Source organism: Salarias fasciatus, chromosome 6, assembly GCF_902148845.1.
Source record: "Salarias fasciatus chromosome 6, fSalaFa1.1, whole genome shotgun sequence".
Lineage (NCBI taxonomy): Eukaryota > Metazoa > Chordata > Actinopteri > Blenniiformes > Blenniidae > Salarias > Salarias fasciatus.
Genome location: NC_043750.1, coordinates 30531822 through 30603910, shown reverse-complemented (window position 1 = coordinate 30603910; position 72089 = coordinate 30531822). Strand labels below are relative to the sequence as shown.

The 72089-nt window shown below is 44.0% G+C and overlaps 1 protein-coding gene across 6 annotated transcripts; it reads left to right on the top strand.

The window, feature by feature from the left end:
• Positions 1-16560: 16560 nt before the first annotated feature.
• Positions 16561-71652, top strand: LOC115389686 (protein ALP1-like). Of its 6 annotated transcripts, none has more exons than XR_003931615.1 (6): positions 16561-16710; positions 24306-24605; positions 67889-68194; positions 68286-68397; positions 69199-69254; positions 69991-71652. XR_003931615.1 is itself a non-coding variant. In XM_030093219.1 (6 exons), exons 1-6 carry the CDS (start codon positions 16674-16676, stop codon positions 70084-70086), a joined length of 903 nt encoding a protein of 300 aa, XP_029949079.1. In that variant the 5' UTR covers positions 16561-16673; the 3' UTR covers positions 70087-71652. The 6 variants fall into 6 exon arrangements, 5 of the variants coding, with proteins under 5 accessions (XP_029949079.1, XP_029949074.1, XP_029949078.1 ...); XM_030093219.1 differs by having other exon boundaries at positions 68286-68393; XM_030093214.1 differs by lacking the exons at positions 67889-68194; positions 68286-68397; positions 69199-69254; positions 69991-71652 and adding exons at positions 48704-48910; positions 49465-52432.
• The last annotated feature ends 437 nt before the right edge of the window (positions 71653-72089 follow it).

Below are 72089 nucleotides of genomic sequence, written 5' to 3'. Positions count from 1 at the left end.
GGATCCAGCTCAGCAGGAAAAAGCAGGGTTCCTGCAGTCTGGCTGGTAGAGAGGCTCCCCACCCCAGAGTGGGGGTCCCCCTATGGATGGAAGGGCATTGCATATAAATCCTTCGTGCCATGTCTCACTATAGCACTGTAAGTGCTGAGTGGGTGCAGTGTAAGCGTAGTTGTGTATGTATATGTGGAGGGTGGGAGGGACAGTTTTTCTTGTTTTTATCTTGTAATGTTTTCAAATGCTACAAAAGCACTTTGAGTTGCTTTTTTTTTGCATGAAAAGTGCTTTACAAATTATGATTGATTGATTAATTGATTTTTTTTTTAACTGAAAAGTGCTTAACAATGTGTCCTCCTCGATCCATGATTCTCTGGTCAACGACAGGAACTCCTAAGTTCAGACTCTTCTCTGTCGTGTTTCGTTGTGTTTTCACTGTCGATCCTTTCCTCCATGTTTCTATCAGTCAGTCAGCATTAAGCCTTCTTCATATTAATATTTATTATTTACTGATTTACTTAATCTTGATATTTTAACATTCTATTCTGTTTGGAGCAACACCAAAGAATTTTCTGCTGACTTAGTAAATTATTTTTATTCTAAAGCTATCCCGACACTCTTTTTTTTTTAACCAAATAATGACTTAGATCTTTCTCTGTATTGAAGATAGAAACTACTAAAATTGAATAAGTCAGAAATAAATGAAGAGATTATTTTAGTGTGCAGCTTCATTTCAGCTGTGGTCTTGATGGAAATCTTTACTTCCTACAGTGTTTTGGTCCAGATCAGATCAGCTGGCAGCTGGTGACAGATACTCTGTTCTCTATGAACCACATCATGGTTTTAACCACGGTTAAAACTGCTCTTCCTGTTCCATTCAGGAAGCAGAGCTGTGCGTCTCTGGCCTCACTTCACCACAGAGCTGACAGAAATGAGTCGTAAGAGGAAACTTCAACCAACACCTTCTCCCCCAAACAAGCATGTTGTCACGAAACATGGGGAGCGTTGGAGGTGGAAGACATCCACCGGCCATGGATTGGGGCTCTGGTGTTGCTTGGGGACCTGAGGCCTTTTGACGGAGGTTCAGCCCATGGACACCGTGAGGCCGGTGACGGCCTGTCAAGCTGGTCCTGGTCAAATGCATAAACACTGTAAGCAAAACTATTATTGACAGGTAAATGACATGCAAAGACTATCGCTCAGGAGGACACCACGCTGCTGTGGTCCAAAGACCAGGAGATCCTGAAGAAGAACCGCTCTGCTGCTTCTCTGTCTCTGACTTTATTCTCCTGGCAGGACCTGGACTCTCCTCTTCAACATGTGGCTGAAAACCCTGCAGAGAATAAAACAGTGTCAGTTGATGTGAGGACGTTCTGTCAAGTGATCCATAGAGTGAACACCAAACATCGTGAGTGACCTCTGACCCTGACCTGGTGCAGAATAACTTTTATTTTAAAGCCTGTTTGTTAAAGCGTGGTGTTTGTGTTATTTTAACAGGTTTGATCCTCCTCCTCATCCCCATCATGGGTGGCGTCCTGGTTTTACTCTCTGTTCCTTTTGGCGGTTTCCTCACAGACAGTCCTTGATGGGAAAAATACTGAGTTAAACTATTTTCTCTTGAAGACTCCAACAACTGACTATTATCTGAGAACTGCAGATGGAACCATGAAACTCCTGATAGTAACATCTACAACAGTGATTACTTTTTTCTGACCTTCTGTATCAGAATGTTCAAGGAAAAACATCTTATCTTTGGAAAATGAACTATAGGAACATAAACAAAATAACCACAGCAGACGTAAGTTAATAATTTTGTGTTTTCGTATAAATTAAAAAGAAACAGCGACACACTTTTTGGACAGGTGGATGAATGGTCTGCTTCAAATGAGAGCCTCCTCAGCACTAATCAAGCCTGGATAAAGGCACACGCACACACACACACACACACACACACACACACACACACACACACACACACACACACACACACACACACACACACACACACACACACACACACAGCATCATGAGATCAAAATAGAAGTCTCACCAATGTGCCAGGTGCATTTTTCCACAATTTTTTTCACAAGTATAAACATAAAAACAAACACATAGAAATAAAAAACTTTAAAAAGCAGAACTGCCAGGTCTATCCTGTTTAAACACCAGTTTCACAATCACATTCAATTCACATGAGACTCATAAAAATGGAAAAACAACATAATCACTGAAAAAACATGATCTATTTTTCTGATCTTGAATTTCAACACATTTTTCTAAAAATTGCTTCACATGATTTCCATTTTACATTCTTCTGTGCAGATTTTTCTTGACATTTTTCTTGCCAGTCAGATCCTGCAGTCATGGGGTTTTTCTCTGGCGCTGTCAAACACTGACATCGAGTGGCCACAGCTGGTATTTATTACAAGATGTAAATAAAGTGACATGGCGGCCAGATAACAAAAAGGTGCAATTTATCGTCTGTAAAACACAGTAAATGCCCTAAACACAAACACATTAAGATAGATTTGCTCAAATACAGTTGTTTGTGTGACTTTTGTGTCCAGAGATCAGATGTGAGCAGGAACAGGCCAGTCTCCGGTTAAACAGAAGCACTTCATGTAGAAACGTGTGTGTGGATGATGGAGTCTGATTCATGTCTCATCTGAGTCTGCAGGTTGGTTCCAGCTTATTTCAGGTGTGATGAAGTTGCTGCTTCATCTCTCTTCTGCTCCAGGTTTGTCAGAATGATCCAGAAAACGATGCAGCTCCAACACAGAAGAATGGGAATCAGGAAGAACCACTGTGGTCCAGTCTCAGCTGTGGGGAACAGGTCAGAGTCCAGTCAGTCACCCACAGCCAGCCTCAAAGTCTGCATACTGTTACACAGACTGATGCCCAACCTGGGGTCTGAGACCCTCTACAGGGTCAGCGGATTAGATCGATGTCTTTACAAGAAGAGCAATGACCAGATGCTCTGGTGAACATGCAGACAGAAGCTTCAGTCTCACCTGGGAGCTTCAGCTTGCTGCAGGCTGCCTTCACGTCCACCTCAAGAGTCCGACGTTCTGCAGGGCTTTCAGCCACACATCTGTAAGAGGAGCTGTAGTCCGGCTCACGTACGGTGAGAGGCAGAGACCCAGCAGAGCTGGTCTGCTTCACCACGTCCTGGTCTTTGTACCACAGCAGCGTCGTGTCTTCAGCTCCGTCCACCGAGCAGAGCAGAGAGCAGCTCTCCGAGCTCACCTTCACTGTGTGCACTGCCGGAGCGTCAACAGGGTCTGCAGGACAGAGTCACACATGATGTTCAACCCAGAACACTGAAAACTGCATCTGCAGGCGGTGAACACTGGCGGCCTCCTCTGCAAGTCCAGATCTGGAAATCAATTCTAATTATACTAACTAAATACTAGTTTAAATACTAAACTATCCACAAAGCTGCCCTAGGAGCTAGAATGCTGTGGGAAGTACGGTGCACTGAGCCCTATCCTCTAATGTCTGAATGTTATTCCCTTTAGTCCGTTCATTGCTTTTCACCTGTTGTCCCCCCTTCGAGGGGGAGTCTTCTCGAGTTTCAGTTGCTGACTCCATTATTACGAGGGCCTCCGAACAAGCTCCGTCCGGACCGGGAGGACACTCCTGTCGGTGCTGTGCCCGCGGACTGGCTTCGGTTCTACTTCTGGGATCCGTGGTTCTTGTGCTGGACCGTCCAACGGACTGTACTCAACATAATCCTAAGCTTTACTTCTTATTGTCTCATGCTAGCTGTTGCCAAAGCTGTCCGTCCCTGGGAGAGGGATCCCTCCATACTGTGGTTCTCCCCAAGATTTCTTCTTTTCCCACTGGGTTTTTGGAGTTTTTTTCTTGCCGGATGTGAGGGTCTAAGGCGGTGGTTGCTTTGTTTTGTCTCGTTACTGTGAATTTGACATATTAACATTATGCTTATTCACTGTTTTTATTTTATTTTTTTTACCGACCAGTGTAACATCTTGAAGCCCTCTGAGGCAACTGTTGTTGTGATACTGGGCTATACAAAAATAAATTGATTGATTGAATTAATCTTTCAGCCTCTATCTTGTTTTCCTGAATAAATGTTGAACATGTCTCTGGTTCTACATCACTGTCAATTAATTTTCTTTTCCTGAAGATTTCATCTGAAGACATTTGGAAAAGTTTTATTTTTTGGCTTTTCATAATTATGGCCGTTCTTTTGGAACCACAGCATCCAAAATGTCCAATCAAGATGATTACTTCACACATGAATTGAATTTTGAAGCTGAAACAAGCCCCTGATCATTTATGGCTCTTTAAGAATCTCTGTTCCCAACACCTATAAACGCCACAGAAAAACCCGGAACCAGACAGACACAAGGTAAAGCTGCAGCACTGATGATAAATCCACAACATGAGTCCTAAAACTGCAACATCAGTGCTAAAACCCAAATGTGAGACTCTTGTGTGAGTCTCCGCTGTCTTCGAAGATCCAGGAGACACAATGAGCCAGTCCATCGACCAGGTCCAGCTGCAACTTCTGTTTACTGTAAAACTCCAGACTTTCAAATCAGCTCTGTTTTGTTCAAATGACACCAATCACAACATTTCCATCTCATTGCATTTTATGTTCACACAGAATACAGAAAAACAGGTCAAGTCAAATCATGTCTACATTAAAAGTGCATTAAGGAGTTTGCACGTTTTATGCGAAACAGCGCCCCCTGCAGGCCTTGGGCGTAATGCAGCTTAGTGAAAAACTCGTGCCTGTGGCTCGCGTGCATGGAAGAGGGGAACTCCTTCCTTGCTCGTTTAGTAGCGCTCAAGTAAGAGTTAAGTTTTTTACCTGGTGGAGTCTGTGCTGGAGCTGTGGCAGTGCTTGAAGCCAGTCTTTTCTTACTTTCTGGAAGATCCTGCTCAGTTGTTGCTCACTAAGCATCTGGCGGAGTAATGGCGGACAAAACGAAACCTATCCAGCCAGAGCGCGCATTACATCATTCCTTTCAAATTCTCCCCCAAAAAATGCTGGTGCCGGACCGGCACTGCAACTTTCAAGTGACAATTTAGCGCTGTTAGAGGTACTTGTAATGAATATGTCAGGGCACATTGTACACATCATTAAAAATGTCTAACATATTTATGGTGGAAAATAAGTATTTTTAAGGTTGTAAAACTCCTTAATGCACCTGTAATGTCAAAAGTTATGAACTGCTGAAGTTATGAAATGAATGCCAATGATTCAATGCTTCAACAAACATGAATGCTAATGTTGCAGGAAGAAAGTCCAGGGTCAGCTGAGTCCAAACTTTAAATTTCAATTCAGACTTTAAATATTGAAGCTTATTTTTGTGATTGAATTGACTGTTGCTCTGAAAATGAACATCTGACGATACAAAAGATGTTTTACTTTTTCAGAAAAAGAGGTGTGGAGCATTGTAAACCTGCAGCAGCACTGACAGAACACTCCAGTCTGACCGAGAAGCCTCGTCAATCCATTGTGTTCATTCCGATTGAAAACAATCACATTAAAAGCGTATATGTACCTGGACGCCATATAAAGTGTTCCAGGTTCATCCCTCGTATAGAAACACCGTGAAGCAGATTATTCAGTATTTGGGACATGTGCAACAGGTCTCCCACAGAGCTTTCAGGTGAGTCAGCAGTCTTCAGCGCTGGGCAGTGTGTTTTAATCTGCTCAAACAGTGTTCAGAAATCTCCATGAGGCGCCCAATAGGAAGCCACTTTGCCCGCCGGCCTCCACTCAGCCAGGCCCGAGCCGCCGGATGACCTCTGCTCTCCTGCCGCTGGTAGTCGACCACGGAGCTCTTTGAACAACTCGCTGTTGCGTGATTTGCAGCCATCTCGCCTCTCCAGTGTTTGCTCTCAGGGTTTTTATTTAAATTTTTTTCTCAACCACCGTCCAGTTTTCCTGCTTGGACTTTCCTCATCCCTGCTTCCTGTTTACTGCGCACGTCGTTACGTCACTAGGTACGAGGGAACGCCATGTGCAGAACAAATAATCCGCCTGTACGACACGATCCGCCGCCTGGCGCTGTTATGAGGCACAAGTGGATTATTGATCGGTGTAGACTACCTCACACAATCGGATCCAAAATACAATCCGCTCCGAGTGAAGCGGATCCACTCAGATGTTTATACAAGACATTTATTATCCGCTTCACCTTATAATCCAATTATGAGGGGGATTTTTAGGCCCATGTAAACATGCGTGGTGAGCAAAGTTTGAAGTCTAGTCTATACAGGAGAGAACATGTTCGAGTCCTGAACACAAACCGAGAGCTGGATCAACAACATCTCTGCTCTTGTTTTCTGAGACTGAATGACTGACTGAGCTTCCCCCGTCCTCCCCTGCTTTGAATCAGTGATCACCGAGCTCCTGCCAGTCCTTCCCAGCTGCTCTGGATCAGTGATGACCCGCTGCTGCTGGTGCACTCTGGGAAGTGCAGTATTTTACTCACATCTCAGCCTCAGCTCAACACATAGTTTTAAGATAGTCAGTAAAATGTATTTATAAAGTGCTTTTCACAGATAAGTCACAAAATGCTGCAGAGAGTAAAAAATAATAATAATAAAAAAAAAAAAAAAAAACATTTTACATATCATAGATTTCTCTCATGAGAGATTCTGGATCTTCGACATTAAATTCTGTATATGAGAAAACTTTTCACACCGAAACCAGGACAAGACCAATGTTCTGACTGTATGCCGATGGTGAAGGGAAGGCCTCTCTTCTGAACATGGTCCATGTGTACCTCGGTCATATCGAAACATGTAACCCCTGTCAGGTAGTTATACTACACTGGTTATCAGAAAAGAAACTGAATCTGAAAGTGGGAAAAAGAGAAATCCATTTCACCTCTTTGGGATATAATTCGAGGAAGGGCAGCTGTGTGCAGACATAGTGAAGACCCAGACAGTGGCGGGTCACTCTCACTCCCCTTCTCTCATCAGGACAGTTACACCAATAAGTTGCCTTTTTGGTAGCTAAGTATTGTTGGCTTGAAAACAAAACCGTAAGCTTTGTGGATATTTCCAACATTTGTGACCAAAGTCAATATAAGCAGGTAAAATAAATTCAACATACCACAGACGATCAGTTTATAATCTGTAGATATATCTGTTCCTTTCTTCATTTCAACTGTGTAGAGCCCAGAGTCACTTTTCTTCAGGCCGGTCAGAGTAAAACATCCTGTGTTCTGGTTCCAGTGAAGTCTCTCTGTGTAATTATCATCCAATATCCGCAGCATATTCTTATAAATCACTGCTACATTGTTTCTTTCATATAACAGTAATCCCCTCTCCTGCACAGCATCAGGCAGAGTGATGTTTCCTCCTGCAGAGGCTGTCAGGGTCTTCAGAGCATCAGCAGCAGAGATTATCACTGTGGAATAAAAACACATTCACTCATCAGAGGGAAAATTAGCTGCAAGCTAACGAGAAATGAATCACACTGTCAGAAAAGCTCCATCAGCCTCAGAACTTTATTTCTTTGAGGAAATCCTGAGATATCACTTCATTTAAGAGACAAGGAAGATTTATGGATACAGCACCAATTAGACAGAAAATAAATACCTGAACAAGTTTCTCTGAATGTTGTTTGGCCTTTAATTAGGGACCGAGCCCCGGAGGGCAAGGTGGCCACAGGCCACCTTGCCCGTAGGGCAAGGTCTCTATTGTTATTCGTGTGTTTCTCGTTCTCGTTCTCGTTCTTCTTCTTCATTATTATTATACTGACCTACCAAGTAAACGCAAATTTGACCCCCTAAACATGCACGAAAACTCACCAAATTTGGCACGCACATCATGACCGGCGAAAAATTTTATAAAATGGAAAAATTGACCCCATCTACTCTCTAGCGCCACCTAGAAACAGTAAAATAGGTGCCACGGCCCGCAGGAATGTCGCAGAGAGATCAAACCTACGTTGACGCGTTCATCTCATCGAGATCTACATTTCACGCGCTGACACCCCTGACCTAAATCCAACAGGAAGTCCGCTATTTCCCTTTCAAAGTAAAATTTTGATCAAAATCACTCCTCACGAAAAAATTATCTCCTCCGAGACCGTTTGTCGTACAGACATAAGAGTCACGCGACGTGAAAGAGGACAAATTGCTCTACAAAAGTTGTGAACAACTTTGTCAAAAGTCTAACGGTGGGGATTTTATTAACGTTCAAAGTTGGAAGTCTGAAATCCTGCCTTGCTCCGGCCCTCATCCGTTATAATGGGGAAAAAAGGAAAAAAGTCGCCTTTTTTCAGCACCTCGAACAAGTGGCGACTGCGGCTAAACCGTGACTCCTATCAACAAACCGAGCACACGAAAAGTTCCAGCAGGTTCTCCCGAACAAGATGATGTAACATAAGTGGGGAAAATGTCATGATTTATGTACAATTTCACAGGTATAAGTTGGTGTGCGCCTTGCATTTTTTTCCCTGTCAGTCATAATGGAGCCGGATGGGGAAAAATCTCGCGCTTCTCACAAACTGAGGCCTCTGAGGTCCAAACGAAAAGTCTGACTGCTCTGAAAACCTCACCAACTGAAAGACAACAAATTTTCCTATCAAACGTGATATTTTTTGTTCAGTTATGCCAAACAGCAAAGGAACAAGGAGCAGTTGTTTCCCCAAAAAAGACTTTTATTTTCTCCTCTCTCCACTCTAACTCACATTACCATATATGGGCATACAGTGCAGTTACACAGCTGACAGCAGCTGTCAATCAAACTCTGACACTCAATGACATCATTCAGTGACTCTGGAAAGCAGATGGCAAAAGCTAACTACTCCTTGTTAATGGATGGGAGATGCTAACTACTCCATGTTAGTGGATGGGACATGCTAACTACTCCATGTTAGTGGATGGGAAATGCTAACTAGTCCATGTTAGTGGATGGAAGATGCTAACAACTCCATGTTAGTGGATGTGAGATGCTAACTACTCCATGTTAGTGGATGGGAGATGCTAACTACTCCATGTTAGTGGATGGGAGATGCTAACTACTCCATGTTAGTGGATGGGAGATGCTACCTACTCCATGTTAGTGGATGGGAGGTGCCAACTACTCTATGTTAGTGGATGGGACATGCAAACTACTCCATGTTAGTGGATGGGACATGCTAACTACTCCATGTTAGTGGATGGAAGATGCTAACAACTCCATGTTAGTGGATGGGAGATGCTAACTACTCCATGTTAGTGGATGGGAAATGCTAACTACTCAATGTTAGTGGATGGGAGATGCTAACAACTCAATGTTAGTGGATGGGAGATGCTACCTACTCCATGTTAGTGGATGGAAGTTGCTAACTACTCCATGTTAGTGGATGGGAGATGCTAACAGCTCGATGTTAGTGGATGGGAGATGCTAACTACTCCATGCTAGTGGATGGGAGATGCTAACAACTGAATGTTAGTGGATGGGAGATGCTAACAGCTCCATGTTAGTGGATGGGAGATGCTAACAGCTCCATGTTAGTGGGTGGTAGATGCTAACAGCTACATGTTAGTGGATGGGAGATGCTAACAGCTACATGTTAGTGGATGACAGACGCTAACAGCTACAGCTTAGACGAAGTGAGATGCTAACAACTTGCATGTTCGTGGGTGGACGTCTCAGTAGAGGGCCGGCCGGGAGGCTCGGTCCCGACCAATGCCGCTTGCGGCTTTAATTCTTTCAGTATTTCTCAGATGGTATAAAGCTGATTGCGTTATTGTCTTTATTAGGGACCGATGCCCGTAGGGCAAGGTCTCTATTGTTATTCGTCCGTTTCTTTTTCTTATTTTCTTAGCTATTATTATTATACTCCCCGCGCCTTTGACCTCAAATTTGACCCCCTAAACATGCACGAAAACTCACCAAATTTGGCACGCACATCGTGACCGGCGAAAAATTTTATAAAATACAAAAACGAAAACCATCAGCTCTCTAGCGCCACCTATATCCCGAAAAACGTCTAAAACAGTCGCTACGGCCCGCAGGAATGTCGTAGAGAGATCAAACCAACACTCACGTGTTCGTCTCATCGAGATCTAAAATTCACGCGCTCAGACCCCTCACCTAAATCCAACAGGAAGTCAGCTATTTCCCTTTCAAAGTAAAATTTTGATCAAAATCACTCCTCACGAAAAAATTATCTCCTCCGAGACCGTTTGTCGTGCAGACATAAGAGTCACACGACGTGAAAGAGGACAAATTTCTCTACAAAAGTTGTGAACGACTTTGTCAAAAGTCTGACGGTGTGGATTTTATTAGCGTTCAAAGTTGGAAGTCTGAAATCCTGCCTTGCTCCGGCCCTCATCCGTTATAATGGGGAAAAAAGGAAAAAAGTCGCCTTTTTTAAGCACCTCGAACAAGTGGCGACTGCGGCTAAACCGTGACTCCTATCAACAAACCGAGCACACGTAAAGTTCCAGCAGGTTCTCCTGAACAAGATGATGTAACATAAGTGGGGAAATATGATGATATATGCATGTTGACACAGGTAAGAATTGGGGTGCGCTCTGCATTTTTTTTGCTCTCAGTTATAATGGAGCCGGATGGGGAAAAATCTCGCGCTTCTCACAAACTGAGGCCTCTGCGGTCCAAACTAAAAGTCTGAATGCTCTGAAAGCCTCACCAACTGAAAGACAACTAATTTTCCTATCAAACGTGATATTTTTTGTTCAGTTTTGCCAAACAGGAAAGGAACAAGGAGCAGTTGTTTCCCCAAAAAAGACTTTCATTTTCTCCTCTCTCCACTCTAACTGAAATGACCATATATGGACATGCAGAGCAGTTACACAGCTGACAGCAGCTGTCAATCAAACTCTGACACTCAATGACTTCATTCAGTGACTCAGGAAAGCAGATGGCAAAAGCTAACTACTCCTTGTTAATGGATGGGAGATGCTAACGACTCCATGTTAGTGGATGGAACATGCTAAGAACTCCATGTTAGTGGATGGGAGATGCTAACTACTCCATGTTAGTGGATGGGAGATGCTAGCTACTCCATGTTAGTGGATGGGAGATGCTAGCTACTCCATGTTAGTGGATGGGAGATGCTAACTACTCCATGTTAGTGGATGGGAGATGCTAACAGCTCCATGTTAGTGGATGGGAGATGCTAACTACTCAATGTTAGTGGATGGGAGATGCTAACTACTCCATGTTAGTGGATGGAAGATGCTAACTAGTCCATGTTAGTGAATGGGAGATGATAACAGCTCCATGTTAGTGGATGACAGATGCTCAGAACTCCATGTTAGTGGATGACAGAAGCTAACAACTGCATGTTAGTGGATGGGACATGCTAACAACTCTGTGTTAATGGAAGACAGATTCTAACAGCTTAATGTTAGTGGGTGGACGTCTCAGTCGCTGGCAGGCGCGGAGGCTCGGTCCCGACCAATGCCGCTTGCGGCTTTAATATTATTGTTGAATTTCAGGTCTGAGTCCACAAATACACCCAGATTTCTGCCTGGTGTGACATGGAGACACGATGAGCGCTGGCCTTTAAACTTTCTTGTTTGGGTTTGATGATCTGATGATCTGTTTTTCTGGGTGAAGTTGTGAAAGTTCTGACACATCCACTGATTATTTTAATTGATGCACTCAGTCAGAAGGGGTTTGGTCTTCCACTGACACTGATATATAGAGCTGTGTGTCTTCTGCTGTAAAGTTCTATGACTTGAACCAGAGGGAGCATGTAGATGTTAAATAAAAGAGGCCCAAGGATGGAGCCTTGAGGAACCCCACAAGTGATTTTCATGTGCACAGATTCATAATTCCCACTGACACAGAATACTTTCTGTCTTGCTGGTAAGATTGAATGTAGTGTCAGAAATTCCCAAATGTTTTTCAAGTCTCCTCAGCAGTTTGTTGTTTTCAACCGTGTCCACAGCAGCACCAACACCCAGTGACACCAGAACTGAAACTGGAGCTCTGTCACTTGTCACGTAGATGCAATTCAGCAGTTTAATAAGTGCTGTTTCAGTGCAGTGGTTTGACCTAAATCCAGATTTACTCTTTTTGAAGAGGCTTGATAACTGATGTCTTCAGAGCTTTTAGAAAAATTTCTGCAGAGAAATACTATCAGTACATCTGTACATTTGAAGCTACACTATTAAAAATGTCACTAATAGAAGTTCAGGTGGAGTATTAAGGCTGCTTGAGGTGCTGAACAATGTCAGTCCGAGCTGCACAGTCTCAAAGGTGAAAATGTGCCAGATTAAACAGAATAGTAATAGAGTATAGTGTGAATGAACGTCTGGGTCAAGACTGTTGGTGTGTGAGTAAAGCTGGAATAAACATGTTTTATTTAATTACTTTTGAAAACACAAATTTTAGGTAAAGACAAGAACCATAAACAAAGATCTGACAAAGGCAAATTAACTCCAGTAATCTTCCAGGAATCAATTTTCAAGGTGAGTTTTTAGAGAGTGCTGAATGCGTACCTGTGATGAAGGTGAGGATGCTGAGCTGAAGCTTCATGGTCGAGTCTCTCCTCTCTGAAGGTGTCGGACATACGAAGCTGTGAAGAAACCTGCTGGTTTCTCCTCTGAGGACCAGGACAGACCAGCATCTCACTCAGTCTGAGAGTCGTGAGCTCCTCCTCCTCCTCCTCCTCCTCCTCTTCACTGCTCCACCTGTTTCATGCACCTGCAGATTCTCTGTCTGCTTCAGCTGATTCCTCTCAGTTGCCACACAGCTTCTCTGTGATCAGGAAATGTTAATATTTTCTTCAAAGCTAAATAAACTTTTCTCATTTTATTTTTGGTGGTTAATCTCATGGCGATTTTGTTTTTGACTTTATTTATGTGATGTCCTAACCTGTCCTGTTTTGATGGCGTTCCTGGAGCTCGGCCTCCAATCGGAGCCTCACTGCTCTCATCACGGCCTCAAAGAGGCCACAACTCAACACAACAACACACAGAGTCCACTGTCCAGGTATGATGAAGATTCTTATTTTTAGAATTTTAACAATTATTGGAATGAGGTTCTTTGAGTTTGATGTTCATTCTTTTTTTTTTTTTTTTTCTAATGTTGGTTGAAAAAAATTACCAGAAGCTTTGATTCTCAACAAATATGTTTAACATTTTCCTCTTCAATCACTGAGCTGTGATCCTCCTCCTGATCTGGACCGGTGCCTCCATCAGACCACTGCCAGCCTGCTGGACTGCTCAGACCAGCTGCTGTCATTTTTAAATGTACCACGATATGTGAGTAGAAGAGTGTTGGCCATCATGTCTTTTAGTCTACGGTTTAGAAAATAATGTAGAGAATGGAGAGACGCCCTGGACAGAAGCATCCTGGAAGCAGAGCAGAACCTGCACTGGGTCTCTTCAGGAGAAACTGAGACAAATCATCAGACCTGGAGCAGTGAGGTGAAACAAATGAGTGTGCAGGAGGAGGAGTGAGCTGATCCCTGCAGAATGTCTGAATCCTCTCCACTTGCAGCTCTGGACACACACTGTTTACTCTGAGTGTGTGTGTGTTATATCCTCTAAAAAGATTCACTGTCCACACGTGAAATTGCGTTGCTTGTCTTTTAATAAGTCAAAAAAACAACATGCCTCATAACTCGGAGATTCCATTCTCATGCTCTTCTTCTCTATACTGCACACTGCACTGAGCTTCTAACAATCACAATGCGCCCTCTGCTGGATTGACGGTGGTATTGTTTTGCAGGCGCTGCTGAACTACAAATAAACACTGCCGAACATAATGACGTCAATGGATGCACACAGTAGCAACTGTAAATATGTAAATCTACCAAAACAGTTTAATGACTTATTACGATACTACAGTGTGCATGTGGCTCAGTGTTATTCTATGTTCTCCAGTTACAAGACATCCTCAGTTTACTGCTGTTTACTGAAGAACCTTTATGGAAAAATATGAATAAACAAATCAATCACTGCAGCAGCTGAAGAACATCTCCACTGTCGTCACTGTGAGCTGCTGGAAAATGTCTTCACAATCAGAGCAGGCTGTGTGGTCTTTGTTTCAGAAACCATGTGAAAAGTCTCCCAGCTCTGGGTGAATTTCAATCTGTGTGATGGTTCGATTCTGTAGAGCCAGCAGACAACCAGGAGGGGGTGCTATGAGTGTGGGGGAGCAAAACATGATGGGAGAAGGTCAGACTCGTGTTGTGATCATGATGGTCTTCACTTGTGTTTACAGAAACATTCCGACCTGCTCAGGGAGGAATATTTTCCTTCAGTAAACTCAGCTGCAGCTCTCTCACTGCTGCTGTTTCTGAAGCTCAGTGTTTCTCAACATGTCTTGTCTGTTCAGGCTGCTCACGGTGCTGATTACTCAGAGAGATCCGCATCATCTCAGATGCTTGTCTATAAACTGCTTTCTGAATAAATGTTTATCTGCTTCAGAATGTGGAAATATTTTACTGAAATTATTCCATCTTGTCTGTGACCTTTGGTTTGATTTAATCTGATATCTGAATGAGAACCATTGTGAACACAGAAAGCTTCTGTTGTTCAAGGTTGTTTTTATCCTGTTCATATGAACACTCCCTTACCTTAATGGGGAATAAATATTTGAGCAGATTAACGACCAACGATTTACCTTTCCAGACAGCTGCATCGGTTCAAAGTCCAACTGAAAGAGGAAGCTTTTTAAACTGTAACCCTTCTTTTCATCCCAGTGGTCACTAAACGTGAACGCTCTCAAAGGATGTAGCAAATTCTTTCACCATATTGATTTCTTTTTATTATTATTATTGGGGGAAAAAGGTGGCCTGACTCTCCAGAATGATCCTCTTTTATTCTGCTAATGTGTTCATCCATGAGAGCCTTCTTGCTGGCTTGACTGCTGTCTGCATTGAGGTTGTTTTGTGGTTGACGTTTCTACATTTTCACTTCTGTTTCCATTTTCCACCTCCCAAATAAAAAGCCATTAAACAGAAGCCCTGGTTTACCGAGTGTCATGTCTGCTGCTGCATTTCGTTTCCTGACTGAGTCCAGCAGGCCTGTGGCCTCTGGAGCTTTGAATATGAAAAGTTTAACAAAACAGGTACAGCGTCAATGACACAACTGAAATTAGCTCAGCTGAAAATGAGTGAAACATTTATACGTAACCCTCCAGTGTTGCTGATGGACACCAATGAGATTGAGGTGATGTGGAGGCTTGGACTAGCCCTGTACTACACCCCTGAATCCAGTGAATGAATGAATGAATAAATTAAGGTATAATTTTAAAGAAAGAACCAAAGAAAGCTCAAAGTGCTCAGAAAGGAATAAATAAATCCCAAATATTAACAAACTAATTACTCCAAAATAATATTGGAAATCTAATATAAAAGAAATAAAAACCTGAGAAGGAACAAAAACCAGCATTTATTTTACAGGCTGCACCAAACGCAGCAGGTTTGACTCCATGAATGAAGTCTGAAGAGTCACAGTGAGGAGCTGCAGGCTGCATGAGAACGCTGCTCTGCGGTGGGCTCTGGTAGAAACTGCTGCTGGTTTGGGGAGAAGCTGTGGGTTGAAGATGCTTCTGATGACTCATCTCTGTTGCCTTGTGGTGAAGTTCGAGGCCAAAGACGCGCAGGTCTGCTTCTCCGTAATGGAACACCAAGAGCCGTTTTCGACCCACGGTGGTAAAAAGTATGTTGTGGTTTCCACAGAGAGCAGTGCATCTGTCACCAGCAAGAAACATGAAACTTCCTGCAGTTTGTTCTGAGAGCTTTCAGTGTTCAGTTTACTCTTCTGTGTCTCGTGACTGCAGCTGAAATGAAGGATTGGTAATTCTAAATAAAAGACTTCCTCAGCCGAAGAGACAAGGCATCTGCCTCTGCACTTCCCTGTCCTTTAATATGCTGTTTATCTAAATAAGGATGCAGATATAAGGTTGTTGAATGAATCAGTCACTGATTAGGATTTTGGAGTGAATGCATAAAAGTTAACAGGTTATGATCAGTGTGGTCAACCAAGAACCTGAGGCAACAGAAACAAGGTTTTGAACGGCTAAAATAAGCACAAGTGCTTCCATCCCAAGTATAGAAATCAAGAGAACAGGAAGAAACAAATAGCTGGTGGCATAAAATGCAGTGGACAGCATGAAGCCACAGGTGCTGCAGCTTTGTTGCTCTGAAATTATTGACAATATTTGGCAAATTAAAGATAAATGACATTTACTCACAAAAAATTCCCTCCAAAACCAAACTGGTCTCAGTTCCCTCTCTCTCTCTCTCTCTCTCTCTCTCTCTCTCTCTCTCTCTCTTTAGTATTTAATAGTTTTTCTGACTGAGCTGTTTTCAAACTGCTCACTTTAATTTCTCTTCTTCCTCTTTGTCTCTCGTCCTGCTCTCAGCTCCTCCTCCACTGAGTTTTTACAACCAAGAACTAACAAATAATTCTAACAAAATAAAACCCAGCCAGTCCTGGATTGTCTGGAGTTTCCAGTCAGATATTTAAATGTTCACTGGAGAGGAGAATGGAGCACATTACAGTTATCCATCAATTGATTTTCTGTCTCTTGTGTTCTACTTCCTGTTTCCTCACTCCTCCCTTCATGCTCCACGAGGCTCATATTTCCTCTGCATACAGTCAACAGGCTGCTCTCTGGGTGGTTTCGTCTTGTTTTGGAGGACTTTTGGATTTACAGCCTTTCTGCGACCCTCAGTTCTTGCTGTGAACTCGTCATGTTTTTGAATAATTAACTCGATGATGGATCGTCGATCGATCTTCTTCCTCTCTTTAGGTGAGTTTTTGGTCCAAGCGTTTTTAATCTGAGAACAAAGCAAAGAGCCTCCAGTTTCCCTCTTCTGAAAGACAGAACACACACCGACTGTTTTTATAGAATAATCGAGTCAATAGAAGCTTCAGAAGGTGCACAAAGTCAAACAAATATCAATAAAAATGATGATTTTTAACACCTATTCATTCTGCTCATTCAACTCATTTATTTTATTAAAGGCATCACACAGATCCGGATCTCCTAATTAAGAGATAAGGTGTGTAATTTAGTGAATGCAATGCGCTTCTATAGTTTACTTATCTTTTGGCATGAAAGTAAATGCCAAAAGCCTACAAATTATTTTTGCAGTATTAAAACAATAACAATATGATTAAAATACAATAAAAAAAAACAGAAAATTAATTAGAATAAAAGTGAAATAACATTAATCAATTGATTTACAAAAAAAAAAAAAAACTTATCGCAGACGAAGAAGTGGTCATGTAGTGATGCTCTGATGTTCACTATGGAGGCTAAAATAAAGCCATGCATCAAAGGAATGCCCAAAAAATATTTTGAACAGCTGTCCACTGCAGTGACCAGTATACATGAACAGTTTAGTGGCCTTGTGGAAGAATCATTTTAGTCTTCCCAAAATGAAATAAATTAATAAACTATTGAAGAAATAGATGCACATTAAATGGTTACTTAAATGTGTAATTACTTAATCAAAATTAAACACTTCATTGTGAAATTAATTGGTTATAGTACCAATTTGTTTAATATGTCTAAAAAAATCTTCCAATTATTTCACTGTTAAATGCAGTATTTAATGCTTCAGTGTTTCAGCACTTCATGAATTTATTTTATTTGTCAAACTCAAACATCAAAGTCAGAGGGCGGATCTTTACATTGGTTGCCCTGCACATCAAGCGAATACATGGATAGTGGAGAGCTGCTGAACACACTCAGATACACTTGGTGGCGCTGTTCTCGAGCGTTCTGATGGAAACACACAGTAAATACAACGTAGTAAATACAATGGATTTTTCTTTCGTGAGTCTCCCACAGCGTTCCGAAATCCAGTTCTGAAGATTTCAGTGAGTTCAGCAGGACGTCTTCATAGTGAACATTTGAAACAGGATGTAAATGTGATTGGTCCAGGCTGTCACATGACGTGGAAAGAGGAGGCGCTGTGATAGGGCAATTTATGCAAAACTTTAACTCGTGAAATAAAATGAACAGATGATTTATGTGAAAGTCAGAGTCTGGTGAAGCCAGCATGGTTGATAACATGAGTGATAGAGACCAGAACATGTTCTGAAACCAGCTGCGTTATGTGTTTACTTGCACTATGAAAATCTACATTTGTGAATGACCCAACTCTTTTTGAACCCCGCATCATCGCCCCTTGCTGGAATTTCCCTGGCATTAAGCTTTTTGCACTTCCCCATTATCTTTGTTTTAACAGCAGAGTTTGGCGCTTGTGTATGACGGATGCAAAAGCATCTGTAAAGAAAGTGAATGTGAGAAAGAATATGTTTTACCTTTTATTGTTCAAACCACAATCTGAAGAATGAGGGAATATCTCCTTTCATGTCTTCCATAGGACATAAAACGTCGAAAATGTTAAAGGACCTATATCATGCAAAATCTATTTTTTTTTAAGGTTTTTAGCATGCCCCAAAGTTGAATTCCCTTAAAAACCACCCCCAAAAAGTTATTTGCCTTCATCCACGCATGTCTGAGTAATCTCTTTCAGTCTGCTGCTCTCTACAGCAGCCCCTCCCTTTGGGTAGAAAACAGCTAGTTTGAAACTCTTCAAACCTAAGTACGTCACAAAAGTTGAACTCCTCCCCACCACTCTTCTCCCACCCCACCCCACAACACATGCACTGTCCTCTGACCAGCACGCAGCTGATTCGCATTTTCCACTGAGGAACAGTGAAACAGAGCGTTTTCTCTTCCGGGTTTCAAAATTAACCTCCGAAAGTCCTTTATTTAACACAAAATGACTTTTCCTTTGCGCCAAAAATAAACTATTACCATGTTAATGCCAATAATAGGGTTTAGACGAGCTAAAAAAGCATGATACAGGCCCTTTAAAGCATTGAAAAAGCAAAATCCTATGAGAGGCAAGTCTGTTTATGTTTGGTGTGGGAAACATTTCTTTGAGGATAAATGATAAAATTGGAAAAAAGAAAAAAACCTTTCAAGTTGCCATTTCAACAGCTTATATAAACAGTGGTATTGCAGCCTAATATGCATTCACCAGATTGTCCACAGCAAACATCAACATGTTTCTATTGCAAAAAAGTGTTTTGTAAGCTGTTTCATAATGTTGGTTAAAGAAGTCATAAGACGTCTAATTAGTAACCACACTTCAAGCCTCTTGTATTTTACTCAGATGAACAAGTAGAGATGACATTTGAAACAGAAGAAACGGCAATGATTCACTTTACAGCCTCCAATGTACAGCAGCCACCACGGGGCTCGTATTTACTGAGTGCCTGAATAAAGTGAAGACACCACACTATCATGCTGTGGGCCTCTCTGTTGGTTTGGATACTTTATTGAACAAAACTTTGTTTGAAGCGGCTTAAAACCAAGGGGGGGACTGGGTCCTGCTGGTTGAACCACCTTATCTGCTGCTTATCTGCACTTTAATTATGTGATGCTGCCTGAACTTTTGAAAGGTGGAGATCACTAAGGTAATCAAACAGTGGTGATGGTTGTCGATACCATCTTGTGTCTCAGTGAAGTGTTGATCGGTAACATCAGTCAGGTTGGCAGGTTGAGGCGTGACGCTGAGCAGCGCCGAAAGGCAGAGCATGTCTGGCGCAGTTGTGAAATGTTATTTCTCGGCATTTGGTCATTTGATTTCATGAGATGGAAAAACTGAACGCAGCAGAAAAGTCCAGCATCTTTCACGACTGACTGCAGTGAACTACTTTAGCGATACTCCACTGTACCAAGACGACAGCGCTGTTGATGCAGGTCTATAAAGCGCTGAGTGCAAATCACAGTGAAAGCTTTGTGAAAACTGAAAGTGCTGAGAGTGTGTGGATCACGAGCTACTTGTTTGTCACACAAAGCATAAAGTCAAATGTTTTCAGTTTCACAGTTGAAGAAGAAGAAGTCTGTTAGATTTTTTTTTAATTTTTTAAAATTTTTTTAAGTTAAAGCGACACTCAGGAACTTTTCAACCTTAAAACATTTTAATATCTTTTGTGATGATACATCGACTTACAACTAGTTGAATGACCCCTCTGTCGCGGCCTGAGGGCGTCAGTATTGCTTTCACTTGGACTAAGCAGCTGTGAGGAGGGTGGCAGGAACCCTGCTCACTAAAAACCTCCAAATGTGCGAACTGCTTTACGGCATGCGTCACATCATGATATAACATTGTTTAGCCACCATTAGATTCATGACCTCGTCGTTATCCATCCTTCACACAGCCACTGGAAACAAATGTAGGCGAGTTCAGTCCGACAGCATCCCACCGGGAGCAGCATTTTACCACGCCACGCGTTAGTCCTCATGGGAACTGTGGTATTCGTTCAGGCAAAACACTACCGCTTTGTCCACTGGCGCCGCCAAAATCAACGGAAACTGAAAGTTCCTTAGTGTTGCTTTAAAAGAAACCCGAAGAATAAACTCAAAGCATTTAGTGAATTATTTCAGACTTCATGAATTCACCCATATGCTAAGAAAGACAGATCTATTTCTCTATCAGATGCTTCTGGAGCTGCTGAGTTGATGTTGTTCATTTTTAGTGGTGCTGTTGTCTTCAGAGAATCAGACCGGATGTGCAGATGAATCACATAGCAGACAGACCACTGGAGTCTGACCAGAGACATTAAACCACTCAGACTCTGACTCAGCAGGAAGGAACATTCTCTCAGTAGCAGGAAGAGACTCAAGACACAAACATGCTGCAGTGGAGTCATGATGCACAGCTGGTGAACATCAGGTTTCCATCACTGAGAGGAAACACAGGGAGCACAACACCACACAGGACACTGATATGAAGGAAAACATCCAACACAACTCAGACATGAAGCCTGGACCCCCTCTGGAAGAGGAAGTAAAGGTTACGTTGAAAATTATCCACCTATTGTTACTGGTTTTTCCAAAAATAGTGAAAAAAAAAAAACATTAGTGGAAAAGCTAGAAATTCGAAAAAAAGCAGAAAATTTGTAGAAAAGTTTTTACACTTGGAGGAGGCGGACTTTTCTGTGTATGGATAAAAAGAAAGTTTGACTTTTTGCTAGGAACAGATAAACAATGACTGGACCGGATATCAGGTCACACGTATAAGATGCAGCCCCCCCAAATAATTACAAATATTGAATAATGATGAAGTGCCCCACCTTTGAAATTTCCCAACAGCCTGTCCAGTGGATTCAAGATTCAAGATTCTTTATTTGTCATTGGTCAGTTTCCTGGCCAGCGAAATTGCAGCAGATACACTACAGTGCACAAAATTATAGCAAATAATACACAACTATAAGTGAAAAATGTCAACAGTAGTGAGTAGAGTGTTCGATGATGTTTGAGGAGAGGGACTATATACAGAGTAATAAATAATGTTAGTCGGCTGTTTGTCTAAGGCAGCTGGATCATAGGGTAAGGCATTGCACATAGGAATAAATAAATAGTTGGTAGTGCACATAGTAATACGGATACATGAGTGGTGGTGTTCATATTGCTCGTGAGAGAGATGGTTCACAGTGATTTATGTCGGAGATATTCATGTTGAGTTCAGTGTTCTAATTGCCCAGGGGAAGAAGCTGTTTTTGAGCCTGTTTGTTCTGCTCTTGTTGGATCTGAGCCTTCTTCCAGAGGGCAACATGCAGAACAGGTAGTGGTTGGGGTGGTGGAGATCTTTCATGATTGCCTTGGGTCTGGTAAAGCACCTGGAGTTGGCGGTAGTGTCGACCTTCCCTGCTGTTCTTGTGACCCGCTGCAGTCTTCTTCTGTCAGCCACTGTGCTGCCAGCAGACCACACAGAGATGGCATGCACCAGCACGCTCTCAATTGTGGCCCGATAAAAAGATACCAGCAGGTCTGTCTGCAGCCTGTTCCACTTCAGGACCCTCAGAAAGTGGAGCTGGACACCAAAAAATGGGAGTAGACGGTAAAATGACATATATTTGGGGTTACGAAGGTCCTGAAATATTTCTGGAGTTCATAAATGAAGCAAACATTAATGTGCCTGTTTGTTTTGTGGCAGAGAGACGGTCTCTGAAGAAATGATCTCATGGCGCACTCTCCTCTCAGTAACCACAGAATAATAACAAATGGAAACACGCACAGAGTTGCATTTTCACTAAATTCGTTGAACTATTTCGCAATAAACCTGACTCATGTAACAGAACACTGAGAGCATGAACCATGATGAACCATCAGCTGGATCCATGTGTGACCAGTTCAGGCTATCATGGACTCGAACAGAGGACCCAACCACAGGACACAGCAGAGACAACTTTTGCTCTTTATAAAACAGCAGACAGTCTGGACTAGGGCTGAATGATATGGGCAAAATTTCATATCTCGATATCTATGCCAGATATCTCGATATCGATACGATATATTACAATGGATTCAGTGAAAGTTAAGCATTTTTCAGAAAAATAAAAACATCATAATACAAAGGATGTAAAAAAAAATGCAGGTTTATTTATGAGAACTCACTGCCACGACCACCAAACTCGTATGTGCCGGTTCTGCAACCGCCCTCTGCCATCAGCTGTCAACCAGTAAACGAGGTTTGTGGTTGGCGGACCTTACCTGTGCATGGGCAAGCTTACATGCAGGGCAAGCAGGGGAAATCTTGGTATCGTTGATTTTGAGAAACTAATGTCCTGAATGTTCATATCGCGATATCGATATGATAACGATATATTGTTCAGCCCTAGTCTGGACTGTGGAACTTCAACTGAAAGCTTGATAATAAAGTGAAGACAGAAGCAGCAAAAAGGTCACATACTATAATCGCAGCTGCAGGCTGCTGATATTGTGTGTGAGATTTTGATGTAAACAGCAGTTTCTCTGTTGTGACTGTAAATCCATCCGTTTACTGTAAACACAACCTGCTTTTCGCTTGTCTATCATAAACTCAAACAGAACAAAGATATAATTAATTCAAAAAAAATTATTTAATGCAAATTAACTCCCAGCTTCAGGTATCATCACTCAGAGAGAGCAGGCAGACAGAAACAGACTGAAATGGATCATATTTATAAGTTCACCTCTCCTGACGGAGGATTTTCTTCTCTCAGACATGAAGAAAGTTCTTTGGTCCACTTTGACCTGCAGAAGTTTCCAGGCTGATGGAGCTTTTCTGACAATCTGATTCAGTTCTCGTTAGCTTGCAGCTAATGTTCCTTCTAGGAGTGTAACGGTATTTGTATTCGTCCCGTACCGTCACGGTACGGGGGTCACGGTTCGGCACACACAATCACACGACGAATACACCAGTGAGTAAAAAAAAAAATTCCAACCTTAGATGGCGGTAATGAGCCTAAAAGCTGCCGGCAACCACCATTATCACAGAAGAAGAAGAAGTAGAACAAGCAGGTCCAAACATGAACAAACAAAGAAGAAAGTACAAGCGGAATGAGCGCTGCAGCGTGTGGCGGAGCGGATTAAACGGGAGAGTATTTGTTCCTCGTGCGTTCCCTCATACGGAGTGACGTGTGACGTGCCAGTAAACAGGAAGCAGCACAGTCAAAAAACCAGCAGAGAACGGCACGGTGGTGGAAAAACACTTTTTTAATACAAAACCCCGACATAAAAAACATTGGAGAGGCGAGATGGAACCAAATCGCGCAGCAGCGAGTTGTATAAAGAGCTCCATAGCAGAATACGAGCGATCGCCGGCTGGTTCCTAACTGGTTCCCGTGTTAACGAATGACAGCGGAGGTCTGTGTAAACACATGCTGATTACAGCAGTTGTTAAAGTAAGACTCACAAAAGACTTTAAACGTATACACTCACTGTAACTGTCGATAACCGACGTTCGCCAGAACGACTAGATGTTTCAGTCATTATTGGTCACAAGTTAACATGGGCACCAGTTAATTCGAAACATCAGCATGCGGTGCAGAGCTCACACCGAGACGTGCTGCTCCGCACGGCGGTGCTGCGGTCAGGGGAGCAGCCGCTCCTTCAGCAGCATATCATGGAGATTTTGGGACATTATTTGAGCAGATATCAGCAGATAAAAACTCTCTGCTTGGCGCTGAGGACTGCTGCTGCAGAGAGGAAGACCTGCAAGTTCCTCGTGAGACTTTGTGCGCATGTCACAGGGTCCTTGTAAACGAGGATTCATCGTGGATGTTTTGTATGCTGTACATGAATACACTGGCGTTTAATACTATTGTTTACAATCGGATTGAAAAAACACCATGTAAACTGGGCCAATAATGTGTCGCATGGGAAAGCTTGGGAAAAATGTTCTGGTGCATTTGTGAGCTTTTTTTACTTTTTCCCCACTGTACCCAAAAACGTACCGAACCGTGACCCTTACACCGAGGTACGTACCGTACCGTGGCTTTTGTGTACCGTTACACCCCTAGTTCCTTCTGATGAGTGAATGTGTTTTTATTCCACAGTGATAATCTCTGCTGCTGCTGATCCACTGAAGACCCTGACAGCATCTGTTGGAGGAAACATCACTCTGCCCAATGCTGTGAAGGAGGAAGGATTTCTGTTATATGAAGGAAATAATTTAGCTCTGGTGTACGAGAAGAAACTGAAGATATATGAAGAAAATCACAAGGAGAGACTTCACTGGAACCAGAACACAGGATATTTTACTCTCACCAGGCTGCAGAAAAATGACTCTGGGATCTATAAAGTTGACTCGAAGGAAGGAAGACGTGCTTCAGTAGAGTATGAACTGATCGTGTACGGTACGTTGGATTTATTCTTCTTAACTTTGATCTGTGTGTTCATGTCTGTGTTATTGTAGTGTTAGAATTAAAGCCGCAAGCGGCATTGGTCGGGACCGAGCCTCCCCGCCGGCCAGCGACTGAGACATCCACCCACGAACATGAAGCTGTTAGAATCTGTCTTCCATTAACACAGAGTTGTTAGCATGTCCCATCCGCTAACATGCAGTTGTTAGCTTCTGTCATCCACTAACATGGAGTTGTAAGCAGCTCGCATCCACTAACATGGAGTAGTTAGCATCTCCCATCCACTAACATGGAGTAGTTAGCATCTCCCATCCACTAACATGGAATTAATAGCATCTCCCATCCACTAACATGGAGTAGTTAGCATCTCCCATCCACTAACATGGAGTAGTTAGCATCTCCCATCCACTAACATGGAGTAGTTAGCATCTCCCATCCACTAACATCGAGCTGTTAGCATCTCCCATCCACTAACATGGAGTAGTTAGCATCTTCCATCCACTAACATGGAGTAGTTAGCATCTCCCATCCACTAACATGGAGTAGTTAGCATCTCCCATCCACTAACATGGAGTTGTTAGCATGTCCCATCCACTAACATGGAGTAGTTAGTTTCTCCCATCTGCTTTTGAGAATCACTGAATGAAGGCAATCAGTGGCAGAGTTTGATTGACAGCTGCTGTCATCTGTGTAACTGCATGCCATATATGGGGCATGCCCATATATGGCAATGTGAGTTAGAGTGGAGAGAGGAGAAAATAAAAGTCTTTTTTGGGGAAACAACTGCTCCTTGTTCCTTTGCTGTTTGGCATAACTGAACAAAAAATATCACGTTTGATAGGAAAATTTGTTGTCTTTCAGTTGGTGAGGCTTTCAGAGCAGTCAGACTTTTAGTTTGGACCACAGACGCCTCAGCTTGTGAGAAGCGCGAAATTTTTCCCCGTCCGGCTCCATTATAACTGAGAGCAAAAAAAATGCAGAGCGCACACCTTTTCTTACCTGTGTAAACATACAAATATCATAATAGTTTCCCTACTTGTGTTACATCATCTTGTTCGGGAGAACCTGCTGGAACTTTGCGTGTGCTCGGTTTGTTGATAGGAGTCACGCTTTAGCCGCAGTCGCCACTTGTTCGAGGTGCTGAAAAAAGGCGACTTTTTTCCTTTTTTCCCCATTATAACGGATGAGGGCCGGAGCAAGGCAGGATTTCAGACTTCAACTTTGTACGCAAATAAAATGCACACCGTTAGACTTTTGACAAAGTTGTTCACAACTTTTGTAGAGAAATTTGTCCTCTTTCACGTCGCGTGACTCTTATGTCTGTATGACAAACGGTCTCGGAGGAGATAATTTTTTCGTGAGGAGTGATTTTGAGCAAAATTTTACTTTGAAAGGGAAATCACGGACTTCCTGTTGTATTTAGGTCAGGGGTATCAGCGCGTGAATTTTAGATCTCGATGAGACGAACGCGTCAACGGTTTGATCTCTCTACGACATTCCTACGGACCTCGGCATCAATTTTACTGTTTCCAGGTGGCGCTAGAGAGCAGATGGGGTCAATTTTTCCATTTTATCAAATGTTTTGCCGGTCAGGATGTGTGTGCCAAATTTGGTGAGTTTTCGTGCATGTTCAGGGGGTCAAATTGGGGTTTGTTTCCGCGTCGGAATAATGATACAGAAACAAACGGACGAAAAACAATAGAGACCTTGCCCTCCGGGGCTCGGTCCCTAATTATCATTCACTGAGCTGTCAGCACTGTGGGTCAGTCTGAGAACTGATTCACTCAGTAAGTTGAACAGTTTCATGTTGGCAGGAGGACTGAATTAGTTCAGGATAGATGAAGCTCCTCCTCCAATAAGAGGAAATGCAGAGTTGTTGCATCAGCATAAGTTTAATTAGGGACTGAGCCCTCCAGGCAAGGTCTCTATTGTTCTTCGTCCGTTTCTTTTTAGATATTATACTCCACGCGCATTTGACCCCAAATTTGACCCCTTAAACATGCACGAAAACTCACCAAATTTGGCACGCACATCATGACCAGCGAAAAATTTTATAAAATGGAAAAATGAACCTCATTTACTCTCTAGCGCCACCTAGAAACAGTAAAATAGGCGCCACGGCCCGTAGGAATGTCGCAGAGATCAAACCAACGTTGACGCGTTCGTCTCATCAAGATCTACATTTCATGCACTAACACCCCTGACCTAAATGCAACAGGAAGTCCGCGATTTCCCTTTCAAATTAAAATTTTGCTCAAAATCACTCCTCACGAAAAAATTATCTCCTCCGAGACCGTTTGTCGTACAGAGGTCAGAGTCACGTGACATGGTAGAGGACAAATTTCTCTACAAAAGTTGTGAACAACTTTGTCAAAAGTCTGATGGTGTGGATTTTATTAGCCCTCAAAGTTGGAAGTGTGAAATCCTGCCTTGCTCCGGCCCTCATCCGTTATAATGGGGAAAAAACGAAAAAAGTCGCCTTTTTTCAGCACCTTGAACAAGTGGCGACTGCGGCTAAACCGTTACTCCTATCGACAAACCGAGCACACGTGAATCATCCCCAGGTCCCAGGATGATGTGACATAAGTGGGGAAAATTTCATGATACATGTACGTTTTCACAGGTATGAAAAGGTGTGCGCTCTGCATTTTTTTTACTCTCAGTTATAATGGAGCCGGATGGGGAAAAATCTCGCGCTTCTCACAAACTGAGGCGTCTACGGTCCAAACTAAAAGTCTGACTCCTCTGAAAGCCTCACCAACTGAAAGACAACTAATTTTCCTATCAAGCATGATATTTTTTGTTCAGTTTTGCCAAACAGGAAAGGAACAAGGAGCAGTTGTTTCCCAAACAGAATCTTTTATTTTCTCCTCTCTCCCACTCTAACTCACATTACCATATCTGGGCATACAGTGCAGTTACACAGCTGACAGCAGCTGTCAATCAAACTCTGACACTCAGTGCCTTCATTCAGTGACTGTCAAAAGCAGATGGGAGAAGCTAACAGCTCCATGTTAGTGGATGGGAGATGCTAACAGCTCCATGTTAGTGGATGACAGATGCTAACAGCTCCATGTTAGTGAATGGGACATGCTAACAACTCCATGCAAGTGGATGACTGATGCTAACAGCTCCATGTTAGTGAATGGGAGATGCTAACAACTCCATGTCAGTGGATGACAGATGCTAACAGCTCCATGTTTTTTTTGTAATCATTATTTTTAATTCAATTTTCCAACTTTTCATTTAAACAAAACAAATACATTCAGATGTAAATCATACAGCTCGTTTACAAAAATAGAGTAGGTGGTGGGTAACGTTTAAGCTTCATAAAGAAAACTTAGTTGCATAAAAGTCCTTTTAAAAGGGTGGACGAAAGATCAGGTCCAATATAATCCAGGTATGGACACCACACTCTGTAAAATTGATGCACACTAGAATGTATAATGCTAGTGAGACATTCCAAGGGGATCAGTTCAAAAATAATTTTACGCCAGCCTATGATAGATGGTGTCTTGTCACAAACCCATTGCAAAAGAATATTCTTCCTGGCAGCAAAAGTTAAAACATCAAACAATCTCTTGCTGGATAAAGTTTTTACATATTTGTTTGGGAATCTGAGGAGCAAGGCAATGGGATCCATTTCTATTTGGACGTGTAAAATGGCCTCCAATTCCCTTATAATCTCAGACCAGTATCTCTGAAGTTTATGACAAGACCAGAAGCAATGGGTTAGGGTTCCCACTTCTGTTTTACACTTAAGACACAGAGGGGAGAGGGAGCGGTTGAAGAGATGCTGTCGATGGGGTGATATGTGTAGTCTATGTTTAATTTTTAACTGAAGTTCTCTTGTACAGGTGCAAATTGAAATCTTTTTTGCATTAGACCAAATAGAATCCCATGTATCTTCATCTATAGTAACAGATAACTCCTTCTCCCAAACCCCCCTAACCCTCTGCGTATCAGTTGTAGAAAGACCAATAAGTACGTGGTAAAATGAGCTCAGAGAGACCTTTTTCTGTTGTTGAAACAGCATTTTTTCAATAGCAGATATTTCAGGGCGACTGATAAGGGTTGTACTATGAGTAATATAATGTCTTATTTGCAAAAAACGAAAGAAATCTTGTTTGGTGAGGTTATAAGTGCTATTTAATTGTTCAAAGGACATAAGTGTATCATTTGAAAAGAGATTATTGAGGGATGTAATTTTTTTCCTAATCCATTGTTTGAAACCAGGGTCTGAGGAGCCTGGTTGAAAGGCAGGATTATTTATTATTGGAGTGAATCTAGATGTTATATTTGACCTGCCCTCAAGACGGCAAATCAAGTGCCACGCTTTAAGACTGTTAATAGTGATAGGATTTGTGCAAAAGGCTTCAATCTCCTTAATATTTTTAAAAAATAATAAGTCACTCAAACTACATTGAGACAATGCTGCCTCAATGTCCATCCAAGTTGAGGTTTTACCTTTGACCCAGTCATTTACAAATCTCATATGAGCACAAAGTTGATATATTTTAAGATTTGGCATATCCAACCTGCCTGATGAAGCAGGTAGGTGTAAAATTGCCATTTTAAGCCTAGGTCTACGTTTGCTCCAAATGAAAGAGCTAAGCCACCCATCTATATCCTTTAACACTCTTTTGTAAAACAGAACAGGAATCATTTGAATAGGATATAAAAGCCTGGGTAACACGTTCATTTTCACCAGAGCTATACGGCCTAACCATGAAACAGGAAGAGAACCCCAACGCTCAAGATCCTCCCTGATCTTTTTAAATAGAGGCACAAAATTTGCCTTATATAGCTGATCAAAAGATGGGGTGATAAAAATACCCAAATACTCAAAGCCGTTCGGAGACCACTTAAAAGGAAATGTTGGAACCATAATTGGAATTGTTGAGAGAGATCCAAGGGGCATGGCCTCGGATTTGGCCATATTTACTTTATATCCAGAAAAACGGCTAAATCTGTTAATCACGTCAATGAGAGCTGGTACTGACGTGTTAGGGTCACTAATAAGAACAAGAACATCGTCTGCATATAAGGTTATTTTATGAGATAACTGTCCAATTTGTAGACTGTGAATTGTGGGTGTCATCCTAATGGCCTCCGCTAGGGGCTCAATGGCCAAAGCAAAGAGGAGGAGAGACAGAGGACAACCCTGCATCACCCCTCTGCACATAATGAAGTATTCAGATCGGAGTCCATTGGTCAAAACAGCCGTTTTTGGTTCATTATATATAATTTTTACCCATTTAATAAAATTTTCACCCAGACCAAATTTTTCCAATGTGTAGAATAGAAAAGACCACTCGATTCGGTCGAAAGCTTTCTCCGCGTCTAAAGAAAGCACCAGACCATTAAGCGACCTGTGATTAAAGGCTTGAATAGCGTTTAGCAAATGTCTGACATTAGATGATGAATTCCGGCCCTTAATAAAAACCTGTTTGGTCTTCCTTTATTAATTTGGGTAAGAAATTTTCTAAACGAGTAGACAGTATTTTTGAGAGCAATTTCCTATCCACATTTAAAAGAGCTATGGGTCTGTAGGACGCACAGGATTCAGGACATTTTCCCTTCTTTAAAATTAGGGATATATTGGCCTCTCTTAGTGTTTGGGGAAACTCTCCTGTTAGAAAAGAATGATTGAACATATCAAGCAGAGGATCGGCAAGGATATTTACAAGTTGCTTGTAAAATTCACTACAAAGCCCATCAGGTCCTGGTGATTTTCCATTTTGTAGTGAATTAATAGCTTGGATCACTTCATTTTTAGTTATGGGGTTATTGAGAATAGCCTTCTCCTCCTCTAATAAATTAGGTAAGTTAAACTGACTGAAAAAAAGATCCATGAGTTGTGCTCCCTCTGGTGTTTGATCAGAAGAATACAGCTGCTTATAGAAGCCTTTGAAGCAGTCATTAATCAATTTGTTTTCATACACTTTATGGCCTTCATTATTACATATGGCTGCAATTGTGAGAGATTCTGCACGTTTTCTGACATAATATGCTAAACATTTTCCAGGCTTATCCCCATGCTCATAAAACCTCTGTTTAGTATATTTAATCTTCTTCTCTGCATCCCTTGTAAATAAGCAGTTGAGTGCTGTTCTTATTGTGGTAATTTCTTCCCCTAAAGATGGTAAGGGAGAAGTGATATAAGCTTTTTCTTTATTTGTCAGCTCTGTTTCTAATAGTTTCTGTTTTTCATACCTTTATCGTTTCTTTGTAGAGGAGTAGGAGATAAGTAGCCCTCTGGCATATACTTTAAGAGTTTCCCATAAAATGGAAGCATTTCTGGCTGATGCATTAATTGATAAGAATGTTTTAATTTCAGTACTAAAATGGGACACGAATTTCTCATCTTTAAGAAAAACCGTGTTAAGTCTCCAATGACGAGACCGTTGCAATGAAATTTTGGGATTAATGTCCATAATTACTCGAGCATGATCAGAAATTATGATACTTGATATTTGACAGGATATAACGGTGTAAAAATCAGTCTGTGGCAAAAAAAAAAAAAAAAAAATCTATTCTAGTTTGACATCTATGGGAAAATCCGATGGAAACATACAGTCATGGCAGTGACTTCACATAGGCAGAAGCCTCCTCCGGGGAGTCGAATCTTTTCTCCGTATCATTGATGATCATCCTCAAGGTAGCGGGATAAAGAAGCGCATATTGCACATTCTTGCTCTTCAGCCGGCTCTTCACAGCATCAAAGGCTTTGCGCCTCTTCACCACTGCCGCAGAATAATCATTGAAGAAGGAAATACGGACCCGGTCCTCTGGCTGGTTCGGCTCTGTACCAAGGCGCCGTGCCACGGTCATCACGCGTTGTTTATCAGTAAAGTTGTGAAACTTCATGATGATGGGTCTTGGACGCTGACCTGGTCCCGGCTTCCTCTGACCGATAGAGCGGTGTGTGATCTTTCCAGCTTTAGTTGCAAGGCCGAGATGAGTGGGCAGCCACGTCTCCAAAAATGCGACTGGATCCTTACCCTCCATACCTTCAGGGAGATTAATGAGACGAACGTTACATCTCCGGTTGCGATTCTCCAAGTCATCCATGTGGTCTGCCATGTCACTGATTTGTTTCTCCACTTTTGTCACTTTAGCTTGCAGGGTTTGCATCGTGTCTTCTACATTAGAAACACGAGTTTCAGCTTCATCGACGCGGGATCCTAGGGCGTGTACTTGGGATGTCTGGTCGTGGATGGCAGCAAGAACAGTGTCGATCTTGTCATTAAAGGATTTTGTGATATTGTCCGTGATCTTACTCAGAGCCAAGAGAATGTTCTGATCCACATCACTTGTAGGATCAGCAGCAGTCATAACTTGCGGGTTGTTTGCTCCTTCGGTCTCAGCTAGGTTAGCTTCCACGATAGCATCGTTAGCATTCTTTCCCACCGTGGATTTCTTCTTTTGTTTTGTCTTTGTATCCGGCATTTTTGGAAAATAACCGTCCAGACTCATTCTAAAGCAACTCCTACGTTTGCATATAAAGTTCCACCAGGTGAATGCGTGATATGATCGGCTAATTCGTGAAATTCCACCAGAGCCTGACGGAGCTAGGTGTTCACGCTATGACGCCATTTTCCTCCCCCCAGATTCAACAGCTCCATGTTAGTGGATGGGACATGCTAACAACTCCATGTCCGTGGATGACAGATGCTAACAACTCCCATGTTAGTGGATGGGAGATGCTAACAACTCCATGTTAGTGGATGGGAGATGCTAACAACTCCATGTTAGTGGATGACAGATGCTCACAGCTCCATGTTAGTGGATGGGACATGCTAACAGCTCCGTGTTAGTGGATGAGAGATGCTAGCACCTTCATGTTAGTGGATGGGACATGCTAACGGCTCCATATTAGTGGATGGGATAATAATAATGAATAATAATGCATTGGTTTTATATAGCGCTTTTCAGGACACTCAAAGACGCTTTACATTGCATTATTCATTCACACCATACTGGGTGGTGGTAAGCTACTGCTGTAGCCACAGCTGCCCTGGGGCAGACTGACGGAAGCGAGGCTGCCAATCTGCGCCATCGGCCCCTCCGACCACCACCAACCATTCACTCTCACAACTTTCATGCTAGGCAAGGTGGGTGAAGTGTCTTGCCCAAGGACACAACGACAGTTGCCTGCGGGAGCGGGGATCGAACCGCCAACCTTCCAGTTATAAGACGACCTGCTCTACCAACTGAGCTACTGTCGCCCCCAAATATGCTAACAACTCCACGCCCCCTGTCGAGGGTATATATATCCTCGAGGGTGCCCTCTGCAAATCCTTCTGACAAAAAGTAAGGGAGCAGACAGCTGGGCCAGCAGGTAGGCGGGCACGCACTTACTTGTAGAAGTGGAGTTACGTCCAGTAACTACTAATTCTACTTCGTAAGTGCTTAGCTATGGGGTACTCACCAAAGGCGAAGGCCGTAGGGATGAATGTACTCCCAGTTGGCCTGCTGACAGGATTGGTGCGTAAGATGGAAGTAACAAACTGCACGTCCAGAACGATCGTAGATCTCCCAAAGAACGAAGCGGGCATCCATGCACCAAGCACAGCCTGCGATGTGAACAAGCATCGCCACCGTGACACACACACGCCGGCCAGGGCAAACCACAATGGCAGGCGAGGAACCCCCGGTCCGCCACCACTCAGGAAGCGGCAGCCGGCAGAAACCAAAAACAGCGAGCGGCAAATCGGAAAGCCCTGGACCGCGGCCCCCTATGGGATGCGGAGACAGGCCAGAAGGACCTTAACGGTTAAGCGACAGAACACCTGTTTGCGCTAAAAACCGACATGGCCACAGAGTCCGTGCACATATCCAACAGATATGCGTGCACAAAGGTGGACGCAGAGGCCCAGGAGGTAGCCTGGCAGATATCACCCACCGTGACACCCCTGCACAGGGCCGCAGAGGCAGCCACACGCTGTGTGGAATGAGCACCAATCACTGCCGGTGGCGAGAGATTCTGTGCCTCGTAGGCAGCTGCAATAGTGCCCCCCACCCAGTGGGGATGCTGAGAGGTCAGCGGTGATCCACGCCCCCAGGCTCCATACCTCACAAACAGCTGGTCCGTGGTGCGAAAACCAGCTGTGCTCTGGACATAAAGACGCAGAGCTCTGACCAGGCACAGCAACCGCAGCCATGGGTCATCCCCAGACGAGTCAGGCATGGAGTCAAGCGTCCTGATCCTGATCACTCGCAACCGGAAGTCTGAAGTGATCACCTTGGAATGAAAGGCCGGGTTAGGCCAGAGATGTAGGAGTCCCCCATCCTCGCTGAACACCATGCAGGATGGGTGGACTGACAAAGCGCAGAGATCCACAACCCTCTTGGCGGATGCTAGCGCTAACAAGATGGCGGCCTTGAAGGAGAGAAAGTGGTCCTCTGCCTGCTCCAAAGGCTCGAAGAGGGGTCCCTTAAGACCCTCCAACACAATGTGGAGGTCCCACGGAGAGACCACATGCCTGGGGGGTGGCCGAAGCCGACACGCCCCGCGCAGAAACCGCTTCACAAGCAGATGGTTGCGCGCAGAGAAGCGGCCGAAACTGCCATGACCCGCTACGATGGCCGATGCAAACAACGCCAGGGTGGATGCAGCGCGACCGCTGTCCATCAGGGTCTGGAGGAACTCCAAAACTCCACCGATGGCGCAGGAGACCGGGTCCAAACCCCTCTCCGAGCACCACGATGTGAAGAGCTGCCACCGAGACCTGTAGGCCTTGACAGTGGAGGGGGCCCTGGCATTCTGGATGGTGGATACCACCACTGGGGGGAGGTCTAGTTCCACTAGCCTCACCCGCTCAGCCTCCAAGCCAGGAGCCTCCCGCCCAGGAAGGGGCAGGACCGAAGGGTGACCCCTGTTTGCAGCAGCGCTTCGGGCCTGTCAGGAATCGGCCACGGGTCTCCGACTGCCAACTGTACCAGGTCTGGGACTCAACGCGCACTCGGGGTGTCTGGAGCCACCACGATCATGTGGAGATTGTGCACCCTCACCCTGCGCAGCAGCGGGGTCAACCGGGGTGGACTCGAGGGAATGCGTACAGGAGGCCCGGAGGCCAGCTCCTGTGTGCAAAGGTGTCTACTCCTAGAGGGGGCGCGACTGACGACCTGAGCGAGAACCAAAGTGGGCACAGTGCGTTCTCTGCACTGGCGAAAAAGTCTGCCACTGGGCATCCAAACTCGCGCCAAAGCTGGGCTGCGACCCATGGGGACAGGCCCCACTCATCGTAGAGTGGGCCTCCCCGGGACATCCTGTCCGCACCGACGTTGAGAACCCCAGGCACGTGTCACGCTCTGAGAGATGCGAGGTGCCTCCCAAAGGAGGATCTCCGCTGCTTTGCGGTGAAGGAGGGGAGACGGAGCCCCCCCCTTGCCTGTTCAGGTACGCGACCACCGTAGTGTTGTCCGACCTGACAAGTACGTGGCTGTCCTCCAGCCTGGCCTGGAAATGGAACAGGACCTTCCGTACCGCAGTCATTTCCAGCACATTGATGTGAATGGGAGTGGAATCCCAAGCACCGCCCACCATGTGGTAGTCTAGGGTGCCTCCCCATCCTGCGAGAGACGCATCCGTGAACACCTCTACGCGATGCGACACGCAGCCCAGGGGGACTCCTAGCATCAGGAGAACCGGATCCATCCAGTAGATGAGATCCTGGCGTGTGTGGGGCGGGATAAGAAGCCTTCTGTGACCGTCCGGCGCCCCCAGGCAGCAGCGGCGTGCGAACCACCGTTGCAGCCTGCGCATGTGCAGGAGGCCCAACCGAACCACTGGATGGATGGGCAGCAGCCATCAAACCCAGGACAGTCCTGATCAATCGGACAAAGACCAGGGGTGCGGTCATCGCAGACCTCAGGGCCGAGAGAAGAGAGGTTCGTCTCTCCTCGGAGAGGCGGGCTGTCATGGAGAGCATGTCCAGCTCCAAATCCAGGTAAGCTGTGCGCTGAGCTGGGTGAGCACGCTCTTGTGTCGGTTCACTGTGAACCCCAGGAGCTCGATGTGGTGCAGGACCTGAGTCGTGTGCAGCACAGCCTCCTGCTGGGAGGACGCCAGTATGAGCCAGTCGTTGATTTAGGTGAGGATCCTCAAAACGCGATGATGGAGGGGCTCCAGCGCTGCTTCGACACACTTGGTGAAGGTGTGAGGAGTGAGAGAGTAGCCGAAAAGGAGCCAGGTATATTGGAAATACCTGCCTCCCACGGCAAACCTGAGGAAGGGTCTGTGCCTCCTCAGAATGGGGGTGTGGAAGTAGGCGTCCGTCAGGTCAACCGAAGTCATACAGTCCCCAGTGGATACACTCGAGGAGGTGTTTGACCGTCAGCATGCGGAATCTCCTGGTGGCTATGTGAGTGTTGAGGACCCTCAGGTCCAGAATGGGTCTCACTCCCCCGGACTTGTTGGGAACCAAGAAGTAGGGGGAATAGAAGCCCAAGTGCACCTCTTCTGCGCTCAGCTCCGTGACCGTGCGCCAGCGGAGGAGCGAGGCTACTTCCACTCTGCGGCCGCCCCCGCAGGGCATGCGAGCCACATACGAATGACACCGCTGAAGAGAGGTGGGCAACAGGCAAACTGCAGGGCATAACCGTTTCTCAGTATCCTGGACAGCCAGAGAGAAAGCGGTCCCAACATGGCACGCCACGTGTGAAAACGGAGCGTGAGTGGCTGCACTATCGCCAGAGGGGACGCCCCACATGTCCTCCCGACCTCGGGAGACGGGGGGCCCCCGACGAAAGGGCCGTGGAGGGGGTGTCCCGCGATTGAGCGCGGGCAGCCGCTCCAGGGCCCGCTCTTTGTTGGAGACAACCTGAGCAGAGGCCGTGTGATCCCGGAGTTTCCCGGGTCGCTGGTCTTGGTTCTGAAGCCGGAGCCGGGACGCTCGATGGCGGGACGCCACGCGGCGGTAACCCGGAGCGATACAGCTCCTCCGCTCTGACGCCTCGCTCCGTTGATGGCGATGGCTCTGCACATCCGCATCAGGATCTCGGCCGCATTCTGGATTTCCTCGATGTCATCTGGAGTGAGCTGAGACCTCTCGTAGTAGATCTTATCCACAGAGCTCAGCAGGATGGTCATGTTGTTAGCTAGGGCGAATATCTGATTGCTGCTAGCGTAACCATGATCCAGGAAGGTTGCCATGCGCCTGTCACTCTCAGACGGCAGCATGGGCTTGCTGCCTGGCCAGGCGGAGGACTTGGGAAGAAGGCACAGTCCCACGGAGTCCTCTATTGCAGGCACTCCGGGGACCAGCAGCCAGCCGTCCACGCAGGAATATTAGCAGTAGCCTTTCACCGCGCCTTTGCCGGTAAGCAGCGTGCGCCAATCCTTCCGCACGTTGTCCTGGAATGAAGGCACAGCGGGACATAACACAGCAGTCCGGGTCCGAGTCCGTGACTGGGTTGCTAGCCCGAGTGCAAAATCGCGTTGAACCGACTCCGGAGGCTGCGGCGGCAGCGCAAGGCCGATGAGCTCAGTGGCGAAAGTGAGGAGCCCCGCGAGGTGTTCAACAAATCAAATCAAATCAAATTTTATTTGATATAGCACTTTTCATATTTATAAAAATTACACAAAGTGCTGAACATTAAAAACCTATAAAAACCAGAAGAAATAAAAACATTATGCACCACACGCGCAAGCACGCACACACGCACGCACACACACGCTCAGTCTCGTATTTCTATCCTTGTGGGGACCTTCCATTGACTCCCATTCATGTCTAGCCCCTAACCCTGACCCTTACCCTAACCCTAACCCACACCACAACAAAGCCTAACCCTAAAGAAATGTTTTTGCACTTTTACTTTTTTCAGTAACAACAACATGGTCAAGAAAACACTGTTTCTCCTACTTAGGACCGGAAAAAGGTCCCCACAAGGCACGTCGTTTCATGTTTTGCTATCCTTGTGGGGACATTTGGCCCCAACAAGGATAGAAATACGAGAACGTACATACGCACACACACACGCACACACTCTCCCATTATATTGCACAGAACACAGGAGACATGGCATGACACTGAGCATCTTGGCGAAACAATACCAGTGGGGCCATCTACTCCAGGAGAAATCAAGGGTCATTAATACTGGGGCTCCAGCACCTGACCTCTGACCCATTCAGACCAAGGAAACCCGCACACCGAAGTGTGGAGACCTCCAGGCCTGCCAGGACTAGCGGACCCAGGCACAGTAACCCCAACACCAGACCGAGACCAACTCCCGGTCTGAAGGACCCCCCTGAGGAAACACTGAAAATAAACAGCTAAAACATGATAAAATATGAGACGAAATGAAAATAAAGTACTAAGATAGAATTACATCCATCCATCCATTTTCTACCGCTTATCCGGGGCCGGGTCGCGGGGGGAAGCAGTCTCAGCAGGGATGCCCAGACTTCCCTGTCCCCAGACACTTGGGGCGACAGTAGCTCAGTTGGTAGAGCGGGTCGTCTTATAACCGGAAGGTTGGCGGTTCGATCCCCGCTCCCGCAGGCGTAAAACTGGCGTTGTGTCCTTGGGCAAGACACTTCACCCACCTTGCCTAGTATGAAAGTTGTGAGAGTGAATGGTTGGTGGTGGTCGGAGGGGCCGATGGCGCAGATTGGCAGCCTCGCTTCCATCAGTCTGCCCCAGGGCAGCTGTGGCTACAGCAGTAGCTTACCACCACCCAGTATGGGGTGAAAGGGTTGATGTGGTATTGCAGTGTGAAGCGCTTTGGGCTCTGTCAAGCAGGGTAAAAAGCGCTATACAAGTGTAGTCCATTTACCATTCACTTCCTCCAGCTCCTCTGGGAGGATCCCAAGGCGTTCCCAGGCCAGCCGAGAGACATAGTCTCTCCAGCGTGTCCTGGGTCTTCCCCGGGGTCTCCTCCCAGTGGGACATGCCCGGAACACCTCCCTAGGGAGGCGTCCAGGAGGCATCCTAAACAGATGTCCGAGCCACCTCAGCTGGTTCCTCTCGATGTGGAGGAGTAGCGGCTCTAGTCCGAGCTCCTCCCTGGTGACTGAGCTCCTCACCCTATCTCTAAGGGAGCGCCCAGCCACCCTGCGGAGGAAGCTCATTTCGGCCGCTTGTATCCGGGATCTTGTCCTTTCGGTCATGACCCAAAGCTCATGAGGGTGGGAACGTAGATTGGTAAATCGAGAGCTTCGCTTTCGGTTCAGCTCCTTCTTCACCACGACGAACCGATACGACTGCATCACTGCAGCCGCTGCACCGATCCGCCTGTCAATCTCACGCTCCATCCGCCCCCCACTCGTGAACAAGACCCCAAGATACTTAAGCTCCTCCACTTGGGCTAGGGTCTCTCCACCAACCTGGAGGGGGCAAGTCACCTTCCTCCGGTCGAGGACCATGGCCTCGGATTTGGAGGTGCTGATCCTCATCCCTGCCGCTTCACACTCGGCTGCGAACCGCCCCAGTGCATGCTGTAGGTCCGGGTTCGATAAAGCCAACAGGACAACATCATCTGCAAAAAGCAGAGATGAAATCCTGTGGTTCCCGAACCGGACCCCCTCCGGCCCCTGGCTGCACCTAGAAATTCTGTCCATGAAGATTATGAACAGAACCGGTGACAAAGGGCAGCCCTGCCGGAGTCCAACATGCACCGGGAACAGGTCCGACTTACTGCCGGCAATGCGGACCAGACTCCTACTCCGGTCATACAAAGACCGGACGGCCCTTAACAAGGGAACCCGGACTCCGTATTCCCGGAGCACCCCCCACAAGACACCACGAGGGACACGGTCGAATGCCTTCTCCAAATCCACAAAACACATGTGGACTGGTTGGGCAAACTCCCACGAACCCTCGAGCACCCTATAGAGGGTATAGAGCTGGTCCACTGTTCCACGACCAGGACGAAAACCGCATTGTTCCTCCTGGATCCGAGGTTCGACTATCGGTCGGATCCTCCTCTCCAGTACCCTGGAATAGACTTTCCCGGGGAGGCTGAGGAGTGTAATCCCCCTATAGTTGGAGCACACCCTCCGGTCCCCCTTTTTAAACAGGGGGACCACCACCCCGGTCTGTGGAGTTTTTGCCTCCACAACTGTTCGGGCTGCAGTTCGCTTGGCCTGCCGGTACCCGTCAGCTGCTTCGGGAGTCCCATGAGCCAGCAAGGCTCGATAGGACTCCTTCTTCAGCTTGACGGCAGCCCTCACTTCCGGTGTTCAGCACCAGGTTTGGGGGTTGCCGCCACGACAGGCACCGGACACCTTACGACCACAGCTCCGGGCAGCTGCTTCGACAATGGAGGTGGAGAACATGGTCCACTCGGAGTCAATGTCCCCAGCCTCCCTCGGGACATGAGAGAAGCTCTCCCGGAGGTGGGAGTTGAAAGCCATGCTGACAGAGGGTTCCGCCAGACGTTCCCAGCAGACCCTCACAACACGTTTGGGTCTGCCAAGTCTGTCCGGTTTCCTCCTCCGCCAGCGAATCCAACTCACCACCAGGTGGTGATCGGTCGACAGCTCTGCCCCTCTCTTCACTCGAGTGTCCAAAACACACGGCCGGAGGTCAGATGACATGACAACAAAGTCAATCATCGACCTCCGACCTAGGGTGTCCTGGTGCCAAGTGCACTTATGGACACCCCTGTGCTCGAACATGGTGTTCGTTATGGACAAACTGTGACTAGCACAGAAATCCAATAACGGATGAACAATATGTCACCTGTGCCACAACACAGAGGAACACGACCATAGATCTGTGCTATGGCAGTGTGAATGGAGCGTACAAGTCAATGCCGCTTCCTCCACTTGGATCATCGTATCATAACTGTGTTTACCTCATGCCGCGGTACGTCCCTGTGTTCAGGCGCTTGCCACGCGAGGAAAAGACTGTGAAATGTTGGTCTGAGGACAGCATTTCTACTCTTCAAGCTTCGTTTGAATGCACAGACTGGGACTGCTTCCTTGATTCTTCTGATGATATTAATGTAATATGTGACTCTATCTCTTCTTATGTCATGTTTTGTGTGGATTCAGTTATCCCGTCAAAAAAGGTTGTTATTTATCCAAATAACAAGCCATGGGTAACTAAAGAGCTCAAATCAGCTATCAATAAGAAGAAAATGATTTATTGCACTGGTGATCAATGGGAGAAGAAAGAAATCTCCAGAGAAGTGAAAGGTGAACTTAGAAAGGCCAGACTGAAGTACAAAGAGAAAGTTGAGGCCCAGTACACCAGTGGTGATATCAGAGCAGCTTGGCGTGGGATTAAAAACATGGCCTCTGGTAGCCATCAAAAGGAGGACAGGAAGCCTGTCACAATTAATGGTGTGTCTGATTTTGAACTGCCAAGTGCTTTTAATTCTTTTTTCACTCAGTTTGAAAGAGTTGATGTGGAGGAAAATGTGTCAGATTGCAGGAATACTCTCAAGCCTGTAAGTGAGATCGTAATTTCTGAGAGTCATGTCTCTGCCCTCTTTAAGAAGGTCAAAACAGGGAAGGCGAGGGGCCCTGATGCCATCTGTGGCCGTACGCTGCACCACTGTGCCACACAGCTCAGTGGTGTGTTCTTCAGACTGTTCCAGACTTGTATGGATCGCTGTAAAATTCCCTCTCTATGGAAGACCTCAACAGTAATTCCTCTTCCAAAATCCAACAAGTCAAGAGAGCTGAATGAATTCAGACCAGTCGCACTCACGTCACTCGTCATGAAATGCTTTGAGCAAATATTAAAAGCCCACATATTGCCCTTTACAGCAGGGAGACTAGATCCACTGCAATTCGCTTATCAATCAAATAAAGGGGTGGAGGACGCTAAGCTTTTCTTACTTAACACTATCTACAAGCACCTTGAAAACGCAGGGGCCCATGTCAGACTCTTATTTGCAGACTTCTCTTCTGCTTTTAATAAAATGCAGCCTCACATCTTGATTCAAAGGCTGGCTTCAGATTTTAACCTTCCGGACCAATTGTTGTCATTGATCTTAGATTTTCTCACTGATCGGGTCCAGCGTGTTCTGGTCAATGGTTGCTTGTCTCCTCCCACCACCTCCAACACGGGGTCTCCTCAAGGCTGTGTCCTGTCTCCTCTTCTGTTTATTCTCTACACCAACAACTGCAGATCCGCTGAGGAGAACAGATTTCTGATTAAATTTTCAGACGACGCAGTTCTGGTTTCTCTACTGTCACGACAGGAGGGAAATCATGGTCCTGCTTTAGGCCATTTTGTTAAGTGGTGCGAGGAAAATTACCTTGACTTAAATGTTTTAAAAACTAAGGATATGGTCATTGATTTTAGACGGACTTCCTCCCACAGTGTCAGTGTCATCCATGGAGAAAACGTGGAAATTGTCAATAGTTATAAATATCTGGGCACGGTGATAGATGACAAATTAAGATTTGACATGAACACTGAGCACATTGTCAAACGTGGGCAGCAGCTTACCTACTTGTTAAGAAGGTTGAACTCTTTTAATGTGAACAAAACTCTTTTAAATAATTTTTACTGCTCGTTTATTGAGAGTTTACTCACATTTTCTTTTATCTGTTGGTTTCAATCCTTGTCTGTGAGGGACAAAAACAAACTGCAGAACATTGTCAAGACCTGCTCTAAAATCACAGGTGTTAAACTGAGGGACTTGCATTCTCTGTGGGAGCAGCAGGTGCTGAGTAAAGCACACAGCATCTTGGCTCAGCCTCTTCATCCTCTGACTCCAGAGTTTATCTTGATGCCTTCTGGACGCCGGTATTTTGCTCCAGCTAGGAAAACTAATCGTTTTTCAAACTCTTTTGTGCCTTCTGCAATCAAATTATTGAATTCCAGCTTCTAAATTGTTTATTGTATTGCTTGTTTTAATATTGTTCAACCTGAGTTCCACTTGTGGTTAAACTGAACGGTCTCATGTTGTATTTACATGCGAAACGACTCGAGATGTGCTGCAAACAAATTGCCCTTTGGGATCAATAAAGTTTTCTGAATCTGAATCTGAATCTGAATCGGAACACCACTCGGGTTCAGATCGGGGAGGCCGTGCGATCCAATCACCCCCTTCCAGGTCTCACTGTCGCTGCCCACGTGGGCGTTGAAGTCCCCCAGTAGAACAATGGAGTCCCCAGTCGGAGCACTAGATAGAATTACAAAGTAAAAAAAAGTTAAACAAGTTAAAAGTACATAACAAATAGAATAAAATTACATAAATAAAGATGGAATAAGAGGACTATAAAAGGTAATTTAAAAGCATGATTAAAAAGGTGTGTTTTCAACCTCCCTTTAAAAATATCAACAGTCTCTGCGGTCCTGAGGTTCTCCGGCAGGCTGTTCCACAGGCGGGGGCCGTAGTGGCTAAAAGCCGCCTCGCCATGAGTCTTGGTTCTAGCTTTAGGAACACACAATAAGGCACTGCCAGAGGACCTCAGGGCCCGCGAGGGTCGATAGGGTAAAAACAAATCAGTTAAATAAGAAGGCGCAAAACCGTTAAGACATTTAAAAACTAATAAGAGAACTTTAAAATCGACCCTGAAGCAGACAGGGAGCCAATGCAGCGACTGTAAAACCGGTGTAATGTGGGCCTGCCCCCTGGTCCTCGTCAGCACGCGAGCGGCTGAGTTTTGTAATAGTTGTAGGTTAAAAATGTTCTTTTTGGGAAGACCAGAGAGCAAGGCATTACAGTAGTCTAATCTACAGGAGATAAAAGCTGCATTAGCACCTCTGTACTGGCCTGAGAGAGAAACGGGCGGACTCTGGCTATATTCTTAAGATGATAAAGTCCAATCTTAGTTATGTTTTTAATGTGTGGAATAAAATTAAGCTCAGAGTCAAAAATCATGCCCAAGTTCTTAACTGATTGTGCTGCTTTAAAATCCCGTAATTTCGGTAAAATTTTCTCTCTCTGACCTTCGGGACTGATAACTAAAACCTCAGTCTTGTCCTGGTTGAGCTGTAGGAAATTCAGCGCCATCCATGACTTGATGTCTGAAATACAGTTTAAAAGGATTTCTATTGGCCCTGTGTCACCAGGAAACATGGCGATGTACAGCTGAGACAACAGGCTCGCGGGGGGGCTTACGGCAGCTGCCGTGGGAAACGGTGGAGTTGGAATCGCCAAGGCGGGAACTCCGCGACACCGAAATGCTGCTGACGCTGCCGGTGGCTTCGCCCCACTCGTAGGCGGTGGAGGCGGTGACGTCCATGGCGTCGTCGGCGTCGTCCTCGCGGGCGGGAACCGGAGAGGTGTTTCCCACGAAGGCGGTTCGCCGGTGAAGCTCCTCCAGCGGCAGTGAGAGGTAGGCAGGGCAGGTGGACTGCTGGCAGTGATGCTGCCGCCCGAGGCAGAGGAAGCAGCACTCGTGACGATCTCCCTCGCAGAACGGAGTGCCGCAAGAGCGGCAGGTGAAAGGCCCCACGCCCGATGGCGACTGGGGCCGGCGAGTCCATGTCTTGATCCGAAGTCTTGATCCGACGAAAAGGCTTCTAAGTCTCATAGATACTGAGGAAGAAGAAGGATTTGCAGAGGGCACCGTCGAGGATATATACCCTCGACAGGGAGCATGGCGCTGTGCTATCGTGCGTAGGGGATTGGTGTATCGAGCTTCTTTACTGTCTCAGTGATAGGTCGAGAGGACTAAAGTCCCCATAATGAAGCCCGTAGGCGGGCTTATCACTTACACAGTAGAATCCAACTTATTCTGGCGTTGCAATACGTTACTGACAATAAAATACGGCGCACGTGCATTACTGTCACTCAGCAGACTTTCAGCTTGTTTTTTTTCTTCCTCCAGAGTCTAGCTCTCACATTAAAGCAACAGAGCATCATGTTTGGTACACAAAGCAAGAACTGTTTTGGTGCAAAACGACCAGTCCTGTGCAGTGGTGTGTTCAAGTTCCAATGTAAAAATCGCGTTCTTTTAAGATCAGAAACTCCATTAGACATCCGTAATTCCATGAAGTGAGAGCTGCTATACGTTCATTTCAAAGGAGCAGTGGTCATTCACAAAATTGATAAGTTGCTAAGCTGTGTGGAAAGGGGGAACATAGCTTCAGAGAATTTTATTATACTTTACTGTCCACATTTCACACACATTCGCATCTTAAAAGATGTGTAACTGTCAAGGCCTCTACATACTCCACGCAAAGCCAAACAAAGTCAGTCAGCAGCAGAAGAAACTTTGCCTGTTGGCTGACATTTCCTACTGCAGCAGAAGCTACATGAACTGGGAAACCACGGCCCCCCAAGGCCACGCCCCCTCACTGCAGGCTCAACAGTGGCGTTTGTGGTGAATGAATTGATGAAAGAGGAGGAGGAGGAGATGGAAGAACAGATGTATGAAGATTAGAAGGAGGATTTGTTAATGAGGCTTGCCAGACATGAACAAAAGAAGAAAAGACGATGGAGGTGGTATGTACGACGCTCAACATCACCAGAACTGAGTGCGGCAAATACAGTCTCCTGGTGAAACAGATGCATGACATGGACAAGGAGAGACTCTTCTCCTATGTTAGGATGTTGGCAGCTCTATTTGACGACTTCGTTCAACGGAACGCGCCCTTCATCCAGCATGCGCCGACAAACTGATCTCCATCCAGGGGAGGTTATCAGTCACACTTTGCATATTTGGTTGTGTGCTCCATTGTCTCTGAAGTGACCGATGCCACCTGGAGAGCTCTGAAGGATGAGTTTTTGTTGCTTTCCCATCACTGGCACAGATGGTGGACATCGCACAAGACCTCAGGAAATTGTGGAACTTTCGCAACTGTGTCAGTTCTATCGATGGCAAGCACGTAACAATCAACGAGAGCTGGGAGTAACTTTTTTAACTATGAAGGCCAGCATTCTATTGTTCTGATGGCTGTACTTGATGCCAGGTAACACGTCACCATGGTGGACATCGTGGCCCTACACCAAACAGAGTAATGGAGTGTCTGAACAGAGCTCTTTTGGCTCAGCTCTGAAGAACAGATATCTTACTTCACCTCCTCCAGCTCCACTCCCTGGCACTGTTGTGGAATTTTTGGTGAATCAGAGCCAAAGATGACGAGTCAAGGTGTTGACGCTGCACAAGGAGGATTTATTGAGGATTGCAGAGGAAGCACACACAAATCAGCTGATTGAGAGCAAGGCTGTTGCTCCGGGGAGAATCCAACCCGACTCTGGCATGACTTCCGGCCACGCCATCTCATATAGCTAGATCTCACGAGACTAGCAGACGCTGTTTCCAAGTGACTTCAGACAAAACAGAGCGGCCTTCACACTGTGTTCCTGAGAACTTTGAAAACAAAGCATTATTCCACATCAATCCCTCCTGTTGTTAAATTTCAATTTAAACAAAACCAGACACAAAATAAATTTGAATTTTAACAATAATCTAACTCACTATCGGAGACAGTAAAGCCAGACAAAGTAAAACCACTTTTCATTTGCATCACACTTCAATATTAATGTTCTCCATAAACATTAATAAGATCAGTTCCTCCAAGTGCATTGTCATTTTTTATATTTTATATGTCCTAAGCAGAGTTGGGGTCCGTTACTCTAAAAAGTAAAGAGTTACCCGTTACTAGTTACTTTTGAAAAAAGTAGTGCCTTACACTACTTGATTACTCCATGGAAATAGTAACGAAGTTACACTACTCGTTACTGCATAATGCTCCGCGGAGCTGTGCTCCCTTATATCCTTCCGTGGAGCACTGCGCATGCGCAGATCTCTGTGTATCAAAACGTTTTTTTTTTACGGATTGAAAAGAAAACACGTCTTTTAAAATGTTTTATAACCATTCGGATTTACTTCACGTGCTAATACGCCGTCCCCTGGACCACTGGAAGGAGTATTTTGTCCATTTACATCGTCCGGCTCTGATTGACTTCCAGCTAAGCTTCGAGCTAAGCTACTACGAAGCTAACATCTGGGAACCAGAGGCACAGGTATTTATGAGCTTGTCTAACTTTGTCAATGATAGGGAAAGGGCGTGGGTCCCTAATCTTCGGAGTATTCATTTAAAAGGGACATTTACAGTAGGAGGGAGTGCAGTGTTGTCAGTGGGGCACAAATTTATATATTTGAGGATTTTACTTTGATGGTTCCATCAGCCCTGACCTGGAAGCGAGTAGATGCTCGTATGGCCACCGTTCCATTTACTGGTGGTAATCAAAAACTCTGCTTAAATAATAATGTTTTGGTTGCTCTATTTGCAGTCATTGTAAAAGTAACGATCGTAGCGTTTCATTTGTAACACTAGTTTAACTACCAATCTAGAAGGAGTAGTGCCGTTACACTACTCGTTCCCATCAAAAGTAATTTAACTACTTGTAACGCTCGTTACTTGTCGTTACATACCCAACTCTGGTCCTAAGTTACCTATGTTTCAACCACCATTTCCAACTGATCCACTGTCACAAAAAACACCAAGCGACACTCAGTCATGGATGCACAATTTAAACAAATCAGCAACCCATGGGACAGTGACAGCTGAAAATACCTTCATGCCAAACAACAATCCTGGTCCAGGCCAATCAACCAAGAAGGCAAAAGACAATCAGTGGTCGCGATGTGTCCAATCAAGCTAAACTAAGAAAAGAAAGAAAAACCATTAAAATCAGCAAAAACATTGAACACAACAATAAAACACTGAACATCTGGTCGTTCTCAAAGTCAGTCATCAATGTCAATGTTAGTATGTTAGTAAGTTAGTTTATCAGTCGTAACACATTCATAGTTACATTCACCTATATTCAATTGAGCAGTTAGTTCCAAGGTAAAAGTAAAAAAACACAGAACATGGCTTCATAACCCGATCTCCCTGCTGACAGGCACTCTGTGCTTTATTCACCAGCAGCAGAATGTGACACATGTACCATGCATCCACCATCCTGCACCAAAACCTGCTGCACTGATAATCTCTGCTGGAGCATCAGCTGCTCACAGACTATTTAGGAGCCCAGGAACCCAGTCTGGAGTCTGCAAGAGAAATGAGCATCAGGGTGAAAACGTGATCCATGATCCGAACCAGAATACCCGTAGAGAACCGTCCTTTCCCTTGGAATAGAGATGACAGGGCGGTCCGTAGCCAGGTAATCCCAGACCAGAGACTGATGTTTAGTCTCCCTCCAGATGTTGACCCTCCTGTGACATTGTCTCTGTTCACTCCAGTCCTGCAGAAACATCCTTGTTTGGTTGTTTCGAACACAGAGTCTACAGCTGCAAACCAAAAATCCAGTGACGACAGCATTCTGCCAGACCTAGAAAAGACAACGTCTCCTCCCTTAGTCTGTAGCGGCAGATTAGACCACAGTCCAGGTCTTCCTGAAGACCAGGACCAGTTCTTCTCCTCCAGATCTTCTCCTCCAGAACGTGTCCAAGGAACGTCACTTTCAGCTGCAGCTGGGCTCAGGATGCTCGGCGGCCTCCCTCAGGAAGACGGTTCAAGAGTAGAACAGTTTCAGGCTCTTCAAGCTTCCTTCAACCTTTTGGTGCGAAAACATCATCCTCATACTGTATCAGTGTTCCACCTGACAGTTCCAGATGCAGATCCCCTCACTGCCGATGCACAAACTCCCAGACTAGAGACAAAGTCCTGGGCCAAATGTGAAGCATTATTTACCTTTTTAGGTGAATGCAAGCAAATGTTGCCTTTCAGGATCCAATCTGAGTGAAAATATTCCAGCAGACAGGTCAGACAGGTCAGACAGGTCAACGACTGGACAGTAGCATGAGTCAGAGGTCCAAAAGACAAAATTATTTCAAAATCAGCAGATTCTGGAGTCGCAAATAGTACAGTTCAGTTGATTTCTATAAAATCTTGGAAAAATGTCCACCCATCAGGTTCTCCTTGTCTTGGTGTAGAAAGAGTCGGTACTAAACATCATTGAATCATTCATTGACTTCATAAGACATTCAATACCTCCCATGACTTCTGGACAAACATTCTATTGTCTCCCTGTAGCAGTTCAACATTTAGCTCCAGTGTGATTCTTCGAGGTTTAGGCCCAATCCCAATTCTCTGCTTAATCCTCACTCCTCAACCTCGATCCTCAATCTCAAATTGAGTGCCTCCTTAAAACAAGTGTTAAGGAATGTAATGTCACTTGGAAATGGGACAACCCTTAAACACAGTTACGTCCTTGGACGACAGGGGGCAGCACTGCGCAAGAGGGTAGAAGAAAGCCGGAAGTGGAACATCGGGAAATAAACAGTAGAAGCAACAATGCCGGTGGAAGCTGCAGTAATCTCCATAGCGTGGACTTTGGGAATCTTTTTAAGATTGTCCATAGCGAGAAGAAAAGCCGTAAGACGGAGAAGACATTTTCGAAGAATGGCGACGCTGATGGCTCAGATACAGGTGTGTTGGATAAAAAAATCCCCTGCAGTTTGTGTAGACGAACGCAACGTTTACTGGAATGTACTCGTGCATTGTCCCTAATCCTTGATCACAGAATGACCAGTGATGTTGTAGAGGAAATTGTCAAATAATGACAAACTTAATATGAAAGAAATATCCACCTCTATTCTTTTTGGTGTGTGAGTAACGTGTTGGTGGTGGCCTGGAAGGTTAAAATCGAATTGTTCTAAATGCTAATCTGTTGTGCAGGGAAAGACACAGATACAAGTGGAAAATGTGTAATTAAATTGAAACTACTCTGTCAAATTACTCACTCCCACAGGCTTTTTTCAACGTTACAATTTCAAATTGAAGCAGACTAAAAAAATGAATCATCAGTAAATGATAATGTAGCCAGTGAATATGTTGTACAACTAAATAAAAACATTACATTACAAAAAAAAAAAACATTTTAACAGATCCACAAATTTCTACAGCAGAGGAGTTGCATATATTTTTACTATCTTCAAAGTATAATTACTGCATATGTATAACGTCTTTCGTCTCATCCTTAGAGTGGCCGTGCTGTGTCTTACTGCCAGCTGAACCAGGATGTGCCTGTACTCCGGCTGTGGTTCAATGTGGAGGCAGAACTACAGCAGGACTTTCGCCTGACCAGAAGAGCCATGCAGGGGCTACAGAGACTTCTGCAGAGGGAACAGGACCATGGCTGGGGCTCTCAACTTGAGGTCCTGATATATGTGTACTGGCTGGCCCACGGACTCTCTTACCGAGTTGTGTCAAGTGTTTTTTGTGTTCCAAGGTCCACTGTCCACCGCGTAATCCACAGAGTTGCACATCTGATCTGGCGTAACCTGAAGCTGGCTATCAGTTTTCCACGCCTCGAGGATCTCAACACAATTGGAGAAGCATTTGGACAACTTGCAGGAACCCCCGTCCTCAATTGTGTTGTTGGAGCAATTGATGGTTGCCATTTCCGAATCAAACCTCCTGCCCATCACAGAATCGACTACCTTAACTACAAAGGTTTCTTTTCAATCAACATGCAGGTCATTTGTGATGCAAATGGCAGGTTTTTGGACATCTTTGTGGGCTATCCTGGTGCTGTGCATGACACTCGCATATTAAAAAACAGTCCTTTTTACAAAGCACAACTATACCCTCCAGCAGAATACATCCTTCTGGGTGATGGCGGCTATCCATGTTTAGCGACGCCCATCAGCCTCTTAACACCATACAGAGAACCTGTGCGGGACCGGTCAGAGTCCAGATTCAATTATCACCACTCCCGGGCTCGCAGCATCATTGAAAGGGCTTTTGGTGTCCTGAAGACACGATGGAGGTCTACCCTTTTTCGAGCCCTAGAGGTTAGACCAACATTCTCCCCAGTGGTCATTGCTACCTGTGCCTTTTTGCATAATGTGTGTTTGGACAACGGTGACGTGTTGGAGCCAGACACTGACATTGCACAAGACATGTACGACCCTCGACCACCACCTGCCCCACTGGCGAATGAGCAGTCAGGAAGTGCCAAAAGGGACCAGCTGGCTGCATTACTCTCTGGCCTGGAGCAGCAGTGCTAAACTTTGGTCAATGATCAATAACAACAGCCTGTATAACTAGTAATGTGCCCTGCAATAGAAATGTTTAACATGTTGCATGTGTGACCTTGTAAATAAATGCTTTCAAATGAATTTTCTTGATTTCTTTCTAATAGCCGTTGTAAATATCTGTGAAAGAAACGTAACACAATTACTCCCAAAGTAAAAATTCTTTATTAAAAAAATCACAGCAAAACAAACTAACAGGTAAAACACATACAATAATAAATAAACAGTGCAAATTTTTAACCTGAGAACCTTAAGAGGGGGAAAGAAAGTTACATTTTGTCCACCATTCGTTCAAACAAATCGAGGAAGCGGTCGGTTTTTGCCTCACTCTCCTCATGGCGCCTTTGCTCCCGTTCACTCTCTGCCTTCAAAAAATCCAAGGTTGGGTTAGATTTTCTCTTCTTCTTTCTGGGAGAAGGTGTTGGGGGGCTCTCCTCAGATCTGGTGGCAGAGGTGGACTGAACACTTGCAGATGAGGAGGCTGCTGAAGCGGAGGCAGCAGATGTGGAGGCAGCAGATGCAGAGGCAGCAGATGTGGATGCTGAGGCTGAAGAGGATGGGCCTTCAACCATGTCCTGGTTAAACAACAGCAATGTATTACTAATTGATAATGTCCAGGTTTTGCTGAAGTTTTTGTTAACAATAAATACTTCTAATATGTTTTTCTTTGACACTTACTAAGAGCAGTGTTGTGGGGTCCTCTTCTGAGGAAGCAGAGGCCACCAGCAGGGGAGGATCAATGGAGGGACGACCACCAAGCACTGCATGCATGTCCTCGAAATACACCCAAGACGCTGCAGTTTCTTCTCCTCCGTCTGTCCCCGACCCCGTCTTGGGTGTTTTTAGCTCCTACAACACAAGAGTGGAAAAGCATTGGATGGTCACATATTAATAGGGGAGAAAGCACAGAAAGACACTGCAATCATTCGTCATACACATAAATATAAATGAAAGAAAATAACTACTTTCAAATTACCTTGTAGCGTTGTTTTAAGTTGTCCCATTTTTTGGCTGCCTGCAGAGGGGTGACCATCCCCTCCAAATTGTGTTCTTTGATGAACTGCCTGTATAATAAAAAGGAATAGTAAGGATGGCAACATGAATATAACGGTTTAGAAACCAGGAATTACGGATACTCACTCCCAGAGTTTTTTTGGAGCCTGTTTGTTCTTCAGGAAGCCCTTGTCATTGCTGTCTCTGAAGCGTATTAAGGCACGGGTGGCATCCGTAGTCCCTGAAGTAAAGTGCATTTGCAAAATTACAGGCTGCATATATATTTAATAATGACAAGCCAGTTCGCTCGTTTTCTGCAACGCTTAAGCTAACCAGGAAAATTCCAACCGTAAAGTTAGCTCGCTACGATATAAACACGACTCGTCTTCGCTACCACCGTCAATTAACATGTCCGTAAATATCCCTATGTACAATCCTGTATCACACAAAATAACTGTTTTAAAAACTACTTACATTTATATTTGCTTTGCTTCGCTGTTTTGTCCGCCATGATTTTCTAAAGAGTTTTGCCGATAAAACGAAATGCATTCTGGGTTATCCTTACCTCCAAGGTAGGTCTCGTAGAATCTCAAAATTAAGGGAGATAACGCCCCTTAATCTCGCTCCTTTCCTCAACTTGTTTAGGAATGGGACAGCACTTAACTTCACGGGAGCGCGCATTTTGAGGAATGAGGAGTAAGATTGAGGATTAAGCAAAGAATTGGGATTCGCCCTTAGTCAATGCTAAATCTGAGTAATCTCTTTATGGTTAGCTCACAAATCCTCCAACTAAGTCAAATAAAGGTGCAAATGTAATTCATTTCAGTTGATTTCAAAGTTAAGAATGTAGATTCATAGACAGTAACAAATTCTTGTAGCACAGTCATGTAAAAACATTGTCGCACTAATTTTGTTATGTCGAAGGGGAAGGTCGAGATAAACCCGTTGCTTCTGTCTCCCCCTTCACTCAGTTTGAAAACCCGGAATGTGACCTCCAAGTTATTTCATTGAAACTGTATTGAAACAAATTCATTTAATTGATTCACTTCAATTCTTCACCCAACTGAGCAATTGGTTGAAATTTTCAAACCATTTCACTAAAACTAGAAGCCCCGCCCCCTGTGTTCAGGCTACAGCCATGTGGGGGAAGAAGTGACTATCATGGAGGCTTCCTGCTGCCTCTGGTTCAGCCTGATCAGGACTGTTCTGCCCGTCGACCCACTGATATCTTCCTAGTGACTTATAAAACAAACAAAAACACATAATTCATTCTAAAGCTAATAAAGTAAGGAATTTAAAACTTTTTAAAGTCTGATCTCTCTTCCCCCCAGGGTGTGTGTTCATGTAGGCTGTGTTGGCTGAGCGATATTGTGTTGGTTCGTTCCACTCAAGTGGATCTACATGAACTCTTCTTTATAAGATGTATCTATTGCTAATTAACACACAAAAAAAAGTTCTACTCGCCGTTTCCAGTCATTTTTTTAATAATTAGCGTTTTTGGGTCGGTCTTTTTTTTTACTGTGGCGGAGTGATATTTACACGGGCGGACGAGGATTTGCAGTGCGTGAAGCGGTCGTTGGTGACGTGGACCAATAAGAGGCGAGCATGCAGTGGTTCTTGGTCACATGGACCAATAGGAGCCGAGTCCTGTTGCCATGGTTTCAGATCACAAACAACATGGCGTCGACTGTATCTATCACCGATAGATGATGAAAAGAAAAGAAAGACAAGGAAACCGCCTTCAAAAGTTACTGAAAAAGTATCAAAGCGATGCGATATGCATCTGGCATCTGTCCAGGGCGAAGATGTTCAGGACTTTACATCGACACGGTGGGAAACTTACAGAACCTGCGTTAGACAGTGGCTTTCTCTGCATGGTGCGTGTAAGGACCTGATTGACGGATCAATCAGCCTCTCAATCAGCATCACCGACAGAGGGACAGACTTTAACAAGCTGAGATATCGACTGCAGGTAAGCCACACAGGGGGGGTGGGGGAGGGGGGCTTCTGGTCAGATCATAGATGAAGTTAACACTTAATGTGAATTCTGGGCTGCAACTGTGATGTATTGTTCATTGTTTGAGACAGATGTACAAATAGAGACCAAGTCTGAGGTCATTTGATGAAGTCAATTAACATTATTATATGAGATTATTTTACATTGAGCAAAAAGTTTAGTTTGAGACTTGTATAACATAGCCATTAAAGAACTGGGGGGGGGGGGGGGGGGGGATAGTTTGAGCAACAGGTCACTACTGCCAGCCCAGCCCAGATTAATGGCTGTGCAAGAGAGAGAGAGGTCTTTTGTGCTCATCATTGCAAAACAAACCTGTTGTCACTGTTATTTTATTGGATGATTATGTAAATATGACATGGCTGTAACCGTTTACCGTTTAGTGAAGAATCCAGAGGGTCTTGATCCTTCAGAATACAAGTAACCCAAATATCATGTCTCTCTCTCTCTCTCTCTCTCTCTCTCTCTCTCTCTCTCTCTCTCTCTCTCTCTCTCACGGTTCTTGTAAACAAAGAAAGTAAATACTACAAGATTAATTGTTATTGACTTATTCTCATAAAAAAGGGTATGTACGCTTATGCATGTATGTGCTGAACACACATGCATGCACACACGCACACATACATACTCATCTCTCCCCATATTTTTTGTGTTTCAGGCAGGATCGACTGAAGAGGCGGCTGACGCTGACTTACCGCAGCTCACTTTCCACTGCCCTGCCGGTTCACCACTGGATTTGTTGGACAGGTGGCATCCTGTGACAGTTCCACGCTGGAATTCACTGAGATCCTGAGAGCGGCCCATTCTTTCAGAAATTCTGCATGTCAAAAAGAAGAACACCTGACTGGGTCTGCAAAGCTGGGCAGCAGTTTCAAACTTGACCAACCTACCTTTAACACACTGAATAAATATGTGTGCCTCCTGTACGGCCAGTCCTCTGCCAAAAATGTAAATGATGCACGATACAAATCTTTTCTGTATGGCCTCGTCAGCCTGGCCAGAACTCTCCATTCCCCCAGCAACTGATGCCCTGTACCGACACTGCAGGAGAGCAAACTACCAAGCAGTGATTATGAAACATTGTCTGACTGGTAGAGTGGGTGGCAATGGGTGGTACGTTGATAATGGGAGTTTTCAGTGACATGGAGGACTACAAATCCTGCTCCTGACAGTGTTTTGCAGGTAGTTCCACTGTAGTTGCAATACAACTAAATGTGAAACTGAAAGATGTTCTTGTATGTCTGCAAGACTGTCTTCTATAGATTTATGTTGGTGCCAAGCAAGCGAGAATGTTTCAGAAGAAACAGGACAGGGATGATGACATTGATGAAAATGATATTGATGAGTAATATACACACCATGTCACCATATACAGTTTTTCTTTTTTCTTTCTTTTTTTCTATATTTGTACGTGTATTAATCTATATTTTCATATTCAGAGACACTGTCGTACTTGAATAAATGTTTTATACCATACTTGTGAATGACTCTGACCTTTTGTGCATTTATTTTTTTGTCTTATTCCATTTTTGCCATCATTCCGATTTAGGAGCTCATGGTCGCAATTCGGTTGATTTTCAGCCAATTATGGCCATGGTGTGCATTTTTTATTTTATATCTTTCATTACACAGTAGGTTGTGATGTTTTTAATATATGACACATAATCTTTTAGCTAAATTTACCATATATTTTATTGCTGGGTGCAAATCACTTAAGTTGAAGCGTTTCCTTCAAGAAATTAGCTACATTTCTCACTCTGAATTCACCTATGTGTACACTAAGGCACCAATACGTGTTTCAAACGTTTGGTAGATGTGTTTATGACACTTGATAAAGATTTTATGTTGCCAGAGTTAACACAGTACTTAAAACAAGCAAAAACAGCAGTACCAGATTTTCGTTTTTCGGGTGTTCTCTTAAAGACATTCCTGGCTGGTGACAAAGTTTGGACAAATATTCTGAGTAGAACTTTTAACCCAGAGTCTAGAAAGGTATTGTCTTTGAAAAAATGCACTGAACACATAGATCCAGCGTAGTGGAGCGAAATTTACTTTCTAGGCACTTTTTCCATGGTCCCAATACAGCCTAATGGCCTGACCTTGTCGTGGTCATGCTGCCTCATATTTTCCATCACGTTGCGGTACGCCGTTATCACGTCCGATGTTTTCACGTTGTAATCAAACCCACCGCCTCCACAGCCTCCTCCCAGCCAGCCACCCAGCCACCAGGAGCAGCCATCTCCAAGAATGCATCCACTGCTTCCTCAGTCACAACACTCTTTCCTCTCCTGTATGGAAAGTCTCAGCAGAACAGAAGAACAGAGAATCGCCACACGTCATCATCATAGAAAAAACAATTTTCTCGCTAAAATCTGAGTTTCGTCACTCCTGTGTGTGTGTGTGTGTGTGTGTGTGTGTGTGTGTGTGTGTGTCTGCACTTCCTGCTGCTGACAGAGCTTCTCCCTCCTGGTTGGCTGGTGCAGTGCAGCTGGCCGTGAGGATCGAGGTTGTGGATCAGAGCGGCGAGTGCCTGCACAGGACTTTATAACAAAACAAACACTCAAGAGAGAGAAACATATTAGTATATTATCATATTTGTCTATCAAACAATGCGACTGGTGGACCTTCGTCTCCATTCTCTCACTAGTGCTGATATTTTCTCTGGATTGTTTCCTGTTCATGGTCCTTGACTCCTCAGCAGTCTGATAAGAACCACTGAAAGAACTGCTTTCTTCAGTTCACTTTGGAGGGTTTAAAATAGTGTGAAAATGGATGGGTTTTTTTCATGTTGTGATCCCAATAAGTTCAACTCCATGTTCAGTTTGTTTAAAAAAAACAGACACTATGCGGGTTAACAGTTTTGTCAAAAAAAAAAAAAAAAAAAAAGACTCTCTCAGGTTGTCTTTTCTCTTTAACATAATCATGAATAATCAACCTGAGAGTTTGCCCTCAGGGAACCATCCTCAAACCTGTCAATGGCTCAAGCAGTGACCTCTGACCCTGCACGCAGCTGGCAGTCTTGGAGAAATCAGTTTTCTCTCAAACAGGCCTGAATCACATGCTTTACAGCATTTTCCAGGAAAAGGCTCACAGGTGGAACTTCTGGCCTCTGCCCACCTACTGAAGATGGAAAAAAGAAATTTATTTTGACAAATTTCCAGAGGTGGAGGTTTCTAAAAATTTAGCACTGAAGTACAAATACTGCTACACTGGTTAATGCGCTATTACACGTAAAAGTACTGGTGTCAGAAAATACTTAGGAGTACAAAGCATGTCTCTAGACAAACTGTTCAGAGTATTATTACTTATTATTCCACATCAGGCACTTTCATCCAGACCCCTCATGTCAATTTTAAGTTTTCATTTGGTTCTTTAATTTGTTTAATGACAAATATTTAACAGATGTTTTTCTGATACACATTACATTGCGGCTGACCTTGCACGTCGTCCCCAGAAAAGAGCTTCAAAATGCTGCTACGTGTCCTTTAACTGAGCATTTTATGCTGTGTGTGCGCATGCGTGCGTGTGTTCCATTACTAAAACCTTTATAAAGCCGTCAATACGGTGTCTCAAATTAACTGGTTTCCTTGCTAATTGGTGACTGACTTCCTTTAGCACTTCCTGCTGCTGCTGCTAGTAGCAGCAGATGTTGAAATCAGACTCATAAAAGGTCGGACACGGCTTTTTGTCTGGTTTTTAACATCTATCAGCAACAAGGGACGTGAAAGAAACCCAGTCGCCAGTTAACAGGGAATCAGTTCTTCCAAAACACCGGCTCCTCTCCGGTTTCGCGACACTCCTCCTCCGCTAGTTAGCTGCTGCATTCAGGTGACTGGAGCAAGCGGCGGAAAACTGAAATTCCGTCATTCACATGAAGGCAGCGGAGACAGCTGGACTCAGGAGACATGTGAAGGAAGCGTGGACAGTTGCACAAAGGAACAGCTGAGAACCGGCTCTCGTTGTTCACTTGAAAGAGCCGTTCAAACGAACGACTCGTTCATTGAACGTCGCAGCACTACGAGGGTAGCACATGTGTTTCCTCCCGGTTCCATAGCTGCAGCGCACCAGCCTAATTTACCGGTATTTTTTTCAACGTGACAAATACAATGTGTGCCGTGACTGCGTGTCAACACACCGAAATGCGTGACACTTCAGAGCCCTGCTGCTGCATTGTGTTGTCAGACATGAGAACGTCCACGGTCCGCATTTATAACAGCGCTCACAGACGTCTGCAGCTTTTTGCGTAGTTTAATTAGGCGGAGCGTACCAGCGTATTTTAATGTCAAATTGCGTACCTGCTACGCAAAATGCGTACAGGTTGGCAGGTCTGTAAACCTCATATATCCTTGTTCAGGTATGTCATCGATCCATGAATCTCTTGTAAAATATGAATCTATACATGAAAGAAAGAGAAATAAGCAAAGAAACCAACAAGGAAGTTGAGGTTCCCCATTTTTACTTCGCAAAATCTGTAAATACCTTGTTAATAAGTCTTTTTGATGGCTAAAGGCAAGGCTGCTTTCTCGATAGCAAATACATCAGACAGGTGCAGAATTGATCTTAGGTGGTTCTTAAATTTTTATATTGCTTTTTTAATCTTGAAATTTGCAATAATGTCTATTTGTTATTTTGATCTCAAACTGAGATTATTCATTATTATCCACATTATTTTAAAGGACACAAGGAGCTATACTTGTTAGAATAGCCGAAAAATATGCCTACTATAAATAGACATGCAGCATTAAAAAATATGTCGGTCCGATATCACTTCTCAAACCTTCCTTATGTGCGTAATTTTTTTTATTTTTTATTATTATTTCTCCTTAGAAGTAATCTGTGTAAATATGCAGATTCAAGCAGTGGTGGACCGTCAGGGCCTGCAAAGCCCTCTCCGCTGGCCTAAAAGGTATCTGAATTACAGACTGATGTAAATTATATTTTGTCCATGTATACTTACGAAATGATTCCAAACGGTATGTTCTGGTTCCTTTCATAGTTCTCCCTTGGGTGCGCTGCTTCCAGACATGTTTTTTTCATATTAAACCATTTAACCAATCAGATTTCAGGCATCATCTGTTGCTAGGGTAAAAGGAAATCTGCCTGAGGCCTTCGCTATCCGTTCTGATAGCCCAGTAAAGTAAAGTGAAGCGTCAAGCAGACAGTTGCTTCAACCAATCAGAATTCGAGATGGCGACTCAGCAACTTCTAGCAGGCATACACTGACAACAGCAGATCCAGGCCCTCTGATTTACATTCACCAAGAGATACAGTAGGTGGCGGAATGCACCTAAGTTGTTGGTCGCCACCCGCAATTATTCCAAAGAAGAAGAAGAAGAAGCAGAAGAAGACCTGAAGAGAATTAAAACTTATGCCAGAAATACCACAGGGCAAGCTGGACTTTCAGCCCTGGCTTTGATGGCAATGGAGAAGGATCTGCTGATGGAACTGAAACACACGGATAATCTATATGACAGAGCAATTGAACTCTTTTTGAGGAAGGAAAGGAGGATGGATTTTGTTTACAAATAATCGGGATTTTGGTGAGTAAAATGTTCCTCTTTTCCTAAATAATATTGCTGTTTTATTAAGTTGATGCTTATTGTATGTGCACAGATGTAGTAGGAGAATTGTGCACTTCAGCAAAGGCATTTATTCTGGCTGCACAAGTATCTATCTGCTGTGCAACAACCCTTTATGTGCATATCTGTTTAATAAGATATTTTTTTATAGACATAAAATAGTTATTGAGGGGTGGATTGGTTCAGGCGGATCTGTTCTGAAGGCCTTAGTGTGAAATGCACGGTCCGCCACTGCATTCCAGTGTAGAAATTATATGGGTGACATTTGACATTAATTTACATTACCTTTCTTGTACAGGTGGAGCAAACACACCAGCCGCCAGATGCATCCCAGCAAACTTCCCAGACTCCAAAGCTGCTTCTGGCGAGTCGCAGCCTGGAGAGTGGAGAAGACAAGTGGAGAGACACAACAACCTCCAGGACCCAGAGAGACTCTCAGAGTCGGAGCATATCAAGCAGCCCGGGCCACATGAGATGACTTTATGGAGTTTTTCCACACACCGCAAAGACTTGTGCCATGCCAGGAGGGAATTTTGGAGGGGTTGTATTGATGAAAGAATTAAGAATCAAATGAAAATATTGATAATCAGGTTTTTTTTATTGTCAATACTTTGTCTTGCTCTGTAGAGTAATTTAATTTGGAAATGTTTTTCTGTTTAGTAGTGATTAGTTAATTTCTTAAATCTGAGGAATAGAAAGTCAATGTATTGTTTTCTGGAATTATTTATTTATTACAGCACTTGGTTTTTTTATGTTGGTAGTATAAACCTGACATCTTTAAGGAGAATGTTATCAAAGTCATTACATCTGTCCTTTAAAAAATCTACTTTTCATTCTAAACAAAATCTAGAATTAATTTGCTATGTATAAATAACCAAAAGAGGCCATTCATTATTGAACACCAGCAAAATGAAATTGAACAGTGAGATTTGCAAGTTATTAATGAAAATCAAATTGTGACAAATGAGAACTCAAACAAAATCAATGTTATAACAATTTGCAAATATCTACATGCTGCTGAAGTTATGATCGGTTCTTTGCAAATTCGTCAGTTTTCTGCTCCATTTCGTAGAGAACAGTGCTTATTTGAGTTTGCGCAGGGCTCATCTGCTGCAGGGATCATCGTGCTGGAGGATGTTCTCCCGTCTCTGCCATGCAGCCTCCATTACAGCCTCCCGCTCGGCCTCTTCCTGGGAGTGTGTGCAACAGGTGGTGGTGTGTGTGAGGCTTCAGCAGAAGATAGAAGTGGTTCTGATGTAGATGCAGGTGGGGATGGAGAGGCTCGTGGGAACTGCCAAATTCTTCTATGCTTATAGTGGAAAACTCCTGGCTGGCAGTTAGTGTCCTGCATGGCTCAATGAGGTGACTGATGGACCTTCACCAGGATCGGACTCATTAATGAGCTCCAACATAGGTAAACATCCATATAGACAATGTTTGCACTTGCTAAACTGAAAAACATGTTTCTATGTTATGTAAAATGTTAGAATAATTCTGGGTATGATTGTATGAGCATGTCAAAATAGTAATTATTGCAACATTCTTTTGGATTCTTCTCCAGCCAGCACTGTTTGCCTCATCCTGTTGAATAGTCATATTTGTGGCTATGGGACATTGTGTCATGTGTTTGTCTCGCCACTGCAACATTGCGTACAGGGCTGGTGGTGAACTTACGTCACAGTTCAGACTCAGAGACTCAGGCGTGGACAGAGACTCAGCAGATCAGCAGCTTTGAAGGAATAATTTACGAAGAACGAATCCAACACAGCAAACTCAGGGTCAAAACTCAAACTTGCTTGGGGCAGATACTAGATTTAAGGTACAAAAACTAATAGCGAACCAAGGACACTGGCAGATAACACTGACAAACACTACAAGAAAAAATTTACAGGCTAGGTGTTGAACTAACAGAAGACTGAGCAAAATCTAACCAGCACAAACACTACCTGGGTGTTAATGACAGGATGCAGAAGTACATCAGGAAAATGTGACAAAGGACTTCAGAGACCACCCAGCCAAAGAAAGGTCGCGCAGGACGAGGGTGACAGGTGAGGGAACATTCTTTAAAGAGGAGCTGCACAAACAAAATGGTATCATTTTGCTCACGGACACCTTGGCCAGCTGAAGTTTGTTTTCATGTGGAGTATGAACTAGCCTTCAGGATCCAGTCTTTTCTTTCAGTGTCTTGCAGGCCTCCCATCCTTCTCCTGTTCTTGTCTCTCCCTCGTTTCTTTGTGTGTCATTACTTCCACCTGTGGTCTGTCTGTCTGAAAATGTGGTTTTAAGCTTCCCATTAGCCAATCCCCTTCCAACTCCTTCCCTCCTGGGCGTATTTAGCCCAGGCGCCAACCTCCGCTCATAAAACATGTAGATAATGCTGAAGTGCAAAAAAGCTGTAATTCCAGAGGAATTCCAGCAGGGGGCGATGATGCTGGTTTCAAAAAGAGCCCCGGTGTCATTGGAACCCATTCAAAAATGCTGATTTTCAGAGTGCAAATAAACATATACAGCGCCCAGTTTCAGGACATATTTTGGTCTCTATCACTAGTTTCTATAACCGTGTTGGCTTCACCAGACTCACACACACACACACACACACACACACACTCACATAAATCATCTGTTGATTTTATATTACGAGTTAAAGTTTTGCATAAATCACCCTATCACAGCGCCTCCTCTGTCCACGTGATGCAGTCACGTGATGGGCTGGACCAATCACATTTACATCCGGTTTCAAATATTCAATGTGGAGACGTCCTGCTGGACTCGCTTGTCGTCTTCAGAACGGCGGTTGAGAACCAGTGTTAATTTTGTCAACGAAAACTTAAACGAAAACTATTCGTTGACGACCCTTTATTCCGTGACTAATTTGTGATGAGAACGTAAATTTAATAAGTAATGACAACAAAAACTAAAACAAAATCTCTGGACACCATGAACTGATGAGTAAAAATGTGACGAAAAAAACTGACGCTGGCCGTAGGACAAGCTGGGTTATTACAACCATCCTCACGCCAGGCTCACCGGCTCCGGTCCGGCTCCGGTCTGTCTCTGATACGGAGACGCAGCACCGCAGCAGCACTGTGTTTTGTTTTGTTTTTGTTGTGCTTCTCTTCTTCTTCTTCTGTGATGTTTTACGGCAGCTTGCATCCCGTTGGCTGCATTACCGCCACCTGCTGGTCATTATGATTGGAGCTTTTTTCTTGCAGGCTGTCATTTGTTGTAAGAATTTACAGAAAGAATCTGAATATATTAAATGCTTTTCCAACAAGCCATAGATTTTCATATTTATGACACAAGAGTTATATGATACATTCTAAATTTAAATATCTAAACATAATTAAAGATATGCTTATAGTGGAGTTTTTACAACCGTTACACATATTCTTTTGCACTTCTGCTACTGTGGTTTTATGTTGTGTTGTTTTTATGTGTATTTGTATGTTGATGGAGCACTGTGCCCAAGACAAATTCCCTACTGGGACAATAAATTATCTATATAATTTACTACAGTACAACAAAACTGTCAAATTTCATCAAGACTAAAATTAAGACTAAAACTAAAACTAATTTCCACAGACTAAATTTTAACTAAAACAAAACAAAACTAAAAAACTAAAATGTGACTTGAACTAAATTAAGTGTTTGGTGAGCGACGAAAACTAAAATGAAATGAAAAATTCATGTCAAAATTAACACTGTTGAGAACTCTATGGGTGACGTCACGAAAGGTCTGTCCATTTATTTACTGTCTATGATTTAGCCTCCTGTTTCCTGTCAGTTCTTGTCAGATCATTGCATGTCTGTACCCACCCTCATGTGCTCCCGGACTCCCTGTAGCCTCTTGTATCTCTGTTGTTGGAATCAAGATTTCAATAAACTTCTGGAAAGCCATCTTCTGTTTGAGTCTGTGTTTGGGTCCATCTCCAGTTCTGACAGTAACAAGATGGTGATTGAAGACAGCAGCCACAATAACTCCAGGCTATTTCATAATTCATCTTATTAATTATAATTATTAATGTTTTTTTTTTTGTTGTTAAGATTGTTTTCCAAATGTAGAGTTGCAATCTACATCTACAAGTCAAATTTGATTGGTATCTTGTCTCCTATTTTAACACAAAGCAACATTTCAATAATTTAGATTAGTGTAGTGTGTTCTATTTGTAATTTATTCTGTCAAATATCGATTTATTTAATTTAATTTAATTTTAATTTAAAGCTAGGGTCGGCAATCTTGGAAAACTAGCATGTAGCACAAATGTAGCATCTCCCCAAGGCTCCGCCCAGCTCCCACCCCATTGGAGGAGCTCCCGTTGGGAGCGAACGCACTGGATGCAGAAGCGCCGCACGCACGCGCACGGGAGCACCACTCGCACAGAGTTTGTGATCGCCTCCAATGTTATTAACCTTTCTGACTGCCCGCACACAACGTGCAAAGGAGCGCAGCGCGCCCGCTCCGCTTCGTTCTATTTTTCATGCGAGCCGCGAGCGCCGCGAGCTCCTTTGCAACGCACGCGCGCACTGAACCAGGACCAGTGCACGCCAATGAAATGTACGCGCAGGGGGCTGGTAGAACGGCGAAGGGATTTGATTGGTTCCTGAAGAGCGGTCCGCGCCTTACGATTGGTCGGAGTTTTTACTGTCCTTTGGCCGCTACAGTGGTCAGATTTTTTCTGCACTTTTTTGCTTCCACATAATGTATTGACTTCTCCCAGAGGGCAAGGAGCATTTCACTCAGTATGACAAAAAGTGCTTTTGGACAACATCGTCTACCCTAGCTTTAATGTAATTATTTATTCAGTGTTATAACAGCTGAATATGCATCATAAAGTTGTATAAAAAAGGATTTAAATTCTTTGACATATTTTAACACATTTTTAAAGAAAAAAAAAGTTACTTTGCATAGTAATTACTTTTAAAATGTTCTCATATACTCCGCTACCGACTTAGTTACTTTTTTTGGAAGTAACTATAACTAATTACTTGTTCAAATTAACTTGCCCAACACTGCAAATAATGACACTGACATTTGATCATATTTTTTTAATTATATAGTTAAATATACTCACATAATACCAAACTTAAGAAATTATTGGCAAGACAGTTGTTGGCTAAAAAAATGTATAACATTGGCAAGATTTTGTTTAAAGGTGTAATACAACATTTTGATTTCCGGGTGGATCACCTAAATAATTGGTGGGTCTGTTTGTCAATCATTCTGACGAGCTGGTTTCGTAAGGCGGTTCTACGTGCTTGCGCCCAATCAGCTTCTCCCTTTTGCGCATGCGCATTCAGAGTGTTTATGTAGCCGTGAGCTTCTGAGCTCGTACTTACCGATGGCGAGTCTGACATAATGAAACTGTAACTGTTTCGGAAAAAAAAGCTTTATTTATGAGCGAGGCGGATCGCAGAAACTGTAAACAGAGCCGTGCACGGCGGAGAAGAGGAGATCGCGCTCGTACACTTCCGCGTTTCCTGGGAGAAGCAGGAGAGCCGGGCGGATGGTCTGGCGCATGCGCGTTGTTCAAAAAGTGAGTAACAGACATGGGGATTCGTCTTTTCGAGAAAATCATTGTGTATTAGACCTTTAACTGACCTTTACCGCATTAAAATAATTAAAAAAAAGATAATCGTTACGTTAATAGTTTCTATTCTCCCAAATAAATGTCTTTCGGGCCATGAAAAATGTTTGAACATCTAAATGAAAAGAAAACAATAGAGAAAAAAAAATAAAATAAAATTCTGCTGTATTTATCGAAACTGTAATTTATGTTGCATTTTTAATGAATATAGTTCTTTTTGTAACCTGGCAGGAAATCTCTGCCAATCTATCAGGACCTTAGAAAATTACCACAAGCACTGTTCAATTAACAATAATTTGACCTTTAATAATAAACATAACTCAGAAGAAGCACATAAAAAGGGAGTAACAGTGGGAAGTAACCACTACGCCGCACTGGATTCTCAACACTCCCCACTGCAGTGACCCCACCACACACTGCACAGGACTAAACTTACAGCTGAAGGCACGCCACTCAGAACAGACACGCTGTCACCCTGTACAGGAGGCATCACTACGAAGGACCACAATCACCACAAACCTGGCAGGGACTGCAGGTCTTTCTTGAGGACGGAGCTAACCCGACCGCTTTACTCCTCGGCATGCAATAGTCACAATGAATAAATACAGTGAAGTCTTTGAAGCTGGGGCAGACGATGTTGTCCAAAAGCACTTTTTGTCATACTGAGTGAAATGCTCCTTGCCCCCTGGGAGGAGTCAATACATTATGTGTACGGAAAAAGGTGCGGAAAAAATCTGACAACTGTAGCGGCCAAAGGACAGTAAAAACTCCGACCAATCATATCGCGCGGACCGCTCTTAAGAAACCAATCAAATCCCTTCCCCGTTCTACCAGCCCCCTGCGCGTACATTTCAATGGCGTGCACTGGCCCTGGTTCAGTGCGCGTGCATGTTGCCAAGGCGCTCTCGGCACTCGTGGCTCACGTGAAAAATAGAATGAAGCGGAGCGGGCGTGGTGCGCTCCTTTGCGCGTTGTGTGCGGCCAGTCAGAAAGGTTAATAACATTGGAGGCAATCACAAACTCCGTGCGTGTGGCGCTTCCGCGTCCAGTGTGTTTGCTCCCAACGGGAGCTCCTCCAATGGGGTGGGAGCTTGGCGGAGCCTTGGGGAGATGCTACATTCGTGCTACATGCTAGTTTTCCAAGATCGTCGACCCTAGCTTTAAAAGGGGTTTGGCGCTGTACCTAACTTGCCCTGTGGGTGAACCTATTGCATTTGGACCAAAAACCCTGACAGACTGCCAATCAAAGTACAGCAACATTGAACGTGAGATGCTCGCAGTAGTATATGGAATGCAGAGGTACCATATTTATACTACGGAAAGTCATTCACTGTGATAACAGATCACAAACCACTTGTCACCATCTGCTCCAAACTATTACATGCAGCACCGTCCCGTCTCCAGCGTATGTTGATAAAGACTCAAGGGTACAACTCTGAACTCAAGCACAGACCCGGAGCAGAAATGGTTCTGGCAGACACCCTCAGTCAACTCCCAAACCCTGAAAACAATGGTTTCATCAAGGTGGATGAGAGGACAGATGGATATATCTATGTCTGTATAAAAACACTTAAATATTTATTAATTTTGTGAAAGAAAAGATCAACCTAAAGAGTGCTTAAAGGTGACAGACCCCTGGTGTAGGACATTTTACAACTCTTCAGAGTAAATATCTTACATATCACACCTTTAAATGTGTTCTGTTGAGCAACCTGCATCATGCATGAGCTGATGGCAGCAACAGATTGGATGGAGACAAGTTTGAACAGGAATTTGATCCGGCTCACTCACTCTAACAGACGCTTTGAGGCCTTTGGCATAACTGAGAGCTGCTCAGTTGTTCGTGGGATTTTTAAATTCATGCTCAGACACGTCTGCAGGAATTCCCCCAAATAGAGAAAACCAGTGGCGGCTTTTCTTGTTTGTGCCGCTCAGAATTTAACAGATGTTCTCCAACAGTGTGAATATTTACTAATATTTACTGCACCATCATCTGCATGAATGGAGAAGCTTTTCTTCCATACAGACACTGAGTGGACCTGTACCATAACGAACAGAGAAAAGGAGCTGACAGGTTCACATCCCGCTTTTCTCTGTGTGGATGTTGTTTTATAAAAAAATATAATACCCACTCGTGGCCTGACAAGGAAACCATGTTTTCAGGATTTCTGGTGTGTCCTCCTGTATAGCTATAGTACAATAGGAATAGTTCTGAAACAAAAACATGACATGCAGCTTCCAGTCGATCATTGTTGTGTAAACTGTCAAGGTCAGAGGAAGGACTGAAATGAAGGCGGGGATCGCAGGAACAGGGAAAGCCGGTACTGACGCTAACATCCACAATGAACCAGCGACCACACAAGAGGAGATGGGTATAAACAGGGAAGACACAGGTGTAGCACATAAGGGTGAGAGAAACAAAAGGTGAGGCAGACACAGACAGCAGGTGGGGCTGATGACACACACAGGGAAAGAAGTGAACACAGAGGAGGATGGGAGACCCAGCCAGGGGGGTTGGACCCACTGGGTCCTGGCAGTAAATAGGAGGTCTCCCAATAGATGTGCTGGGAAGTACTTTATAGTAGTTTAAAATATTTTAATATTTATGCCAAGTTTGAAAAAGCTGTGATCTTACTGGATTACAGAGAATCAAACTGAGGTTGAAATTAGCATATTGCTGCCATATTTACAGGACAGAGAAAACTGCAAGTGAAAAAACAAATCTTTAAGAAAAAACACCAAAAAAGTTGTAAGATTCTAAAAAACAAAAAAAAAGTTTGTTTTTTTTAATTAGACTTAGATTGAAGTTATCTAATGATGACTGATAAGGATTCCACTTCCGCCATACCAGCTTTATCCATTTTAGCTTCATATCAGCACTTCAAAAGCGCCAAATTACTGAATTAGAAAATTCTATTGGAACAAAAAAGTTTTTACGGATATTTATAAGTCATAAGTATTTTTAACGTTGGAAAACTCCTTAATGCACCTTTAAAGGTTTAAGAAGAAATAAGATAAACAAGCATTTGTGTGACACGGTCCTGTAACTCAAGCTGTCCTCCAGCTGAGAGGTAATGTGTGTCACCGTGGCTCGATTAGAGGAAAGAGTATCATTATGACACACTGTCATTATTCTCACGGTATCGTTATTTCATCGTTTACTGACTGTGATGTGATTCTGTGTCGTTGCTCTACAGACGCTGTACAGATTCCTAATGTCAGCATATTGAACAACAGCTCTGAGAGCTGCTCTCTGAGCTGCTCTGTGGACTCAGCTCAGGAGGACACCACGGTCCTGTGGTCCAAAGACCAGGAGATCCTGAAGAAGAACCGCTCTGCTGCTTCTCTGTCTCTGACTTTATGGTACTGGCAGGACCTGGACTCTCCTCTTCATTGTGTGGCTGAAAACCCTGCAGAGAATAAAACAGTGTCAGTTGATGTGAGGACGTTCTGTCAACTGAAACAGAGAGGGAACCCCGACAGCTCCACAGACTCCAGGCATCGTGAGTGACCTCTGATCCCGACCTGGAACATAATAACTCATATTTTCAAAGCTTGTTCACTGAATGTGGTGTTTATGTGTCGTTTTAACAGATTTGATCCTCATCATCATTCCCACAGTGTGTGGTCTCATCTTGTTGTTAGTCTCTGTTTATTTCATCTGGAGGTTTTGTCACCAAAAGAAGTCGAGACAAACAGAAGGCAGGTACTCTTGACTTTTTTCTTCATCACAAAACTCACTGACAGATCTGTATTAACTTTAGATGTTTTCCATTATTGACACATTGATACAACTGTCTTCAATAGCTGGACTTTTTGCTCATCAGGAACTCAATCATTTAAGTTTGCAGCAGTTCTCTCTGTTTGCCTCTTCATCAACAAAAGTCAAGCTCAACATAATAATTTGATCTTCTGATTTGCCGCTGGCTCTTTTGCGACTGGAGTCGTTTTCAGTCATAACAAAAAACAGGACGGACTGGTGACACGATATAGCTCATAGCATTTGGTTTCTTTGGTGCTTTCCAGAGTTGAATAATGTGAAACATAAAACCAGTCACATGCTAAAAGGCTGAACTGAGAGTGCTGACCTGCGCAGACACAAAAAAACTCTCAGATGAACAAACTTGTGGCAAACATGATACTTCTTACCATTAATGTCTACCACCTCCTCTCTGTACAGCTCTCATTTCTGTACACTGGTTTCTACTTTAACATTATTTATATATAAAATACAGGAAGCCACTCTGAGGTGGTGGGGATGATTTACAAGCAGATGAAATGTTCAGAGCGTGTAGCTGCTGCAGGAAACGACATGAATCAGACAGGAAGTGAACCAGATTGTTGAAGTTTTATTCCCTGAGAGTCATCATCTGGTTTCAGATTAGCTGCTAATTCACCAGCTTCACCTGCTGCAGACTTCAACTCCAGCAGTCACATTTCATACTGAGAACCTTTATTTACAGACTGCAGTGAACACTGAACTCTCATCTTTTACTGTCGCCTCCAGTTTATACAGAAGTAGAGTACGCTGACGTCCAGATCCGTGACAACGGACACACTGAGGTGGGGATTTCTCCAATGTCTTCAGATGAATGTGTAACTGTGGTCATTACCTTGTAAATATGTAACTAAGAGACTGATACCTCCGTCTAGAGCTGCTCTGTTTATTTTCACTCCACCTAGAAAGTCAACAGAAAGACATCTGCTGAGCATGTTCTCTCTCTCTCTCTCTCTCTCTCTCCCTCTCTCTCGCTCTCTCTCTCTCTCTCTCTCTTTCTCCCTCTCTCTCGCTCTCTCTCTCTCTCTCACACACACACACACACACACACATGCTTGTATTTCTATCCTCGTGTGGACCTTCCATTGACTCCCATTCATGTCTAACTCCTAACCCTGACCCTTACCCAAACCCTAACCCACACCAAAACAAAGCGTAGCCCTAAAGAAATGTTTTTGCACTTTTACTTTTTTCATTAACAACAACATGGTCAAGAAAACACTGTTTCCCCTCATGGGGACCCAAAAAATGTCCCCACGAGGCACATCGTGCCAGGTTTTCCTATCCTTGTGGGGACATTTGGTCCCCACAAGCATAGAAAAACCCGTACACGTACACACACACACACACACACACACACACACACACACACACACACACACACACACACACACACACACACACACATACACACACACATACACACAGGCACACAATGCTACCGTTTTACCAAAGCAAACTCAAGTTGTCTGTTTTAATTTAATTCCTCCTCCTCCTCCTCCTTCTCCTCTTCCTCCTCAGATCTCACGAGGACCATCAGAATCTGAACGCCCAACTCTGACCACCGTTTATGATGAGCTGACCTTCAGTCGCACAGACTCTGCTGAACATGTATGATGTTAAACTGACAAAGGATCCAAACACTGGACAGTGGCCACGGTTACATGGTGTTTTTAATTTACAATAACTTTATTCCTAATGAAATAATTCTGAATTGCAATTATTGGCTTCATGTTTACATGGGAAAAACAAAGGATTAAATCCACTTTCATACTGGGAGTTGCGAAGCATTCTGATTGGACAGAGGGCGGACATGACATACTTACCTCTACTGGAAGTAAAAAGACGACCGAAATGAAGTCATGTCTAATTTACATATTATTCCACTCCTGAATGGGTGTGTTGACATGGGACTTTTAATTCCTCTTTAAGTCTGAATAAAAGTCAATTTTGCTCTTAGATGACCATGTAAACACCTGAAATCTTTATTTGCAATTAGGTTTAATTCATAACTTCATTCCAGTCTTTCTGCACATGCTCATTCCTTCGTAATGATGCAATATTCCAAGATGGCGGACCGCAGCAACTCCGACTCATATGGAGACGATATATTTACCAGGAGCCTTCAAAGAATTGAATATGGGCTCCATGCACAACTCAATCACTTCCTGAACTTCAGGAGGCTCCTTGTTTCCTGTCTTTCATTACAGGACGAGCTAATTACTACAGGTGTGTCTGGCCATTTACTGAGGCCAAACACACCTGCAGTAATCAGTTCAGCCCCCCCACCCCCCGCCTGCTCCGCTATTGAATGTGGACCTTTTCAAAGCTGCAGCATCAAAGTTAATCGAGTTAATCGAGACAGAAAGAGAGAAAAATCTCCGGCACTGTCATCTGTTTACTTCCGGTGGACGTAAATACATCACGGCCTTCCCCTGTCCAGTCAAAACGCTTCACAAGCCCCCGGCATGAGAATGGATTTAATCCTTTGTTTTTCCCATGTCAACACAAAGCTAATAAATGTAATTCGGAATTACAATGTCCGCCTCCTGTCCAATCAGAACGCTTTGCAGCCCCCAGTGTTAAAGTGGATTTTAGCCTTCGATTTTCCCGTGTAAACATGAAGCTCAAATATAATTCTGAACTGCTTCGCTCAGAATAAACAAATTCCAAATTAAAATCACCCATGTAACCACACTGCATGCAACATTTCCAATGAGAATAAACCAGCCGGTTTATTCATAACTAAGCTTAATTTCAGAATCAAACTTCATTCCGATTAAATATGTCAGGTGGTTCTATGGTCATTTCAAAACATAATTAACTTTTATTAAAGAGGAAATAGAAGTCCTTTGTAACCGCCCTCAGTGTGAGGTGACCAATAACCTCAACTGTAATAATCTCAGTCAAACATTTTGCTTTCATGGATGAATGTTATATGGATGTAAAAATGACTCAGTATTGTAGGTTTTGTATGCATAATTTCAATGTCGTGATTTGAGAACGCTGTTCATTTTTCCAGGTTTTAATGATCAATAGATTTAACCATTGACTTAGATATATTAAAGGTGCATTAAGGAGTTTTACAACCTTAAAAATACTTATTTTCCACCATAAATATGTTACACATTTTAAATGATGTGTACAATGTGCCCTGACATATTCATTACAAGTACCTCTAACAGCGCTAAATTGTCACTTGAAAGTTGCAGTGCCGGTCCGGCACCAGAATTTTTTGGGGGAGAATTTGAAAGGAATGACGTAATGCGCACTCCGGCTGGTTAGGTTTCATTATGTCCGCCATTACTCCGCCAGATGCTTAGTGAGCAACAACTGAGCAGGAGCTTCCAGAAAGTAAGAAAAGACTGGCTTCTAGCACTGCCACAGCTCCAGGACAGACTCCACCAGGTAAAAGAAACTTAAATCTTACTTGAGCGCTTCTAAACGAGCGAAGACGGAGTTCCCCTCTTCCGTGCATATGAGCCACAGGGACGAGTTTTTCATTAAGCTGCATTACGCCCAAGGCCTGCAGGGGGCGCTGTTTTGCATAAAACGTGCAAACTCCTTAAGGCACCTTTAAAGTACTGCTTTAGGTCTGACAGGCTGAGCTCTGCTGATAA

What these genes read in the sequence shown, in the direction of transcription:
- LOC115389686 (XM_030093214.1), top strand. Translation starts at nt 48,776, where the DNA reads ATGCCGGTGGAAGCTGCAGTAATCTCCATAGCGTGGACTTTGGGAATC. An exon ending in CGCTGATGGCTCAGATACAG is followed by an intron (nt 48,911 to 49,464) that starts GTGTGTTGGATA and finishes TCTCATCCTTAG; the next exon opens with AGTGGCCGTGCTGTGTCTTA.